We start from the raw sequence: 72,089 nt of genomic DNA on the forward strand, positions 1-72,089 counted from the left end.
AAGGTTATGGGAAAAGCTATAAACTTTCTGCTGAATATTTAACAAGCTGAAGTTCATTACAAACATGTCTTAATCAAGGGTGAGTGCAATGAGATTGTAATCAGGAAAATAGAAGACTCAATGATAAGCAAAGCTTTGTCTCCTAAATAAAATTTAACCAAAAATCAAAGGGACTCACATTTTCACCTTTTGTGTAGGATTTAATTTTTCTAGTCTGAGCCATAATTTTCAAAAATGGTAGATATGGCTGAGTAAATCATTTGATTTAAATCACCAACTAATCTTTAAGATGGTGATTGGAATTATTTCTGCACAATAGAGACAGCAGAATTTAAGAATGCTTCACTAAAGTTTCACTGTTTAATATTGAAAGCATAATTCCTTCTGATAAAAAATAAATTTACAAATGCCATGTAATATTTTTACATTTTCTAATTGACCTCACCTCCTTTTACTAACATTCAAGTAAGAAATCTAAGAAAACTATGTTTCTTTTTTTAAGTGTTTATTTATTTTTGAGAGAGAAAGTACACATGGGGGAGGGGCAGAGAGAAAGGGGCTCTGTAGTACAGCAGAGGGCTCAACCTCACAAAACCACAAGATCATGACCTGAGCCCAAGTCAGATGCTCAACCGACTGAGCGACCCAGGCACCCTGCAAAACTATATTTCTACCCTCACAGGAGTCAAAAGTTATGAAAGAAGACAAAAACAGATTTTAAAATACTTACATATTGTACCATCTTCTGAAACAAATTAATTAATGAATGAATGGCCTTTCAATCCACCCTGATTTATGTTCAAATTGCCTATATAGAGAAGTTGTTTTTAACTAGATCACATAGAAATATAGAATGAAATTTTCAATTGTAACTACTCAGTTTGCTAATTAAAAAACATCTATATAGGAAATTTATCCTTATTGTACATTCAGATTTTAATATATAGTAAAAATATACTACCATTTGCTATTTATCTTAATGTTGTAAGTATAGGGATAAGAACTTTATTCTTTTCTAAAGAGAAAGGTAAAATATAGCTGCAAATAGATTAAAATTTAACTTTCTGCTCACATAACTTTGGAACTCTTCTCTTACCAGAGATTAAGTAGTACTGTGAGTGACCAGGCAATAGGTTGGTCTTTGAAACTAGTCCCTAAATTCTACTACTCCATCCAGTGGGTGGGTGAGGTAGGTAAGTGATAGAGAATAGTCTTAACTACATATAATGCAGTCAGCTCTGGCATCTGCCATTTTGTCTAAGCAAACACTAAACTGAAGAATTTTAAGGGACACAAATGATTTGTTGCATCAGAGCAATTTTCAATGCATGTAAATAGTATCTTGTTATTGTCCCAACACTTCCTATGAAGAATAAAAATGTGCATTATAGGATGGTGTTTGGTTGTGACCTTGAAGAAGTTACATACTCATGCTCTATTAAGTTCTCCCGTTTGTATAAATGTGTATAATGATAGTAACAGACTTCTTGTATTGTTTTAAGGGTCAAATGACATAAACAATGCAAAACAATTGGCACCATATCTCACATACTCTAAACAATTCACTAAGTGTTAATATTAATAATACTTTTCTGATGAGATTCAAGCTATGAACCTCTTTCGCAGAATGATGCACATACATACAATGTTTTGCATATGATTTCAAAGTCTAAGAACCCTTTTGAGACTCTGTTGTCTTTGACTTGAACAGGAAACATCATAGGTTTTAGTCTATTAAGTTCGAAGAAGCTTTATTGACTATTTTGTATTGTTAGACCAGTCCATTACAGTAAAAAAGTGATCTCTCTTGTTCTTTTTAAAAAGATAATTGCTGCTTAACTAAATGAATAAGTTTACCAATTGGCTTATTTTCTTATGGACAGAACTTTAGTTGTATTTCTTTTTTTTATTTTTTTTTTTTTTTTTAGAGATACATTTAAAGAACATTGTTCTGGGGTTTAGAATAAAGAAGAAAATAAAGTTACTCATGATCTCAGTAGCAATAATGCCAGCAATTTTAAATATAAAATGATACATATACATGGTGAAACATTTAAGCATCACTGTAAGGCTCAAAATGGGAAGTCAGTGAGTCCTTCAGCACTTCTCTCTCTCTCTCTCTCTCTCTCTCTCTCTCTCTCTCTCGTAATATATAACATGTCCCAGGGAAGACAGGAAAGTAAAGAAGGGCTGCGAAACGTGTGTCTAGGAGTGGGAGGTGGTCAGGAGAGGCCTCACTAAGAAGGCGACACTAAAGCATGTGGTGACTAGTGTCCTACAGGATGTGGGGAAGGGAATGTACAGATGTTGCAAGCATCTAAGGGAGCAGTAAGGCAACAGACATCTTGCTGTAGCCACAGTGAAGGTGGGAGGAATGGATGGAGCAGGTCATGCGGCCAATGCAAGGACTAGGTCCTAGAAGATTTGAGACATGATCTGCCTTGTATTTCGTCCATATGGAGGAAGACACTGGGTGTGCAAGAGTGGAGGTTAGAAGGTTAGATCCTCTGGGATAGTACAGGGAGAGATGCTATTGGCCTGGACTAAGGTGGGCCAGGGTGGAAGTGGGGAAACAGTCGTGTGTGTGTGTGTGTGTGTGTGTGTGTGTGTGTGTTTAATTGAAATTCTTTATTGAGAAAGTTGTAGATTCACTCGAAGTTATAAGAAATAATACAGAGACTGGGGCGCCTGGGTGGCTCAGTTGGTTAAGTATCCGACTTCGGCTCAGGTCATGATCACATGGCTTATAAGTTGGAGCCCCAGGTCGGATTCTGTGCTTACCACGCAGAACCTGGAGCCTGCTTCAGATTCTGTGTGTGTCTCTCTCTGCCTCTACACCACCCATGCTCTGTCTCTCAGTCTCTCAAAAATAAATAAATGTTAAAAAATTTAAAAAAAGAAATAATACAGAGAGATCTCTTATATACTTTGCCCAGTTTCCTCAATGTTAATATTGTGAAAAACTAACACAATATCACCATGAGGATATTGACATTGATACAATCTGCAGATCATGTTCAGATATCCCCAGTTTCACTTGTGCTCATTTGTGTGGGTTTCAAGTTCTATACAATTGTATCAGTTCTATACAATTTTATTTTATTTATGTTGCTAAAGACATCACCACAGTCAGATACTGACCAGTTCCAACACCACAAGAATCTCTGGAGTTCTTTTAAGACCTCTCTCACCTTGAAAGCCAGAACATAAGAGACTCTTAAAAACTGAGAACAAACTGAGGGTTTATGGGGGGTGGGAGGGAGGGGAGGACGGGTGATGTGTATTGAGGAGAGCACCTGTTGGGATGAGCACTGGGTGTTGTACGGAAACCAATTTGACAATAAATTTCATATTAAAAAAAAACCTCTCTCACCTTTCCTCCCACCCTGCACCCAATCTTCATCAGCCACCATATCATTCTGTCTCTAAAATTTTCTACTTTAAAATGTCATATAGTTAGAATCATACAGTATACAACCATTTGAGATTGGATTTTCTCACTCAGCATAATTTCCTGGAGATTCATCCAAGTTGCTCTGTGAATCAAGAGTCCATCTGGATGTGTTTGCAGGTGGAGTCCCAGTTGTATATAGGAGTTGTGGTTGAGTACTGGAGGTGCCCAACACGGAACCAATGGCATTAGCCCTGAGGTTGAATAGGATCTCACAGGATGCAGAGAGGTTCTAGGTTGATGACCAAGTGTGTATTAAGCATCTACTGTGTACCCTTCCTGGCATGGGGGATATGGCCATGAATGAGACAGACAAGGGAACTGTGAGTGACATGATGCTAAGTCAGGGCTGGAAGTCAGGGGAAGGCATGGGAGAGGGAGCATGCTCAGGATCTGTCTCTTCCTCCATTTTTCTCTTTGCGGCCATAGAGGTCTGGGTCCCGTTTGAGGCTAATGTCTCAGCCCTGAGGTGGAGAGTTTAAACCAGAGGTTTCAAGTAGTTCCAAATAAAATGAGAAAAGAGTAAAATTCTGCACCTAAGAGAAGATGGAGTCCAGTAAACAAAGACTGATCTGTCTTCTGAAAGGACTTTGCCCTTTTAGGACATTACTTCATTGACAAAGGGATAGGGTTAATGGGTGGTGGGGAGGATGGATGCAAGTGTTGTGTTGTGTCCCTGACAGGCACAGTGATTTGGCTTGGGTTTGGAGAGGCTCTGAATCTACAGACCAGCTCCCTGAGTTCCCATCATATTCTCCTCACCTCCCATCCCCTTGTTCCCAACATGCCTCCCTCCCCCCATCCCTTGCCACCTCCTTTCTGGCCTACCTCACGTTTCTGACAGGGCTACTCAGAGCTTCCCTATCATTTTCTTTCATATTTCTCATTTTTTTTCCCTTTTCATCCCTCCATTTCCATTTTTCCATCTCTTTCCCCCATTCCCTCCATTTTCTTTCTTCTTTCCATCTATTTTCTCTCTTTCTGAAACCCTCCTTATCTTATTCCCACATTTTTATCTCTTTTTCATATTTTTCCTCCTTTATCTTGATTCCTTTCTGTCCCTACTTTCTTTCCTTTGTCTTCTCTTTGTCTTTAATTACCTTCATCAGTGTTCCTCACACCTTAGTACCTCTCTCTACCTCTCACAGTGATCTCTTACTACAGAGTACTTCTGTTAAAAGCTTTTTTTTTCTGTTTTCTTCCCCCCAAAATCCATGTACCAGAATTTATGTACATATGCATAAATGTTTTTTTAAATACTACATAAATATGGAAATTCTCTACATAGTTGTATGTGCCTTTTATTTTCACTTAAAATATGCCTTGCAAAATTGTCTACATTTAAAAGAACAGATATATATTATTACTTTCAATGGCTGCATAAACTTTTAAATTTAATTTATTTTTTTATTTTGTACTTATATTTATTTTTAAGTGATTATCACAAAAAGATACTTGGCTACTTATATTTACAGTGATACAATTTGAACTGGGAAATGTCAGCATTATATTAATATACAGTGTATTATATAGTTCCTGAAGACTAGGGGGAAAAGACATCATTTGCTAATTTAAAATAAGTTTAAAGTATTGCGGTAGAATTTGTTTTCCTAGCATGACTCTCTTTGATTGCTATACTTATTTTAATCTTGAAGGACCAATTTGAGAGATGCGGTTTACAATACCAAATAGTTTTTTAATTAATGCAAATTATATGTTACCCAATAATATGACTGATGACATCCATAGTGCAACAGAGGAAAATCTTAAGTAGTAGCTATCGCATATAGACATAACCGTACCACACAATATTTAAGCTAAAACTTCATTTGACATTCTGTTTAAAGACCACATCAAAACGGTCAACTTCCTTCACTCTTGACTGCTTAGAATTCAAGAAATAGAAGGATTATAAACACTGTTTTCCTTGTTGCCATAGCCATTTTAATCTATGAAGAAATTTTGTGTTGGTGAATTATGAATATTGATAGAAATATAACATGGATATGTCAAGTAGATGATAATGAGAGAGAATGTAATTTGGTTGAAATGATATAGCCTTGCAGTATTTTTCTCTATTGGCTCTGGAATACAAAAAAATTTTAAACTGTGTGGGCCATAAAATTGCAAGAGATACATTGTACTCAAATCATGCTTTGTTAATAACTGGGTTAAAAAGTAACAATGGTTAATCTCAAGTGAAGATTTGGTGCTTAAATCTATTTGATTCACATTACTCTTAGTAATTGCTTTATTCTACCTCATTTTGCTTGTGTTTATTCTATTTCAATTAGCGGACCCTTAACATTTGTATTTACTGAAAAATCAATGCCAAGCAATTGCTTATTCAAGACTTAAGCTTTAAAGTGTGAAATGCTTATCTTTCCCCAGCACTTTAAAAGTCTATCTTTTAATATTTTAAAACAAACATGTTTTAACAAACATAGGGATGATGATAGCAAAATTTAAAATAGAAGTATGACTGTAGTAATAGCTTTAATTAGTTTGTAAGAAGCTTAGAAGGATGAATCCATATGGGAATAAAGGCTTCCTTTCCTTCAGTGGCATCAGTATAATTTGTTTTGAAAGAAATCATTTTTTCTGCATTCCAGGGTCCCCCTTCCATCATTGTTACTGACAAATTGAGAAGAAGGAACATAATTAAGGGAGGATAATCACACTTAGAAATTCTAGCACGATTAATTCTCCCATTGCTTGAAGGTAGGAATTCCTGCAGGTGTATAGCTATAGAGTAAGTCACTTTCTTAGTGTATATAGAGTGGCTTCTTTGGCAACATACTGTGAATGTAGAGACTTAGTGGCACAGCAACAAAAGATCTATTCTTGTGGTATTTTCAAGGTGAAATTGGTACTTAAGTAGTACTTTTCATGCAGAATTGTCCTTGCAGTATCAAGTAAGAGTTTTTAATGCTACACCTGCATGAAAGAAAGAATAAAAAGGGAATGAAGAGAAGATAGCTTTAAAGAGAGATAGTAGATAACTTCCAGATACAAAGGATAAAATAAATTGTGATTATCATTAACTTTTGTCAAATTAGCTTAAAGGACTTAATAGCCTGTGTATTCACAAGCCCAAGCATAATATTTGCTATAAAATATAGCAGTAAATATTAGGATTGGAGAAGTTACATTTTGAATCAACAATGTTGCAAATTTATAAGGAACAAAAGGAAAATAAGAGAATGTGAATAAGTAGTAAGGATTGCTTTCTTAAGGGATTTTAGAAGGGTCATCTGGTGTTTGATGACTTCAAAGGATACTAGTCTTCAATAAAGGCAAAAAAAAATTTGCCTTTGAGATAAGAAGGGATTACTGGAAAACTCTAAAAACCAATGTAGGTATATGTGGTATTACTAAGAAAAAGATTTAATTCAAGAAAAGCCATTTACCTCTGTTATAAGATGTTGAAGTGGATAAAATTAGCAGATAACAGTTTAAATAACCTCAATGTTTTCTTTACTCCTGATTGTTTTGAATCAGAAAATTTAAAAAAATAATATATATTTATTATTTAGAGACAGAGTTTGAGCATTGGAGGGGCAGAGAGAGGGGAAGACACAGAATCCGAAGTAGGATCCAGGCTTTGAGACGTCAGCACAGAGCCTGATGCAGGGCTCAAATTCACAAATGCGAGATCATGACCTGAGCCAAAGTCGGACACTTAACTGACTGAGCCACCCAGGTGCCCCTGAATCAGAAAAAAATTTAAACTAATAAAAATGTGTGACAGAAAGATTTTAAAGTCCAAATATATTCCAAGAGATTTCAAAGGAAGTTTGAGTAAGACAATGCTGTGAAGACATATTAGATATGTATTTCACTTCAGTTTGAATAAATTGACAAGATTATGTAATTGCACTTTTTTTCAGGACAGTTAAAAGTTAAGAGGAAATCCAGATTAAATATGCTAGTTCACAGAGAGGCATAATTGGATAAACTGAGGATAAGCAAAAGATGCTATAACTGTTTCCTTTTTTCCCCCGTGTTTTTATTTAAATTCCAGATGGTGAACATACAGTGCCATATTAGTTTCAGATGTAGAATTTAGTGATTCATCACTTACATACAACACCCTGTGCTCATTAAAACAGTGCCCTCCTTAATACCCATCAAACATTTAACCCATTTCCCCTCCCACCTCCTCTCCAGTAACCATTAGTTTTTTCTTTGTAGTTAGGAGTCTGTTTCTTGGTTTGCCTCACTTTTTTTTTCAACTATGTTCATTTGTTTGTTTCTTAAATTCTGCATAGGAGTGAAATCATGTCATATCTTTCTCTGACTGACATATTTCACTTAGCATAATACACTCTAGTTCCATCCACATCATTACAAATGGCAAGTTTTCTTTTTTATGGCTGAATAATATTCCATTGTATATATGGAACCTTATTTATCCATTCATCAATCGATAGATATTTGGGCTGTTTCTGTAGTTTGGCTATTGTGGATAATACTGGTACAAACTGCAGGGTGCATATATCCCTTCAGATCAGGAGTTTTGTATCCTTTGGGTAAATACTTAGTAATGCAATTGATGGATCATAGGGTAGTAATATCTTTAGTTTTTTGAGGAACCTCCATAATGTATTCCAGAGTAGCTGCACCAGTTTGCATTCCCACCAACAGTATAAGAAGTTACCCTTATCTGCACATCCCACCAACACCTGCTGTTTTCTGTGTTGTTAATTGTAGCCATTCTGACAAGTGTGAGGTGATATTTCATTGCAGTTTTGATTTATATTTCCCTGATGATGAGTGATGTAGGGCATCTTTTTATGGGTATGTTAGCCATCTTATGACTTCTTTAGAAAAATGTTTATTCGTGTATTCTGCCCATTTTTTAAACTGGATTATTTGATTTTTGGATGTTGAGTTTTATAAGTTTATTATAGATTTTGAATACTAACCCATTAACAGATATGTCATTGGCATATATCTTCCCCCATTCCATTGTTTGCCTTTTAGTTTTGTTGACTGTTCCCTTCACTGTGCAGAACATTTTTATTTTGATGAAGTCCCAATGATTTATTTTTGCTTTTGTTTCCGTTGCCACAGGAGACATATATAGTAAATATTTGCTATGGCCTATGTCAAAGTTTCTACCTGTATTATCCTCTAGAAGTTCTATGGTATCATATCTCACATTTAGATATTTAATCCATTTGAATTTATTTTTGGGTAAAGTGTAGGAAGGAGGTCCACTTTCATTCCTTTTCATGTTGCTGCCCAGTTTTCCCACAACCATTTGTTGAAGAGATTGTCTTTCTCCCATTGGATTTTCTTTCCTGCTTTGTCAAAGATTAATTTAACATATAGTTGTGGGTTCCTTTCTGGGTTTTCTATTCTGTTCCATTGATCTGTGTGCCTGTTTTTGTGTCATTACCATACTGTCTTGATCACTACAGATTTGTAATATAAGTTGAAGTCCAGAATTGTGATGCCTCTAGCTTTGCTTTTATTCTTCAAGATTGCTTTGGGGAGTGCCTGAGTGGCTCAATTGGTTAAGTGTTCGACTCTTGATTCGACTCACAGTTTCGTGAGTTCAAGCCCCACATTGGGCTCTGTACTGACAGCACAGATTGCTTTGGCTGTACGGGGTGTTTTGTGGTTCCATATAAATTTCAGGATTGGTTGTTCTACCTCTGTGAAGAATAATGGTGGTATTTTGATAGGGATTACATAAATGCATAGATTGCATAGGGTAGTATAGACAAGTTAGCAATATTTGTTCTTTCAATCCATGAGAGTGTAATATTTCCCATTTCTTTGTGTCATTTAATTTCTTTCTTTGGTGTTTTATAGTTTTCAGAGTACAGATCTTTCATCTCTTTGGTTAGGTATATTCCTAAGTATTGTATTCTTTTTGGTGCAATTGTAAATGGGATTGATTTTTTTCATTTCTCTTTCTGCTCCTTCATTATTGGTGTATGGAAATGCAACAAATTAGTATATGTTGAATTTGTATCTTGCAACTTTACTGAATTCATATATCAGTTCTAAAATATTTGGTTAAGTGTTTTATGTTTCTATAAAGAGTATCATGTCATCTGCACATAGTGAAAGTTTCACTTCTTCTTTGCTGATTTGAATACAGCTTTTTTCTTCTTTTTTTTCTTTTTGTATTATTTTTGATTGCTGAAGCTACGGCTTCCACTCGTTAATTAACTGTGGTGAGAGTGGATATCTCTGTCTTGTGACCATAGAGGAAAAGCTCTCAGATTTTCCTGGGTTTTGGGTTACGGCCTTTATTATGTTGAGGTATATTTCCTCTAACCCTACTTTCTTAAGGATTTTTACAATGAACATATGCTATACTTTGTCAAATGCTTTTTCTGCATCGATTGACAGGATCATATGATTCTTATGCTTTCTTCTATTAATGTGATGTATCACATTGATTGATTTGTGAATATTGAACCACTCCAATAACCCAGGAAGAAATCCCACTTGATCGTGGTGAATGATTCTTTTATTTTATTATTATTATTATTATTATTATTTTAATCTTTATTTATTTTTGAGAGAGAGACAGAGTGTGAGCAGGGAGGAGCAGAGAGAGAGGGAGACACAGAATCCAAATCAGGCTCCACTTCCTGAGCTGCCATCACAGAGACCAACGCAGGGCTTGAACTCACCAACCATGAGATCATGACCTGAGCCAAAGTGGGACGTTCAACTGACTGAGCCACCCAGGCGCCCCTGAATGATTCTTTTAATATACTATTGGGTTTGATTTTCTAGTATTTTATGGAGAATATTCGCATCCATTTTTATCAGGGATATTGTCCTGTAGTTCTATTTTTTGGGGAGTTTTTGTCTGCCTCTGGTATTAAGGTAATGGCGGCCTCATGAAATAAATTTGGAAGTTTTATTGCCTTTTCTATTTTTTGAAATAGTTCATGAATAATAAGTATTAACTCTTCTTTAAATTTTGGTATAATTCTGTGAAGTCATCTGGCCCTGGACTTTTGTTTGTTGGGAGATTTTTTTATTACTGATTCAATTTCTTTGCTGGCTATGATCTGTTCAAGTTTCCTATTTCTTTCTGTTTCAGTTATGATAATTTATATGTTTCTAGGAATTTATCCATTTCTTCTAGGTTGTCTAATTTGTTGGCATATAGTTGTTTATAACATTCTCTTATAATTGTTTCTATTTCTGTGGTGTCAGTTGTTATTTCTCCTTTCTCCTTTGTGATTTTATTTATTCCTTTCTCCTTTTTTTTTTTTTTGATAAATCTGGTCCAGGATTTGTCCATTTTATTACTTTTTTTCAAAGAACCAGGTCATTTCATTTATCTCTTTATTGCCTTTTAAGTTTTAATAACATTTATTTTTGGTTCAAAATTTAATATTTCTCTTCTGCTGACTTTAGGTTTTGTTTATTGTTCTTTTTCTACCTCCTCTAGATATAAGGTTAGGTTGTTTATTGGAGATTTTACTTGCTTCTGGAGGTATGTTTTATTGTCATATACTTCCCTACTATGCCTGCTTTTGCTTCATTCCAAAGGTTTTGGACCATTGTTTTTTCATTTTCATTTTTTCAATGCGTCTTTTTATTTCTTCTTTGATTTCCTGTTTGACCCATCCATTCTTTAGTAGCATGTTGTATAACCCCCACGTATTTGTGGACTTTCTGATTTTTTTCTTGTGGTTGACTTCAAGTTTCAGAGCATTGTGATCAGAAAATAATGCATGGTGTGACCTCAATCTTTTGTTACTTGTTGAGGCCTGATTTGTGACCTAGTATGTGATCTATTCTGGAGATTGTCCCATGTGCACTTGAAAAGAACTGTGTATTCTGCTGCTTTAGAGTGGAATGTTCTGAATATATCTGTTAAGTCTATCTGGTCCACTGCGTATTCAATGCCATTGTTTGCTTGTTGATTTTATGTTTAAATGATCTGTCCTTTGATGTAAGTGGGTTGGTAAAGTACCCTACTATCATTGTATTATTTTCAATGATTTCTGTTATGTTTGTCATTAATTGTTGTATATACTTGGGTACACCCATGTTCAGAGCATAAATATTTATAATTTTTCAATCTTCTTGTTGGATAGTCCCCTTTATTATGATACAGGGCCTTTCTTTATTCTTGTTACAGTCTTTGGTTTAATATGTAGTTTGTCTGATAAAAGTGTTGTTGTTCAGGCTTTCTTTTGACATCTATTTGCATGATAAATATTTCCCTATACCCTCACTTTCACTCTGCAGGTGTCTTTAGGGTCTAAAATGAATCTCTTTTAGCCAGCATATAGATGGGCATTTTTTTTTGTCTACTCTGACATTCCATGTCCTTTGAGTGTTTAGTCCATTTACATTCAGAGTAATTATTGATAGATATGTATTCAGTGCCATTTTATTACTTGTTTTTTGTTGTTGTTGTTTTGGAAGATTTTCTCTGTTCTTTTCTAATCTTTGTCACTTTTAGTCTTTCCAACTCACAGTGTCTTCTTTAATATATTTTGTAGGGCTGGTTTAGTGGTAATTAACTCCAATAGTTTTTGTTTGTCTGGGAAACTCTTTATCTCTCCTATTCTGAATGGTACCCTTGCTGAATAGATTATTCTTGACTGCAGATTTTTTCCATTCAGCACTTTGAGTATATCATACTACTCCCTTCTGGCTTGCCAAGTTTCTCGTGAGAGATCTGCAGCTATTCTTACATGTCTTTCCTTGTAATTTAAGTCCTTGCCTGCAGTGGGCAGTATTTGTGTCTTGGCCAGAGTGTGATGAGTTTGAAGTAGGTGCATTCTAGTCTGCTTGTAAAATGAGATCTGATACTACTGCCACTAGAAATAAAGCCTTGCAGAACTCTCTGGTCAGTAGAAATGGTGTATGCGAGGGTTTGTGCTGGTCTTTTGGGGGAGGTGCCTGCTTGCTGGTCCTAAGGCACACTTGGCTGAGAAAAGCAGTACCAAAAGAGTGCTGGGGGACAGGAGTTTGTGTAAGCAGGCTAGGTACACAGAGTCAGCACTGTGCTGTTACTGAGGCTGGCTTATACTGGTAGGTAGTGGTGGGAAATGGCACCCCCAGCCCCTTTGTCCCCAGAAAGGGGTCTCTGTGGTTACTACTGCCAGTGAAGCACTCCCCCTTCAGGGGGAGTGAATAATCCCCCTTCAGGGAGAGCGTGAGTAATCTTCCCCTGTGCATCCCTGGTGTGTTTCAGATTACCATTTTCATGCTGTCTGTCTCAAAGCTGTTTGCCTGCCAGGAGCAGTGCAGTGCACCTTGGTCTCTATCTCACCCAAGCCTGGTGAAAAAGTCAATAATTTAAGGATGTGCTGTGGTGGAGGTTTGTGCTGTTTTTTTTTTTTTCTTTTTTTTTTCTGGAGGAGGGTCTTATTACCCTGGAACTGATGCAGACGCAATGAAGAGGGGAATTTGTGCCAGAGTGCAGGGCGTGGGACGTGCTCCAAGCAGTCAAGACAGTCAGTGTCTAGGTTAGTGGCCTTCAGCATGTGGTTCTGTCTATGCCAAGAGGTGAAGGAGGGAAATGGTGCCCACTGCCTCCTCTGTCCGCAGAGAGGTGTCTCTGGGAACCCCACCTCTCACAGAGATGTGCTCCAAAAAGAGTGAACAATGTATCCCCTGTGAGCCTTAGGCCCTCCTCAGATAGCGCTGTCTGTCCCCAGGCTGCTTGTCTGCCTTCTTTTCTGGAGTAGGGCAGCACTCCCAGGTCTCTATTCTAGCCAAGCCTGCTGACCTTTAAAACTCCAGTCTTTGAACCCTGCTGGTTGCAAAAACTTACAAAAGTCAGCCCCTCTAGTTTTCCCAGCCAATGGCTTGGAGAAGTGTTCTCCTTCTCCTTTCCCCTGTGCACTTCTCTCTTGCCTGTCTCAGTGGCCAGGGCTATCCCCACCCCCCCCCCCCCCCCCCCCCCCCCCCCCTCTCAGTACCCAGGGCTACTCCCTCCCAAGATCCATTTCTCAGCAGCACCTGTGATCTCTTTCTTCCCCAAACCATGTCTTGCACTTCCTACCTTCTTCTATATGGCCTCTTCTTTCCCTCTAGTTATGCAATTTGTTATTCAATGAGACAAACTTAAGGCCCTCTTACTATGCCACATCTTTAACCACTCCTGATTCCATTCGTTACTACTGTTTCTTTATAATTTCTATAAAGCACAGAGCCAAAATTGTGGCCCAAAGAACTCAAAGAGATAGCATTTAATTGTTGCTTTGCTATCATTCCTATGTTAATTTAAATGTGTGTCTCTCTCTTTTTTTTTACTTTCCTCCTTTTAATTTATTTAACTTAGTTATATATTAGGTTTCTTCACCTATTTCATTTTGGTTAATGATGGGGAGGAGAATTATAATGAGTGCTAGGTGAGAAATATAAAAAAAAAAATAGTAGGTATCTGATAATGTTGACACCCAGAAAATATGTCATTCAACTCATTAAATATTTGCATATTGTCTACTGTTTGCCATTATAATTCTTAATATATTAATCACACTTATTTTAATTTCCTGATTGTGTCATATCTGAGTCTGGTTTTGATAATTTCCTTGTCTCTGTAGATTGTTTTTACTTGTTTTTTGGCATGTTTTGTTACTTTTTGTTAAAGGTTGTACATGTTGCATTGGGTAATAGAAGCTGAGATAATTAGGCCTTTATTGTAAGGTTTTATAGTAAACTGGCTAAGATTTGGGCTGTGTTTAATATTTGCCAGAGGCTTCAAATTGCATTAATGTCCTTGTTTTTGTCTCCCCTATTGACACTGGACTTCTCTAAGTATTCCTCTTCAGAGACTGCCTTGAAACACTTTCCAGTGTAATCCAATATTATTTTACCAGAGTATTTCCAGTATATTGGTTGTGGTGGTAATTTCTGGGAGAGTGGGAACACCATACAACATTATGTTTAAGTTTTAGTCTTTTAGAGGGTCTGCATCTCATGGCTGTGTCCTTTACAAGTGTTTCTTAAGTGGTATAGTTCTTCCCACTAACCTCTGAGGTGAGACAGGTAGGTTAGAGGGGGCTAGAATGGAAGAAATGTTCTTCCTTCAGCAGAAATAAATCTTTGGTAAAGTCTTTTCCCATGGAGAGTAGGCCTTTTTTATTGGAAAGAATCCTAGTGTATTTCACAATGACAAATCTTCTCCTCCCCTGCCAGAGCCATGAGGGAATATTTCCATATCTTCACTATGAGAACCCAGTGGACTTCATAGAGGCAAACAACATAAAATTGTGAGATCATCCTGAGAAATATGAGTCCTCAAGAATTTTCACTCTTAGTATAGTCCACACTTAGCCTCCAGCAATTCATCAAAATTATCATTTAAGTGTTTTTACCAGTTTATGACTCTAGTGGCTTTTGCTCCATGTATGTAAATGTTACCTATGACTGGTTTTGCCTTTCCAGATTTCAGTCCGACAGTGTGCCCTGCAACCTTACTTTTCTGATAGGTCCAAGGTTGTCAGATTCTTTTAACAATGCTATGTCTTCATAGTTTTTTTCCTCCAAAATCTAGAAAGAAGTCCATTTTCTTATTTCAAATCAATGAAATACTCTAGATGAAACAGGTAATTCATTTGCCTATGAACTTTTAGAAAAGCTGTTTTGTTAAAAAAAAAACTGTACCTATTATTAATCTTGATTTGCATTGACTATGTTTTAGTGTATTTATAAATGGTGAATTCAGTTTCTGAAATTAAAATTTTAATTGCAATTTTCCTCAAAAAAGAAAAGTAATTCATTTTTAGCTTGTTCAGATTTTTCTGGTTGTAAAGTTGCAAGTGATGACTTTCAAGCTCTTTACATTTCAAAGTGGAAACAGAAAGTTGTCCTATAACTTTATAATTAAGTGGAAACAGTAAGTTTTCCTATAATTTTATAATTAACTCAAGATAATACATTTTTATCAAATTGTGCCTTCAATCACATTTGATATTGTCACTTTCACTGTCCTAGTTATTTCTATCTCCTTGGATAACTTTTTTGTATTCCTGAAGTAATTTAATACATGAAACTTTAAATAAAAAAACGTTAAAACCCACAAAATTTGGAACAATACTATGTCATCTACAAAAATTTCAAAGAGAAAATTTTTAAATGTTTTTTAATTAAAATCCATTATGTATTCAATATCGTTTTATTATTTAATGTATCCTTGACTTTTGTTTGGAACAGACACCATATAATAAAGCTTAAAACAGATTTAAGTATATTGATCAGAAAACTCTACCAACTATCAAAGTTTTAAAAATCAGTGTAGACACAAAATCTACAAAAGGTTTAACCTGCCAACATTTTCATTTTTTTTTCCTCTTATTTATAGATGACTTAGTTAAGGAGGGAGAAATTAAGAGAAGTAGGAGTACCCTGGGCTTTCCTTGTCCTTCAAACACAGCTGTATTGAAATCAGATTACTTGGAACACCCTGGAAATCAATCTGCAGAGTTGCAGAAGAATCTCCACAGTTGGAAGGAGACATCTTGGCAGGTGTGAGTGTGTGGATGTGAATCAGGGGAGAGAAAAACAGCGGTGACAAGGAGTGGAGGGGACACTTTCTATGGAGAGACAAAAGAGAGAGAAAGAGAAAGGGGTTGAGATAGTGTGGCATTGAGTTAGCACAAGAAGAAAACCTGTCTGGACCGCGGACTGGGGAGCAAGAAGTACTGAGTGTCCCAGTTCATTTTGCAAACAGATTATGGAGCTCAAAGTGTAAGAATTTGGAAGTGTGTGACTTTCTTCAGAGAAGAGCCACAGTACACACTCCTGGGGAGGAGAGAGCTGGCCCCAGAGTGCGTAGTGTGGTATAGCTATCTCCAGGACTCACTGAGAGAGAGCAGTCCCCTTCCTGAAGTACTTTTGGAAGAGGGTTTATTGCCTCCCCAAGGACAAAAGACCCTGCAGGTGCCAACCAAAGGCCTCTTTCATCAGCAGAGTGGAAAGTCTCAACTCCAGAGGAGAGCGGTGGATCCACATGGTGCTGGGTCCTTAAGACTTTGGGTTTTGATTCCTAGCCATGCACCAAAGAAAAAATGCAAGAGAGTTTTAGCAGAGGGCAAGCTTCTTCCCTGGCTATTCTGCAAGGGCTGTCTGAACAGCAGAACTTGACATCCCCAGTCCAGGGATGAGAGATTGGTGTGACACCATTTTCCTCCCAACACCAACACAGCACAACTTCAGAGAGCAACACAGCGCAACTTCAGAGAGCAACACAGCAGCCCCCTACTGGAAGTGGAATTCACTTACACCAAACACTGCCCCTCTGTGCCAGCCAAATGCTTATTTATTGGGGTAAGACTGACTCTGAGCCAATGCAGCTGACAGCTTCTCCTCCACACTGGGATAGCCAGCCAGCACTCCTCATGCACCAACAGACAGCTCTTTTTTTCTTTTCTTTTTTACTTTTCTTTCTTTTTTTTTTAAATCAGGCCCATAGTTTCTTGATTGTTAATTTTCTTTTCTTTTTTTGGGATCACATTTAGTTAGGAGGTGTTCCATACAAATGATCAATTATGGGGAATCATATTTGTTAAACTTTCTTTTACCCATGGCTTATTTTTTTGTTGTTGCAGAAACTTAGTTCTATTTTTCCTGATTCAGTCTCCTTGTCCAAATACTAATTTATTGTTTCACAGAGAAATTCACAAAAATATAATAAATAATCTTTGATTATTTCCTACAACATAAATAATCCAGAAATTTTTTTTCAAATATGAAATTTATTGTCAACTTGGTTTCCATACAACACCCAGTGCTCATACCAACAGGTGCCCTCAATACCCAACACCCACCCTCCCATCCCTCCCACCCCCTATCTACCCTCAGTTTGTTCTCAGTTTTGAAGAGTCTCTTATGTTTTAGCTCCCTTCCTCTCTAACCTTTTTTTTTCCTTCCCCTCCCCCCATGGTCTTCTGTTAAGTTTCTTAGGATCCACATAAGAGTGAAAACATATGGTATCTGTCTTTCTCTGTATGACTTATTTCACTTAGCATAACACTCTCCAGTTCCATCCATGTTGCTACAAAAGGCCAGATTTCATTCTTTCTCAATGCCACGTAGTATTCCATTGTGTATATAAACCACAACTTCTTTATCCATTCATCAGTTGATGGACATTTAGGCTCTTCCCTAATTTGGCTACTGTTGAAAGTGCTGCTATAAACATTGGAGTACAAGTGCTCGTATGCATCAGCACTCCTGTATCCCTTGGGTAAATTCCTAGCAGTGCTATTGCTGGGTCATAGGGTAGGTCTATTTTTAATTTTCTGAGGAACCTCCACACTGTTTTCCAGAGTGGCTGCACCAGTTTGCATTCCCACCAACAGTGCAAGAGGGTTCCCGTTTCTCCACATCCTCGCCAGCATCTATAGTCTCCTGATTTCTTCATTTTGGCCACTCTGACTGGCGTGAGGTGATATCTGAGTGTGGTTTTGATTTGTATTTCCCTGATGAGGAGCGACATGGAGCATCTTTTCATGTGCCTGTTGGCCATCTGGATGTCTTCTTTAGAGAAGTGTCTATTCATGTTTTCTGCCCATTTCTTCACTGGGTTATTTGTTTTTCAGGTGTGGAGTTTGACGAGCTCTTTATAGATTTTGGATACTAGCCCTTTTTCGAGTATGTCATTTGCAAATATCTTTTCCCATTCCTCTGGTTGCCTTTTAGTTTTGTTGATTGTTTCCTTTGCAGTGCGGAAACTTTTTATCTTCATGAGGTCTCAATACTTCATTTTTGTTTTTAATTCCCTTGCCTTTGGGGATGTGTCAAGTAAAAAATTTCTGCAGCTGAGATCAGAGAGGTTTTTTCCTGCATTCTCCTCTAGGGTTTTGATGGTTTCCTGTCTCACATTGAGGTCCTTTATCCATTTTGAGTTTATTTTTGTGAATGGTGTGAGAAAATGGTCTAGTTTCCTCCTTCTGCATGTTGCTGCCCACTTCTTCCAGCACCATTTGTTAAAGAGACTGTCTTTTTTCCCATTGGATATTCTTTCCTGCCTTGTCAAAGATGAGTTGGCCATACTTTTGTGGGTCTAGTTCTGGGGTTTCTATTCTATTCCATTGGTCTATGTGTCTGTTTTTGTGCCAATACCATGCTGTCTTCATGATTACAACTTTGTAGTAGACGCTAAAGTCTGGGATTGTAATGCCTCCCGCTTTGGTCTTCTTCTTCAAAATTACTTTGGCTATCCAGGGTCTTTTGTGGTTCCATACAAATTTTAGGATTGCTTGTTCTAGCTTTGAGAAGGATGCTGGTGCAATTTTCATTGGGATTGCACTGAATGTGTAGATAGCTTTGGGTAGTATTGACATTACAATAGTTATTCTTCCAATCCATGAGCACGGAATGTTTCTCACTTCTTTTGTCTTCTTCAATATCCTTCATAAGCTTTCTACAGTTTTCAACATGCAGATCTTTTACATCTTTGGTTAGGTTTATTCCTAGTATTTTATGGTTCTTTATTTATCAGTTTCTTTATTTGTCTTTCTGTTGTTTCATTGTTAGTGTATAAGAATGCAACTGATTTCTGTACATTGATTTTGTATCCTGCGACTTTGCTAAACTCATGTATTGGTTCTAGCAGACTTTTGGTGGAGTCTATCGGGTTTTCCGTGTATAATATGCCTCTGCAAAAAGTGAAAGCTTGACTTCATCTTTGCCAATTTGGATGCCTTTGATTTCCTTTTGTGTCTGATTGCTGATGCTAGCACTTCCAACACTATGTTAAACAACAGCGGTGAGAGTGGACATCCCTGTCATGTTCCTGATCTCAGGGGGAAAGCTCTCAGTTTTTCCCCATTGAGGATATTAGCTGTGGGCTTTACATAAATGGCTTTTATGATGTTTAAGTATGTTCCTTCTATCCCAACTTTCTCGAATGTTTTTATTAAGAAAGGATGCTGAATTTTGTCAAATGCTTTTTCTGCATTGATTGACAGGATCATATGGTTTTTATCTTTTCTTTTATTAATGTGATGTATCACATTGATTGATTTACAGATGTTGAACCAGCCCTGCATCCCAGGAATGAATCCCACTTGATCATTCTGAATAATTCTTTTTATATGGTGTTGAATTTGATTTGCTAGTATCTGTGCGTAGACCAGCCAGCTTCTGGGTTGTGTCTGGAGCAGGGCTGAAGATTGGACTTGGGTCAGTCTTCCAAGTCTGGGACTCCTCAGGATTGGCCCTCTTGACTCTGGAGTGGTGGACCCATGGAGTGATACCTGTATGAGGCCCAGTCCATTGTGGTTTGACAGGGTCTTTTTTTCCAGTCTTTGACCTCGACTAAGTCCCCTGGTGAGAGGGGGTGTCATGCGCTGGTAGACGTGCAGGCAGCCCCACAGCACAAAGTGTAAACTTACATCCTGGTCCCCCTGGTGGGTGATGATGGTGCCAGCTTTGGCATGATGGAGCAAGACCTGGCTGTTCAGGAGGGAGGGGTCACCGGACCTCTTGAAGGTCCAGGTAGTGGGGCCCAAGTGGGGTCAGGTGGCTTGCCAGGAGTCTCCCTTGGCTCCTTGGTAGCTGAGGCACTGACCACCCTCTTAGAGCCATGCACAGGGCTGGTGCGGGCTGGGAGGCTGGGGCTGGGGAAAAGGTGCAGGGGCTGGATCTCATGGCTGAAGAGCTCATTGGTCAGACCCAGGTAGTTGTGAAGTGCCAGAAAGGTGTCCCTCTACAGCCTCACCATGATGGTCTGCACCACCTGTACCAAGCTCTCGGGGTACTTGGTGAACACGGCAGAGAAGGCATCTACTGGCGGTTGCAGCACATTGGAGTCTCGGGCCACCTGGGCAGACACAATGCCCTGGGGGTGCTGGTGGCTGATGATGACGTCCAAGATGCTCAGGAGGCTGTTGACACAGTCCCCAGGGACCACTTTCTTCACCACATATTCCTTCCCATCAGGCCCTGGCAGACAGAGCTCCAGGAAGAGCAGCGTCTTGAAGTGACCCAGCACCTGGACATTCTTGAGCATATAGAGCACCTCAGAGGGCAGGTGGGAGTTAGCCAGGTCACCCTCCATCAAGTTGGCTTCAAGCACTGTGGGCAGGGGCTCCTTCTGTTGCAGTGTTGGTGCCTCTTTCTGGATGCACAGGATCTTCTTGGCAATGTTGAACAACTCCATGTGTGGCCAGGAAGTGGTGGAGACCAACGCATCCACCAGGGAGGAAGTAGATTATGATACTTTCCACATAATCTTCCAACCATAAAGCACTTTGTCCCTCTTCCAGAATTGATACCTGGAAGATTTGCTAGTATCTAGCGTAGATACCTAGATTTCTGGGGGCTGAAGATTTCTGCACTTGCAGTCTGTGCACCAGCAGGAGGATGAATATGACAGTGACCAGCACTGCAACTCCAACCCCAATCATCATGCCCAGCACCTTCTTATTAGCTGCTATCTTGGCTGCTTTGTCTGCTAGATGATTTCCTCATACTGTAGGGTTGTCTACATTCTGGTGTCCTTTGCAGTGTAGAATTGTAACTTCTTTTGGAAGCCAGATGGCCTCGAGGAGCTTTCTTCCCTGCCACAGTGAGGAGGTCCCTCTCTTTGCAGATTGCTCCATGTATGTGTACAGTAGCAAAGGTGTGCTGGGAGTTGGTTGACCCACTTGTCCTTGCTAATGGTGAGGGCTCGGATTAAGGCATGTCATTGCATATCCTGGCTTTTGAACACCCTCTGTGATGAAACTGCTATCATCACCGAACAAAGTGAGGTATGTGTTCTGTCGGGCCTGGTCACACAGATCTGGGAGGCTTGCAAATACTTCATCAGTCAACTCAGAACAGTCATGAACCGGTTTCCCTTCCTCAGAAGGTAGGGAAGTTTCAGGATTTAGCATCCACACTGTTTCAGGAGCGATGCGTGGATTTTCACAGAGGAGCCCCTAGCATTGTGCTAGCTGGGAGTTGGAGAGGAAGCGGTGTCCTTGAGTGTTCATGAGAGACACGACGGCATGAGGGAACTTGACATTTAGTTCTTGTCCCAGGGTGAGTTTATTTGCTTCCTTAATGAGAACTGTGGCCACTAGTGCCCTAAGGCATGGTGGCCATCCTGCCACCACTGGGTCCAGCTTCTTTGACAGGTATGCTACCGGCTGTGGCCAAAGGCAAAGGTCTGTGTGAGAATACCGAGGCAACATTTTTTTGTCATGAACAAAGAAATTAAAAGGCGTTTCTATATTCTGCAGACCAAGGGCTGGTGCCTGCCCTAAGGCGGCCTTTATTTCTAGGAATGCGGCTTTGGCCTCTTCTGTCCAGACAGGGTGTTCTCAATCCGACCCTACCAGGAGATTATACAGGGGTCTTGCTATTGCCGAGAATCTGGGAATCCAGATTCAGCAGAATCCTGCAGCCCCCAGGAACTCTCATAGCCCCCTCTTAGTTTGAGGCTGGGGTAGGGAGGTGATATACTTTCTTTCTCTTTGGCCCTAGTGCTCCTTTTCCTTGGGTGAGGAGGAAGCCTAAGTATTGGACTTGCTGTTGGCAGATCTGTGTCTTTTACCATGAAACTCGATATCCTGAGTCTGACAGGAGTTGTGCCCTTCTGTACAATTCTCTGGGGTATTGCTGTTAAGGAGGAGGTCATCCACATACTGGAGAAGGGTGCAGCATGTGCAGCATGTGGCCTCCCTTGGAAAGCAGGTGAGGTCTCTGGCCAGTGCCTCCCCAAAGAGGGCAGGCAAGTTTTTAAACCGCTGTGGGAGGTGCGTCCAAGTCAGTTGCATTTTACACCTTGTGTTTGGTTTGATCCATTCAAAGGCAAACAAGGGTTGGCTTGGGGGGCCAAGCAAAGGTAGAAGAAGGCATCCTTCAAGTATAGGCTGGTAAACCAGCTGGCAGAGCCTGGGATCTGGCTGAGGAGGGTGTATGGGTTCTGGACCACACAGTGCAAGGCTTGAACTGGTCGGTACCCTCCTCCTGGCTTCTTAACTGGCAAGAGTGGGGTCTTCCAGGGTTATTGGCACTCAACCAGAATGCCTGATTTCTTGGATGCCTGCCCTTCCCTCTTGTGGGAGGAGGTATTGCCACTGTCTCTGCGGTTGAGCCCTTGGGATTAACTCTACAATGATGGGGGCCCTGTGGTGGGTAAATCTGGGGTGGGTTGTCCTCAGGCCTTACAGTAGGGAAAGCAGTCCTGAATTCGGGTGGGCCACTTGGTTGGGCATGGATGCAGAATAGTCTCCATTTGGATCCAATCAGAGGCTGGTGAATCCCATTGGATCAAAGGTTATTTGGGCCCCCATCTTTGAGAGTATATCCCAGCTAAGGAGAGGGATAGGGCACTCAGGTAGGTAGAGGAATTCATGCTGTACCATGTGGCCCCCGAATTCACATAAAAGTCATAGTTTGGTCCCCAACTTTTATTTTGACCATGGGCTCATGGGGGCCAAGAAGAAGTGAGCCTAGTCCCCCTTAATCTCAATCTATTCCTGTTTTAATCTCCTTTCTCCTTGTAGCAGGACCGTTGACCCCCTGCTAAGGAGGTTTTGGGCCTCTCCCCTTTTGGTGGCTGGACCTTCCCTGTCCTTTTGTCGTGCCTTGTGGTCAAACAGGGTGTAAGCCTTGAATAGCTTCTCATAATAATCCTTGGAGGATTCCCCTTGGGCTGGGCATATTTCTGGGCTTCTTAGCCCCTGTTCAGATCCCCTGGAGGCTAGACTCTTGGTACCGGTGGCTGTGGACCAGCATCCAGAGATTGCCTGTGCCTGGCCGAGGGTGCAATCTAGCCACTGGTCTGGGGGACAGGGGATCTGCTGAGTCCAGAGATGGTGGGGAGACCAAAGGTGGCAGAGTATCAAGAACCAGGAGGTTCATATGGTAGGGGCAAGATTGGTTCTTCCTCCGGTTCACCCGTGAGAATTTGTGAAGGTCAAGACTTATACAGGAACTGATCAGGGTAACCTGGGTCGCTGGCAACAGCATGCCAGATGTGGTGGACCATTGGGACATCTAAAGTTCCCTCTGAGGGCCATCTTACACGAAAAGTGGGCCATTCATTAACTTGCCAGGGGTTATCTTAATTCCATAGTCTCCTGGAAACCCCTTCTTTGCTCTGTCCCGACCCCATAATGTTCCCATGAGAAGGAGTTGCAAAGACAGAGGGGTAGGGGTGCCCCCTGTAATTAGGAGACCAGTCAGATGCCCGTCTGGCCATGTCCCAAAGGAACTTAGGTGATGCTTAGCCATAGCGGTCTCAGCTTTGTGACTTACGATCAGAAACTATTCTGATGCTGCCATAGACTGTATGCCATTCAACACGGAATTGCAGATGGGCCCACTCAGACTCCATGGGCTTTTGGGGACCTTAAGGGTACCTGCCCGTGGAGCCACAGTATTGAACTCAGCAGGCAAGCCAGACCGAGTCGCACATTCACACTCACATACACACCAGAAGTTATTACATTACCTCCCACAGAATTTCTACAGGTGAGACCATTGAGGTCTCTGGGGAGTGATCAGGTTCCCCTTCCACCACTATGGGTCAGCCCGACAGGATAGAAGTGGGTCCTAGGCCTTACCGGTATCCAATGTTGGGTCCAGGTCTCCACCTGTCAAGACTCCTCAAATTTGACAGGAACAGCAGAGCACGGCCAGCCTGAGGCAACCAAGCTGGAGACCATTGAAATTCAGGCAGGGAGCACCTTCTTCATTGTGATTCATCATTCCATCACTGCCTCGCCATCCTCCGAAACTGGTGACAGCAATGGGCCAGCGTGGTTGGGTTTCCCAGTCAGGGAACCAAATGTTACAGAAACTGGTCTGGATCACCCGGCAGAAGAACCAACATCACTCAGAGATCTTGGAAGGCATGAGGTTTATTTTACACCAGTGGGCTCAGAGGATATCATTCTCCAGAGGTCTGCATAAGCAGAGGGAGCAATTTATAGTCTGTTACTTCCGCATTCCTCATTAATAGTAATTTGGTGCCAGAGGCAAGCAGGGTGGGAAGAAGAGCCAGGAAGGAGGGTCTTCAGGCAGGGACTGAAATTCCCCTATCAGTCCTTTTGGCCATCTTATAACAGATTTTTCCCTCTCAAAAGGAAGAGGTCATCAACATATTGAACCTATTGAGGATACTTGGATAAAGGCCATTGAACCTACATTAACTTTAAAGATTTGGGGAAAATATTGAGGAAGATTGACAATAACCCATAGGTATGCAAGTCAATGCTGTTTTACTCTAAAATTAAATTCAAAGAAAAATTCAGAGTCAGGGTGCAATGGAATCTTTAAGAAAGCTAAACAATGGCCATTTATTGTAAATCAAGCTGCATTTGCAGAAATTGAGGTAAGAATTATAGCCAGGTTAGGGACTATGAAATGCAGAGGAATTACAAAATAGATTATGACCCCTCCATCTTGTACAAATTGATGAATTTAATTCTCTCCTAAATGAAATTTTCTTTTTATATTTTACTGGCAAGATTTGGGTATTGCAACGTGAGGGAGTAAAGATGAGAACACTCTCATGTAAAAGGGAGTCTAAAACTTACCGTTTAATTCTTTGTTCTGCATCTTAGGAGAGAGAGTATTGGGCCACTAATGGGAAAGATATATATTTTGTAGACAATGTGCACAGGTTTTGCCCTTAGTAGTAGTAGTGTATGTGAGATCCAAAGACTAATTGGGACATCTGTTAAGGTTGGTTCCTTTTCAGAAGATTTTGAATTGAGATGTGTCTACATTAGGGGAAGTAGGAAGTTTGAGGTTTAGTCTGAGGAAAAGGAAATAAAAATTTCCTCCTTAAAGTGTATAATGACAAAAATGTATATAACTTATCTCTACCAAAATGATTAGAGTGATGTGTCAGAAACTAGAAGGTCATGGTGGCTGTTAAGGGAACTTAAGCATATTAAGATGGCCTGAAATGAGGGCAGGAAAATATGTTACCCAGAGACTCCAATGGAACTAGGAATGATAAGTAGAGATAAATCTATGCAGATAGTAGATAAATTTGCACCATTATCAGTTAAGAAATCCATTTCCTGATCTTCTATTTTAATTTAATTTTATTTTTTTTTAATTTTTTTTTTTCAACGTTTTTAATTTATTTTTGGGACAGAGAGAGACAGAGCATGAACGGGGGAGGGGCAGAGAGAGAGGGAAACACAGAATCGGAAACAGGCTCCAGGCTCCGAGCCATCAGCCCAGAGCCTGAAGCGGGGCTCGAACTCACGGACCGCGAGATCGTGACCTGGCTGAAGTCGGATGCTTAACCGACTGCGCCACCCAGGCGCCCCACTCTATTTTAATTTTAATTATGGGTTTTGTTATGCAACTGCAGATCAGCTGACTCCATCAATCAGTTTAGTTTATGAGTTGTTTTACAGAATGGGAAAAATGGGTATTATAAACATGCTAGGGTCTAAGGAATTTGCTATTTGGGCTTTCCTTTCTTTTAAGTGCAGAATATTTCCACTTTCAATGTCCTGGCTTTTTATAGAATCTGCAAGTATCTTGAGATGAATAGGGGGAGCTCTGTGGCTGGTTGGGCTTTGAGTTATTCTCAGAGTGCCTCTTTGTTTTTGTAAAATCAAGTTTCCAAGGCAGACTGTTTTAATTATTTCTTTTCTTGCTTTCCTGCAAGCTATTTTCAAATCATTAGGTAGTAGCCTCAATAATAATGCTGAGAGGATGTCCAATCAACCCAGCAAAACTATTTTAGATTTTTTTTTATCTGGAAGGCAATTTCTGACTAAAGCAGAAGTTAAAATATTTCTATGCTTTTGGGCCTCTAGATTTAATGTAGTGTGCTTTGGGAAAATCTGTATGATGTATTCCACAAATGTCCTGGTTCTTTCACTTCCTTTCTGAGAGTACAATTTAAACTTAAATCAACTTATCTTAGGGGAAAAGGCCTCTGTGATTATTCTTATCAGGCCTTATATACTTACTTCTAGCTGAGCTATCCCTAGTCATTTATAGGAGAACCTGGGAGAAGATCTGGGGCCACTGTTTTCCCCTATGGTGATGGTAGTGGTGGGGGGATTCCTTAGGGGGATATCTGGCTTGCTATATAACTGCAGTATAATCATGAGGGTGAATGGCATCTCTTAGTAGCCAGTTGAGGTGCTTATTAATAAGATTAATAAGATTTTGAATGAACACTAATCTTGTTAGTTTATGTGTAAATTTAGTAGGAACTTATTTATTTATTTATTTATTTATGAAATTTATTGTCAAATTGGTTTCCATACAACACCCAGTGCTCATCCCAAAAGGTGCCCTCCTCAATACCCATCACCCATCCTCCCCTCCCTCCCACCCCCCATCAACCCTCAGTTTGTTCTCAGTTAGTAGGAACTTTTAAAAGTGTTTGTAAAGGGGCTTTGTAATGTAAAAGATCTGTTTCTGTCCAGGGAACATTAATTCTTTGAGGTGGGGATTAAGGATACATTCACAAACGGTGTTGCTTGAAAAGGCATGGAGTATATGGGATTGATAACAGGGCTGTGGAAAGTAGGTGGAACAATAAAGGACAGCAAAATAAGCTTTGCTGTAGGTTCCTGGAGCCTCTGCCAGTTATTGCCTGGCTATCAGCACTTACATAAATAACTTTATGTCTATGCCTGGAGGTCAGGCCAGAATATGTTTTGCAATCCTTGTAAATAAAGTTAAAATGGTAGCTGAATGTTTAAGAGATTTTGGGGAGAAGTTGTGGGAATTTTGAGGATTAAAGGAATTTATTGAGGAGATAGGGCCAGATTTTGGGGAAGAGATTTGTAGCAGGGATCCATTGATCCCAGAGATCTGGATAGTCAGGGATAGGGAGTTGAGGTTAAAGGAGAGTATAAGAAGGAAGGAAAGGAGGAAAATTTATGGGGGTATGGATTTTAACTTTTAAGTCTGATTTTTGTTTTTTTTTTTAATTTTGTTATGGGAGTCCCTCAGGCCAGTTGTAATATTTTTGTGTCCTTCTTTCAATCTGATCTTTCCATAGGTACCAATAAGGAATTTATTTAGGATGAAAGCTCTCTAAAAATCCTTTTCAATATTAAAGGTTTTCCAAACAAAAGATCCATTATCTAGCTATTGACAAGTAGTATCTCCAGAGGTGTACCCATCACAAATGCACCTTGAAAACAGGAAGTCTTTCTATGGAAAGATCCAGGGGAAATTTTTCAGTCTTAGAGTAAGTTCTTATGATGGACACAAGAGACATCCCGGGAACCAATGCAGAAGACACAGCCCCTATGGAAAAGACTCTTGTTGCCAGGTGGTAAGAATGGTGTTTATGAAAACTCCTGTCATCAGTCTCCTACAAAAGTGAGATGCCTCTAATCACAGACTCACCATCTGTGATGCTGGGCAGGCAATACTTGACTGGGAATTTTCTCAGTACTCATAAGTCCATGGAGAGAGATCACAAGGACACCTTATGGACAGAGATAATTTATTTAGACAGATTTCCCTGAGAGCTGGCACAGTTGGACTTACAATGCTGCTTATGAACCTCATGTCTCAGGTTTCTAGCCTTACAATTAGCTACCAAATGCAGATCTGATAATCTGCACCTCCCAGTAGGCAGAAAAAAAACAGAACATTTTCACTAGATCCAAGCCAAGGTCTCAGAATATAAAAGGAGGTGGAAGGAGAATCTCGATAAAGTTTTACTGTTGTCCCATAGCAAAGTTTGCCCAAATGGACACTAGTCTAACTAAGAACCATAAACTAACTAGTCTGTGAGGCTGGCTCAAACAATAAGCTTATAGGACCTATGCCTATGTTCTGCCCTATGATTATTCTCCTATGAGAAATGACACAAAAGACAATGATAAAGCAAAATTATGGCTACTCTTGAGAGGGAATAGATCAACAGCAAAGGCCAAAACAAAAGTTACAATACGCAATGAATTAGTTCGCCCAATGTTTTCTCTTGCTAATCTAATTTGAAAAGAAAAAGACAATTGTTATTGCCCTCTCTCAACTGTACCCTACAGACAGAAATCCAGTAAGCTGACTCATTGATTTTAACTTTTTTCCATCTTTATCAGGCATTCTGAGAACTTAGATGCACTCTTCAGAGTGAGCAGGTTGTCCCAGCTAATGCTGTCCCTTCATGGTCTCTAGAACTGTAGAGGAGAAAAAAAAAAATCTTTCCTCTATCTTTTTTGTACTGTGACTGAACCTGTGAAATAGACTGACAAAAAAAAACATATCAAGAGAAGAAAAGGCATACAAATTTTATTTGATGTTAATATTTTAATTTATTTTATAAAGGGCCTTCATAGAAAGAAATAAAGACTCAAAGAAGTGGTTAATTTTTTTTAATGTTAATTTATTTTTGAGAGAGAGTGAGAGAGACAGAGCATGAGCAGGGGAGGAGCAGAGAGAGAGGGAGACACAGAATCTGAAGCAGGCTCCAGGCTCTGTCAGCACAGAGCCCGACGCGGGGCTCGAACTCACAAACTGTGAGATCATGACCTGAGCCAAAGTTGGACGCTCTACTGACTAAGCCACCCAGACGCCCCAAAGAAGTGGTTAAATTTGGGGAACATATACTATCTTTAAAAAGGACAATAAAATTTTGGAGAAGTGACATCACAAAATAAAAAGGAGTTGGGTTTCTAGGAGCAGTAATGTGTGGGAAGGTAAATATATGGGGGAAACTAATAGAAGATAAGGGTCATATAGGTCATGAATAAGGTTTCATTAATTCAGTGGCATCTCAGCACCATCTCCATCTCTGATGATAAAAGCTATTCTTTCCCTCCTGGTGAGAGAGGTGGAGATGTCTTCACAAGGAAAACTTATGCTCTGCTTTTAGGCAGATAGGGGGAGTGTAGAAAGCTTTTCTCATATCTTGTTTTTCTCAGATGTCTTCAGCTCAAAATAATTTTTATACCATTGTGACATATCTTGGTGTAGAATGTTCTGATCCTTTTACTAATATGGTGTTAAATTTAATCATCACTCCCCAATAGTTATCCTACTTCAACAAATGTTATCACTTCTTACATATCCTTCCAGAGATAGGCTGATTAATTTTAAGCATATATTTTCTTCCATAAATGATCTCATACAAGATTTTCAATACCTTACTTTTCTACTTAGTAATTTACCTTGGCTGTTTTTCTATCTCAATAAATAACTTTCTCATTCTTTATTTATTTTTTAATTTTTTGCTATTGCTGTCAGAAGTGAATATCTTTCCACTGACAAGATATATCATAATTCATTTAAACAAAACTCTGTTAGTGTAACTTTTCTAATACTATGATATTTTGGTTCTGTCAGTGCATTATTTTTATGTTTTTCTTTGCATATATGTCGGGGTATATTTATAGAATAAATTATTAGAAGAATTACTGAGTCCAAAAATGTAGATATTTTGCTTAGGAATTGTAAAAACTTACACTTCCACCAAAGACTATTACAGTCCAATTATTTATTTATACTACTGTGAAAATCAATAAAGGGAAATTTTATTTAGAATTGAATTGGGAGGCTGAGAGGGGGAGATCCCATGCCCTATGACTCATTGTCAATCACAGACAGGAAGAGATGGATCTTACACATGGATACTACTTTACTATCCAAGCAAGTGGAAGAAAAGCTTTCCTCTTAGCCAATGAAAGACTGTTACAACTCAACCAATGAAAAGCCACTATATTTCAAATTCCCAATTTATTACAATAGACTTTTTTTGGTTATAGTAGTCTTCCCACCTTTTGCTCTTACTCTATAAAAGAACATTCCTCTCCTTTGTTCTGTGGTCTTGCTTGTGGTTTTTCCACAGTTTGCTTGTCCCAGATTACAATTCTCTGTCATTGGCAAATGAACTCTTTTTATGCTGGTAAAATAAATGGCAGTTTTATTTTTAAAGTTAACACTACCCAACAGAGTGGGTTATTAAAAGTTCTGAAAACATCTCATTGTAAATTATTTCTCATTTCTCTTATTATGAGAGAATTTTTATCATAATTTTATATGTTTAAAAAGCATATGTTTATATATTAAATTCTGTAGGTCACCTTAAGTTCTGCACCAGCAGAATAAGATACTCTGTAGTTGGGGAGATAGTTAAATTAATTAAAGCCTAGTAGTTATAGTAGAGCATTGCAGTGAATACTATGGTGTTGTGCCCAGATCCCCTTTCCAGAGCTGTTGCATCCATTCTCCAGATTCTGGCTAGGAATTAGCTACTGACAGGTCACAGCTATATTCTTCTTCATGGGCAATTAAAATTGTCTGTAGGGAATTGTCCTAGCTTAGATTGTGCTCCCAAAAAGGAAGAAGCCTGCAGCCAATGACTGGTTAATGCAGGGATACAAAAGACCAGACCCTTGATTCAGTTGGAGCAACCCTGAAGGGCCATCCCAGCCCCAGAGCTACTATAGTAACAGTTGAAGAATCAGTTATAAGGGCATTGTGCTTGATTTCTCCCTCTACCAAATTCTGATTTCTTACTTCACTACAGGTAAGGTATTTTTAAATAAATTTTGTACATGCTAACTCCCATCTTAGAGTATATCTAGGGAACTCAATCAACATGGTTGGTGGTGGCAGGTGTGAGCCTAGGGAGCAGCTCACTTATTATAGGCCTGTAACATAAGCAAGAAGAAACTTCATTGCTTTAAGTCAGTGGGATTAGGGGATTGCTTTGATACAACACAAGCTAGTATTTCATCACTACATAACATAAGAGACCCTTCTAACTGTTGCATAATGGCTCCTTTTTTTAAAAAATGTTTTACTGGAGATATGTTCTTACATAGTTCACAGTTTTTTCAAGTAAGTGACCTACTGGTAGATATTTCTACACTTTTATTTTCTGCTATACTGTTTATCGTCTACATTATTTAATAGCATTCTCTTTAAAATTGGAACAAAAAAAAGTATTTGAATCAGTTAATTTCCTATATGTTGGCAGTTTCTCTATAATGTTTTGAGAAAACTATTTGAATACTTGGCTGTAATAAAAATATAAAAGGTCTAGTGGGGGAGTGTTAAGATGGTGGAGGAGTAGGGAAACCATAAGGTTTTTTCCTCCCTTGAACACAGATAGATAGTTATCAAATCATTCTGAACATCAAAGAAATTAACAACAGGTCTGAATGAACAAAAATTCCAAGACTACATGTAGAAAAGGGACAAGCATTTGGAAGGCAGGAGGTGCAGAGAGTTTACTGGGAGAGATATTGCTCTGTCAGGCCCCAAGAAAGGATCAACTTAAGGAGGCTACTGCAAAGTAGTAAAAGCAGCTAAGCACAAAATCTGAAGTTTAGCAGTCCACTACTATGGGGGGAGTATCTGGCCTAGAGGTACTCAAGTGGTAAAGCAGGGTAGAATCCCAGATGTGGTCTGAGGATCCATTAGGTCATAAGAAAGAGGGGTTACCCCAACACACTGTGCTGTTTCCAAGCATAAGAGAGGGGACTAGCTTGGGCTGAAGGCTGCAACAAGAGGTGCCTGCTTTCTGCTCTGTTTTGACATAAATTCTGAACAGAAGTACAGTCAGCCACTGCTTTTTTTGCATCAGCTGGCAAAAGCATGGCGAGACCCTACCCCAGAGGAGCAGCTCAGGTCCAAGCCACAGGGATTCCTAAAATTTGGAGTTTTGAAACAGTCATGTGCCTAAAATAAAAAAGCCTGGACAGAGGCTGGGTGAACACGGGATTCTGACAGAAACTGGGGACAGAAGAGGGGTGATTAACAGTTTTTCTGTGAAGTTTCTCTGAAGAGTGGGGTGTGTGAACATTCAGCTCAGGGACTATAGCATGGGGCCCAGCCATATTTATTCCATCCTGCAGAGCTAAAGCCATCAGGGAGCAAAACAGCGCCACCAACTAGAGGCCTGAGCCAGTTACATCAAGCCCCACCCACCTGCACACCAGAGGTGCATTTTCACTAAAATAAGTCAGCCTGAGAGTCAGTGCAGCAGCCCCTCCTTACAGGACACCAGCACAAACAACCCCTTTGCACTGAGTTTATGATCATAGCGCTGCAAACCTTCAGCTCTAGGCAAATAGGATCTAACTTCCATTTAATTTTTTTTTATTTTTTTAAATATTATTTTTTCACTTATTTTCTTAGTTTTTAATTCTTTTTTTTTTACTTTTTACTATTATTTTTTTAAATTTTTAATTCCTTTTTTTACTCTTTACTATTATTATTTTTATATAGACATATTTTACATACACATATTCCTTTATTTTTTTTTATTTTATTTTTGGATCCAGATTCTTTTGTTTAATTTTTTAAAATGTTTATTTATTTTTGAGAGAGACAGACAGACAGAGAATCAGTGGGGGTGGAATAGACAGAAAGGGAGAATCCCTTTGTCACAGAATCCAAAGCAGGCTCCAGACTCTGAGTTGTCAGCACAGAACCCAATGTGGGGTTCAAACTCATGAGCTGTGAGATCATGACCCAAGCCAAGGTCAAATACTTAACCGACTGAGCCCCCCAGGTGACCTTGGATCTAGATTCTTTTAACAAGCACACCAAACAAGCACACCAAAACACACCCAGGATCTAGTTTTTTGTTTTGTTTTGTTACTTTGTTTTTTTGTTTGTTTCTTACTTGTGTGTTTTCTTTCTTTGCTCTTTTCTGAACAAAATGATGAGACAGAGAAACTAACCTGAAAAGACGGAAAAGACAACAGAGCTCAGGACTAGAGATTTATTCAACACAGGCATAACTAAGATGTCTAACTAGAATTTAAGACCATGATTATAAGAATCCCAGTTGGGATTAAAAAAGTACTGTAGACACCAGAGAATTCTTTTCTGCTGAAATAAAATAACTAAAATCTAATCAGGCAAAATTAAAAATGCTATAACTGAGATGCAGTCTCAACTGTATGGCATGGTGGTGAGGATGGACAAAGTAGAATAGTACATCACTGATATAAAAGATAATTATGGAAAATAAGCTGAATAGAAGAAAGATACAAATGCCAAAGATCATGATACAAGACTTAGAGAACTCAGTGACTTATTAAAAGGAGTTATTAAAACTAACTTATTAAAAAGTAATTACATTTGTGTCATAGGAGACCAGAAGATGAAGAGAGACAAAAAAAGGGCAGAAGGCTTATGTCAACAATTATAGCTAAAAATTTCCCAAATCTGGGGAAAGACACAGATATAAAAATCCAAGAAAAACAGAGACCTCCCATTAAATTCAACAAAAGCTGACCATCACCAAGACATATCATAGTCAAATCTACAAAATACACAGACAAGGAAAGAATTATAAAATAAACAAGGGAAAAAAGTCCATAACATACAAGAAAAGACAGATCAGGTTTTCAGAAGATCTCTCCAGAAAACTTGGCAGGCCAGAAAAGAGTGGCAGGATATTTTCAATGTGCTGAATGGGAAAATATGCAGCCAAGAATTCCTTATACAGCAAGACTGTCATTCAAAATAGGAGAGGTAAGAAGTTTCCCAGACAAAAATTAAAGGAGTTTGTGACCACTAAACCAGCCCTGCAAGAAATGTTAAGGGAGACTCTCTGAGTAGAGACAAAACAAAATAAAACAAAACACCAAGAGCAACAAAGACAAGGAAAAAAAAAACCATAGAACAATACCAGGAACATCAACTCTAACAAGTAACACGATGGCACAGAATTCATATCTTTAAATAATTACTCTGAATGTAAATGGACTAAATTCTCCAATAAAAATACATAGGTTATCAGAATGGATAAAAAAAGAAAAACAAGATTCATCAATACACTGCCCATAAGAGACTCATTTTAGATCTAAAGACACCTGCAGATTGAAAGTGAGAGGATGGAGAACAATCTATCATGCTAATGGACATCAAAAGAAAGCTGGAGCAGCCATACTTATATCACACAAACAAGACTTTAAAATAAAGACTGTAACGAGATGAAGAAGAACATTACACCATAACTAAGGGGTCTATGCATCAAGAAGATCTAACAATTGTAAATATTTATGGCCCCAACTTGGAAAACCCAAGTATATAAATTGATGTTGAACAAACAAAATCATTGATAATAATACAATAATAGTAGGGGACTTGACTACTCCACATACAACAATAGATGGACTAGACCAGATGGACTTAACAGATATATTTAGAACATTTCTTCCTAAAACAGCACAATACACATTCTTCTTGAGTACAAATGGAACATTGTCCAGAATACATCACATAACTGGGTCACAAATCAAGCTTCAAAAAGTACAAAAAAATTGAGATCATACCATGCACATTTTTAGGTCACAACGATATGAAACTTGAAGTCAATCACAACAAAAAAATTGGAAAAGCCTTAAATACATAGAGGTTAAAGAGCATCCTACTAAAGAATGAATGGGTTAACCAGGAAAATAAATAAGAAATTTAAAAATACATGGAAGTCAATGAAAATGAAAACATGAGAATTCTTTGGGATGAAGCAAATGCACTCCTAAGGGGAAATTATATTGCAGTTCAGGCCTATCTCAAGAAGCAATAAAAATCCCCAATACAAAACCTATGTTATTCCTAAAGGAGCTAGAAAAGTAACAGCAAATAAAGCTTAAAGCCAGGAGAAAAGGGGAAATAATAAAGATTGGAGCAGAAATAAATAATATAGAAATAAACAAACCAAAATAACCCATAGTAGAACATACAATGAAACTAAGAACTGATTCTTTGAAAGAATTAACAAAATTGATAAAACACTAACCATATTTATCAAAAAGAAAAGAGAAAGGATTCCAGTATATAAAATCAAGAATGAAAGAGGAGAGATCACAATCAACACCAGAGAAATACCATCAATTATAATACTATAAAAATTTATATGCCAGCAAACTTGGCAGTCTGGAAGAAATGGAAAAATTCCTAGAAACTCACAAACTACCAAAACTGAAACAGAAAAAATAAGAAAATTTGAATAGACCCGTAACTAGCAAAGAAATTGAATCAGGAATCAAAAACCTCCCAATAAACAAGAGTCTTTGACCAAAGGCTTCCCAAGGAAATTGTATCAGACATTTAAAGAAGAATTAATAACTATTCTCAAACTGTTCCAAAAACCAGAAATGGGAGAAATATTTCCAAAGTCATTCTATGAAGCCCATATTATATTGCTTCCCAAACCAAACAAGGATCCCACTAAAAAGGAAAATTATAAGCCAATATCACTGATGAATCTGGATGCAAAAATTCTCAACAAGATATGAGGAAATCAAATTCAATAGTATGTTAAAAGAATTATTCTCCATGATCAAGTGGGATTTATTCCTGGGCTGCAGGGCTGGTTCAGTATTTGCAAAGCACTCTTTGTGATATAGCCCATTAATAAAAGAAAGGTTAAGAACAATATGATCCTTTCAATAGATGCAGAAAAAGTATTTGACAAAATTCTTGATAAAAACCCTCAACAAAGTAGGGATAGATGGAAAATACCTCAACATGATAAAGGCCATATATGGAAGACACACGCTAAAATCATCATCAATGGGGAAAATTGAGAGACTTTCCCCTAGGGTCAAAACAAGACAAGGGTACCCACTCTCATCATTAGTATTTAACATAGTACTAGAAGCATTAGCCTCAGTAATCAGACAACAAAAAGAAATAAAGGACATGCAAATCATCAAGGATGAAGTGAAACTTTCATTATTTGCAGATGACATGATTCTCTATGTAGAAAACCCAGAAGACTCCACCCAAAAATTGATAGAAGTAATGCATGAATTCAGTAAAGTCACAGGATATAAAATCAACATGCAGAAACCTGTTGCACTTCTATACACCAATAACAAAGCAGTAGAAAAAGAAATCAAGGAATTGATCTCATTGACAGTTGCACCAAAAACCATAAGAAACTAAAGAATAGGCCTAACTAAAGAGTTCAAAGTTCTACACTCTGAAAACTATAGAAGGCTTATGAAAGATATTAAAGAGGACATAAAGAAATGGGAAAGCATTCCATACTCATGGATTGGAAGAACAAGCATTGTTAGACTACCCAAAGCAATCTACATATTTAATGCAATCTTATCAAGGTACCAATAGCATTCTTCACAGACTAGAAAAGATAATATAACATTTGTATGGAATCACAAAAATCCCCGAATAACCAAAGCATTTCTCAAAAAGAAAATCAAAGCTGGAGTCATCACAATTCCAGACCTCAAACTGTATTACAAAGTTGTAGTCATTAAAACAGTATGGTATAGGCACAAAAACAGGTGCATAGATCAATGGAATAGAATAGAAAACCCAGAAATGCATGCAAAACTGTAAGGCCAACTAATCTTTTACAAAGCAGGAAAAAATATCCAAAGGGGGGAAAAAGCAGTCTCTTCAACAAATGGTGTTGGGAAACTGAATGGCGACATACAGAAGAATGAAACTCTACACTTTCTTACACCATCCACAAAAATAAATTCAAAATAGATGGAAGACCTAAATGTGAGACAGGAAATCATTAAAATCCAAGAGGAGAGCACAGGAAGTAACCTCTTTGACATTGGCTGTTATAGCTTCTTACTATATATTAAGGGCATATAGTATAGTAATGTCTCCTGAGGCAAGGGAACAAAAACAAACATGAACTATTGGGACTTCAAGATAAAAAAGCTTTTGCACGGCAAAGGAAACAATCAACAAATCTAAACGGCAACTGATGGGATGGGAGAAGATAATTGCAAATGACATATCCCATAAAGGGTTAATATCCAAAATCTATAAAGAACTTATCAAACTCAACACCCAAAAATCAGACAACCCAGTTAATAAATTGGCAGAAGACATGAATAGACAGTTTTCCCAAGAAGACATCCAGGTGGCTAACAGACACATGTAAAGATGCTCAACATCACTCATCACCAGGGAAATACAAATCAAAATCAGAATGAGATACCACCTCACACCTGTCAGAACGTCCAAAATTAACAACACATGAAACTACATGTGTTGGCAAGGATACAGAGAAAGGGGGACCCTCTTGCACTGTGGTTGGGAATGCAAACTGGTGTAGTCACTCTGGAAAACATATGGAGGTTCTTCAAAAAAACGAAAATTAGAACTACTGTATGATCCAGCACTTGCATTATTAGCTATTTACCCAAAGATAAAAAAAACACAAAGATTTGAAGGGGTACATGTAACCCAATGTTTATCGTGGCATTACTAACAATAGCAAAATTATGGAAAGCCCAAATGTCTATCAACTGATGAATAAAGAAGTGATACAAATATACGATAGAATATTACTCAGCCATCAAAAAATGAAATCTTCTCATTTGCAATTACATGGATGAAGCTAGAATATATTATGCTAAGTGAAATAAATCAGTCTGAGAAAGGCAAATATGTTATTTCACTCATGTGTGGAATTTAAGAAACAAAACAGATGAACCCATGGGAAGCAGGAAAGAGAAGAGAGGGAAACAAATCACAAGAGACTCTAATGATAGCAAACTGAGAGCTGATGGAGGGATGTCGATGGGAGATGGTCTAGATAGGTGATGGGTATTAATGAGGGCACTTGTTGATGAGCCCTGGGTGTTGTATATAAGTGATGAATCACTGAATTCTATTCCTGAAACCAATATCACACCACTGCATGTTAGCTAACCTGAATTTAAATTAAAAAAATAATAAAAATCCTAGAAATTTCCATTACCCATGCCAGTCCATAGAAAAACTGAAGTTGAAATTTAGGCTTTTGTGTCCTGATGAAGGACATGTTGCTAGCCCTGGGACACTAGTTATATTTTCAATTTATTTCTGATTATAATTGAAAGAGATGCTGGCATACTTATTAATAATCATTTATAGTTAATTTTATAATCTTATATTAATCCCTATCAATTGATATTCCAAAACAGAGGTTCTTCTGCAAGGGGTAGTGAAAGTTACCTTAAAAAGGGGTAAAAATCTATAGCTTATAAACTAAATCTTGCCTCCACCTGTTTGTATATAGCCCTTGACCTAAGAACCTTTGGCATTTTTTTTTTTACATTTTTAAGTCATTGAAAAATTTTTTTTAAAGAATATTGTGTGAAAATTATATGAAATTCAAATTTTGGCATATATAAAGTTTTATTAGAATATATACATGTTCATCTTTTTATTTTTTTAATGTTCTTATTTATTTTTGAGACAGGTAGAGACAAAGCATGAGCAGGGGAGGCGCAGAGAGAGGGGGAGACACAGAATCTGAAGCGGGCTCCAGGCTCTGAGCTGTCAGCACAGAGCCCAATATGGGACTCGAACTCACGGAGTGTGAGATCATGACCTGAGCTGAAAGTTGGACCCTCAACTGACTGAGCCATCCAGGAGCCCCCATCTTTTTATATATTGTGTCTGGTTACTTTCACATTAAAATGACAGAGGTGAGTGGTAGCTTGCCAAAGAGACCATGAAGTACAGAAGTCCTAGAATAGTTACTGTGAGGCTCTTCATAGAAAATGTTTCCAAACTTATGACCTAAATTATTAATGTTTTATTGTTTATAATTAAATAACCTCTAAATATTTTGTGATGACGTCATTTTTGTGAAGAAAGTTGATTTCTGATAACTTTTTTTGCAATCATTGTAATTTAATTTTAAAATTAATCTTATGTAACTAATTTAGATTCCTTAACTATTACAACCAATCAGCAACAATGAATTTATAAAGAACCACAATAAAATTAGAAAATTTTTGACAATAATTTATTTCAAGTAGAGAGTGTTTTAGTGATAAGAGATCAAACCTCAGAAAGCCTGGAAGTTCTTTGATTTTGCTTGTGTAAATTTTTGACATTTAGATTTTCATCTGTAAATCATAATTAAAATTATCTTACACCAGCCAATATGAATATCTTGCAATAATAACATTTTGTATTAAAAAAATAAATGCTGTATAAGTCTTTGATTTGCCTACATGCAAAAAGTAACCGTTAGTAGCAGGATATTTGAGGGCAAGAATTTCATAAAGGGATAATTCATTCTAAAATGTTAACTAATATCTGTTTTGTTTAGAAATTACTTTCAATTTCTTATTTGAAACATATATAGAAAAGCAAATGAACAAATAAACAATATAATATTGCCTAAACACAATGAGAATGTTGGATATGATAATATTTTCCAGCTACCTTTTCTCTGAATCATCCATTTGAATGACAAATTCAAGAAAAAGTGGGTAGAAATTTTCAACCACCAACAATTAACCCAATTTTTATGCTCCTAAAATGGCAAGTAAATTTTAAATTGGAATCTTTTTTTTTTTTTTTTTTTTGGCTTAAAACAATAAAAATTTATTCTCTCACAGTTCTGGAGGCTGGAGGTCTGAAATCAAGGTGTTGGCAAAGCCATGCTCCCTCTGAAGCCTCCAAAATAGGATCCTTCCTTACTTCCAGCTTCTGGTAGCCCCAGGCATTCCTTGGCTAGTGGATGCATCACTCCAATTTCTGCCTCCACTGTCACATGACCATCTTTTCTCCATGTGTCTTTTCTTCTTCTTCTTCTTCTTCTTCTTCTTCTTCTTCTTCTATATAATTTGTTGTCAAGTTAGCTAACATACAGTGTATACAGTGTGTTCTTGGTTTTGGGTGTAGATTCCCATGATTCATTGCTTACATACAACACTCAGTGCTCATCCCAACAAGTGCCCTCCTCAATGCCCGTAAACCATTTTCCCTTCTCCCACACAACCCCAACCAACCCTCAGTTAGTTCTCTGTATTTAAGAGTCTCTTATGGGTTTGCCTCCCTCTCTGTTTGAAACTATTTTTTCCCCTTCCCTTTCCCCTTTCCCCATGGTCTTCTGTTAAGTTTCTCAAGTTCCACATAGAGTGAAAACATATGATATCTGTCTTTTTATGACTGACTTATTTTATTTAGCGTAATACCCTCCAATTCCATCCACGTTGTTGCAAATGACAATATTTTATTCTTTCTCATTGCCAAGTAGTATTCCATTGTATATATAAACCACATCTTTATTCATTCATCAGTTGATGGACATTTGGGCTCTTTCCATGATTTTGATGAAAGACCTAAATGTGAGACAGGAAACCATCAAAACCCTAGAGAAAAAAAAACAAGCAACAACCTCTTTGTCCTCAGCCATACAACTTCTTACTTGACATGTCTACAAAGGCAAGGGAAATAAAAGCAAAAATGAGCTATTGGGACCTCATCAAGATAAAACCTTCTGCACTGCAAAGGAAACAATCAACAAAACTAAAAGGCAATGAACAGAATGGGAGAAAATATTTGCAAATGACATATCAGATAAAGGGTTAATATACAAAATCTATAAAGAACGCACCAAACTCAACACCCGAGAAACAAATAATCCAATGAATAAATGGACAGAAGACATGAATGGACATTTTTACAAAGAAGACATCCAGATGGCCAACAGGCACATAATAAGATGCACAACATCACTCATTGTCAGGGAAATAAAAATGAAAACCACATTAAGATACAACTACACACCTGTCAGAGTGGCTAAAATTAACAACTCAGGAAACAGATGTTGGCAAGGATGTGGAGAAATGGGAACCCTCTTGCACTGTTGGTGGGAATGCAAACTGGTACAGCCACTCTGGAAAATACTGTGAAGGTTCCTCAAAAAATTAAAAATAGAACTACTCTACAACCCAGCAATAGCACTACTAGGAATTTATCCAAAGGGTACAGGAGTGCTGATTCATAGGGGCACTTGTACCCCAATGCTTATAGAAGTGCTTTCAGCAATGGTCAAATCATTTAATCTGTGTCTTTAGTTAAAAGACTACAAATTGTATTAATCAAAAGCAGCATGTTTCCTTAGAAGAAATATTAGGCTCAGCTTGAGCAAACTAATGTTTCACTCAGTGCTTTAGCAAACTAGCCTATGTTACTTTAGGGAGACATGTTCATCTTTCTGTTAACTCAACCATAAAAAGGAAATATTAATATTTATATTATAAATATTGAATCAATATATCATTGATATATCAATGATACAAGAAGTATATTATTTAACATATTTAAATATGTTTAATATATCAACATCAATATTATTTTAATATAAAAGTATTACATTGTATTATAGTTATACTACATAATATAATGTATACGTTAATATTATGTATTATAATTATATAATGATATTAATCTAATATATGTTAATAATATATTAATATGATAAATATATTCATTTTGGTATTGGAATTTTGTGAAACATATCCAAATAATGAAAGTATGTGCTAGACTAGACCCTCAAATACATGAACTATCTTCTTTGGTCATTATCAGTATTCGAAAGTGATATAACATGTATCACATAGAAAATATTCAATAAATAATAACTGTTATTATTGCTAACTTATTATTACTACTCAAAGCCCCCCCTTATATAGTTGTCTTTTATTGAAAGCCTGTCATGTACCAAGTGCATTTTTCACAGTCTTATTTAATTCAGCACTTACCACACTGCCTGGAAGAATAAGGATTTAATAAATATTTGCAAGGTGAAAGAACAAGTCCTCAAAACAAATATTTAAATGAAAATTTTATTAACCCAATTTACAACAGAGAATACTAGGGCTCATAATCATATCACTAATAATTGGCAAAGCACAGTCTGGCTCTGTTATATCCCACTGTGAGTAAGAAACCTATGTTTTACTTTATAATCTTAACATTGTACATGAGATGAGTGCTATGAATCTTACTATTCCACACCTATTCTTATGATTCATGTCAAACTGCTTTATGACATTTGTCACAATTTCTATAATAAGTTATTTGTGTACACATAACTTTTTATTATTATCAGCTATTTACATCTCTGCCTCTTCTTCCAGACTTGTGCAAACAGACTTGAAAACAGAAGCAATATCTTATGCAAATTTATAGTAGTAACAAATAATAGAGTCATGGTAAATAATAGATGTTAGACAAATATTTATTTATTAAGTGATCAATGAAACAAAACTGAACCAAGAAGTTTAGCATATGATTTACACAAACATTGGCAGAGTTCTGACACAGAAAGTTCATTGAAAAATTCAAACATGTAAAACCAAGGGAATTTAGCTTTAAGTTCTGTGTTGTAGTCTGTTGCAGTCATTACCTAAATTCTTCATTTTATAATGTATAAATACTTTTAAAATATAATTTTAGCTGTGGAAAGTAAAGGTTAATTGACTAATGATACAATCTACTTATTAATGAGGCTATGAAATCCAGCTGCACTCTAAAGTTTTTTTGGGGGTATATTGGTTTTATCTTTGTTAACACTTACTGAGTCCTTACTATTTGTGCAGGACTTTCTATACATTCTTTATTTAACCCGCTTATGAAAATAAAAGGCTTAAAATGATTTGTTCAATATTACCTCCAATGGGGGCCAATAATCTAGTTTTGATCTTGATGTGTCTGATTTCAATACCCAAGCCTGTAACCACTATATTATACTGCATATAACATCTTCAGTTTCTTCAGAAACTTTTTCTGCATTTTTCATGAGCAGTGATAATATAGGTTCATCAATAGCAAATAGGTATAATATATATTTGTCCACTAACTCTGAAGCAAACTTGTTCAGTTCCATAAAAAATAATGTATACTGAACTGTTAATGGGAAGAAACTAAATTAATCCGTGGTGATCAAATATGAAACAACCATAAGCAGGGTACAGAATGAAAAAAAAAATTAAGGGCAGCTAATATGTCTTTTTTTGAAGGGTTGGTCTTATCAGTAAACTTTTTAAGTGACACACTTGAAAGATATGATTCAGGGATTGGGATAAGATCAATGCTTACAGGAAGGAGCCTAATGCTTGAAACTCAATAATTTTGCTTCTAAACATTGGGCTTTGATTTACTAGAATAAAATATTCTTGGATTGGTAACACTTCAAGTAGTTATGGATACATTTATCTTAATGTGATATAAGGAAATGAGAACTTATTTGTCATAGATCAAAAGGGCAGTTAAGTAAAAGTGACACTGATGGGTAAAATATATACAATGTTAGGGGTAAATAGATTTTTAAACTCAAGAAAGCACATAGAAATCAAATTCAGTGTGAAAATTTTTCATGTGAAACCTGTTATCCAGAAATCCTGAGGTTGGATTTTTTTTACTCCTTTGTTTGAAGAATGCTGATTTGAGGTTGGAGTCATCCAACCTGTTATAGTTAGGGTCTTGTTTTTTGCCTAGATTGTGGAGGAATTGTGTTTCTACCCTAAGGGGAAAAACGGTTTCTTATTTGGGATTGTTTGTAGAAATGTGGAGGAACAATATTAAAACAAATTACTTGTTTGGAATTGTTTAAAAGAATAATAGGATTTTATTTTAATTTAAATATAATATCTTTTATAGATTAGAATTTTATTTTCTTCAAAAAATTCCATGGGAAACAGCCAAGTACTTGGTTACATGACACTAACATTTCTAATGAATCCGAATTCTGAGATTTCAAAGGTATTTACAAACATAAAAAACCTTTGAAGAAATCATTTCTGTGGCCTTTTTGTATTGAAAAGTATGTTTCAACTTCATTCACTTAGTTATTTTAGCTTTTTACATTTAAGAATGTTGAGTTCTTGGGGAGCCTGGGTGGCTCAGTCAGTTTAGCGTAGGATTTCAGGGTTCATGGCTTCAAGCCCCACATCAGGCTCTGTGCTGACAGCTCAGAGCCTGGAGCTTTCTTCAGATTCTGTGTCTCCCTCTCTCTCTGACCCTCCTCAGCTTGTGCTCTCTCTGTCTCTCTCTAAAAAATAAATAAACTTTTTTTTTTTAAATATTGAGCTCTTTATTGTTAGGAGCTTACCCACCATGGCATTCAGTATTCCTCATACTCTATAGAGCATCTTATGTCTTAATTATGTGAAAAAATATTTTCATAGTAATTCTATTCCTTTTTTTAGATTCCAAATATACATGAAATAATGTGGTATTTTTCTTTCACTGTCTCGCTTATTTCATTTAGCATAATACCCTCAAGTTTTATCCATGTTGTCACAGATAGCAAGATTTTGTTCTTATTCGTGGCTGAGTAGTATTCACTATATATATATATATATATATATATATATATATATAACCAAGATATATAGTGCCAAGATACAAAAACAATGTAAGTATCCATCCATAGATAAATGGGTAAGTGTATGTATACATATACTTACATACATTTATCTCATATCTCCTGTACTCATTCATCTAAGGATGAACACTTATATTGTTTCCACATCTTGGCTATTATAAATAATGCTGCAATGAACATAGGGGTGAATATATATTTTTGAATTAGTGTTTTCATATTTTTTTACAAATAACCAGAAGTGGGAAAGCTGAATCATATGGTAGATCAATTCTTATTTTTTTGAGGAATCTCCAGTATTGTTTTTCATAGTGGCTGCATCAATGTACAACCCTACCAACAGTGCACAAGGGTTTCCTTTTCTCCACATCCTCACCAAAACTTGTTTTTGTGTCCTTTTGATAATAGTCATTCTGGTTAATGTAAGGTGATATATCACTGTGGTTTAGATTTACATTTTCTTGACGATTAGTGGTATTGAGCATCTTTTATGTATCTATTGGTCATCTGTATGTCTTCTTTTTAAAAGTTTTATTTTGATTTCAGTTAGTTAAAATACAATGTTATATTGGTTTCAGGTGTATAATATAGTGATTCAAAAATTCCATACATCACCCAGTGCTCATCATCTGTATGTCTTCTTTAGAAAAATATTCATTGAGATTATCTGCCCATTTTTAAATCAGGTTATTTGATTTTCATTGTTCAGTTGTATGATATTTATATATTTTGGATATCAAGCCATTTTCAGATATATAGTTTGAAAATATATTCTCCCATTCAGAGGGTTGCCTTTTCATTTTGATGATGGCTCACTTCATTGTGTATTATGAAGTAGTTTGAAATAATCCCATTTGTTTATTTTTGCTTTTGTGTCCCTTGCCTTTGGCATCAGATACACAAATATATTGCTAAGACCAATGTCAAGGTGCTTGCCACCTATGATTTTTTTTTTCTAGGAATTTTATGGTTTCAAGGGTTCATATTCAAGTCTTTAATCCATTTGAGTTAATTTTTTGTATAGGGTAAGAGAGTGGTCTGGTTTCATTTGCATGTGACTGTTTAGCTTTTCCAGCACCAATTTATGCATAGATTATTCTTTCTCCATCATACATTCCTGGCTTTTTTGTCATAAATTAATTGTCCATATATATGTAGGTTTATTTCTGGGCTCTCTATTTTGTTCCATTGATGCATGTGTCTATTTTTATGCCAATACTATACTGTTTTGATTACGATAGCTTTGTAGTGTAGTTTGAAATGATTAAATGGGATACCTCCAGCTTTGTTCTTTCCCAAGATTATATTGAATATTTGGTTTTGTTGTTGTTTCATACAAATTTTAGGATTATTTGTTCTAGTTCTTTGAAAAAATGCTGTTGGTATTTTGACAGGGATTGCATTGAATCTGTAGATTGCTTTGGGTAGTATGGACATGTTAACAATATTAATTCTTCCAATTTATGAACACAGAATGTCTTTTCATTATTTATGTCTTCTTCAGTTTCTTTTTTCAGTGTCTTATGGTTTTCAACGTACAGGAATTTCACCTCTTTGGATAAAGTTATTCCTAGGTATTTTATTCTTTTTGGTTCCATTGCAAATGTGGTTGCTTTCTTAATTCTCCTTTCACATAGTTCATTATTAGTGCATAGAAATAGCACAGATTTCTGTATATTGATCTTGTACCCAGCAACTTTACTGAATTTATTGATTAGTTCTAAAATTTCTTTTGGTGTAGATGTTAGAATTTTGTATATATAATATTGGGGCGCCTGGGTGACTCAGTCAGGTTAAGCACCAGATTCAGCTCAGGTCATGATCTCATGGTTCATGAGTTTGAGCCCTGCATTGGGCTCTGTGCTGACAGCTTAGAGCCTAGAGCCTTCTTTGGATCCTGTGTCTCCCTCTCTCTCTACCCCTCCCCTGCTCATGCTCTGTCTCTCTCTCTCTCAAAAATAAAAAAAAAAATAAAAAAATAATTTTCTATATATAATATCATGCCATCTACAAATTGTGAGTTTTACTTCTTTCCCAATTTGGATGGCTTTTATTTCTTTTTCTTATTATATTGCTGTCTTTAGGGCTTCCAGTATTATATTGAATAGAAGTGGTAAGTGTAGGCATCCTTGTGTAGTTCCTGATGTTAGATGAAAATCCTTCAGTTTTTTACCATTGAGTATGAGATTAGCTGTGGGCTTGTCATATATGATTTTTATTATGTTGAGGTACATTCTTTCTATAACCACTTTGTTGGGCGTTTTTATCACGATGTTGAATTTTGTCAAATGCTTTACCTGCATTGGTTGAGATGATCATATGATTATCTTTCATTTTGTTAAGGTGATATATCACAGTGATTGCAAATGGGTATTAAACCATTCATGCATTCCTGGAATAAATCCCAACTGATCGTGGTTTATGATTCCCTTAAAATATTTTTAAATTTAGTTTGCTAATATTTTGTTGAGGATTTTTACATCTATATTTATCAGGGATATTGACTCCTAATCTTTTTGTGGCCTCCTGTCTGGTTTTTGTATTAGGGTAATGGTGACTTTATGAAAGTAATTTGGAAGCATTTCCTCTACTTTGATACATTGGAACAGTTTTAGAATAGGTATTAAATCTTTGAATGTTTTTTAGAACTTACCAGTAAAGCCATCTGGTTCTGGGCTTCAATTTTGGAAGAAGACTTTGGTTACATATTCAATCTCCTTAATAGAAATCAATCTATTCACATTTTCTATTTCTTCATGATTCAGTTTTGGAAGATTGTATGTTTCTAGGAATGTATCAATTCTTTTACTAGGTTGTCCAATTTCTTGGCACAGAGTTGTTTACAGTTTTTAATGATCCTTTGTAGTTCTGTGTTATCAATTTTAACTTTCCTTCTTTTCATTTCTGATTTTATATATTTGAGACTTCTCTATTTTTTTCATAGTGAGTCTAACTAATTGTCAGTTTGGTTTATATTTTCAATGAACCAGCTCTTTGTTTTATAGACATTTTCTATTGATTTTTCAGTCTCTCTATATTTCCATCGATCTTTATTATTTTCTTCCTTCTAATTTGGGGCTTTGTTATTCATTTTTTTTAGTTCCTTTAAGTGTAAAATTAAACTGTTTATCTGATTTTTTTCTTTATTTTTTCTTTTTTTAAAAAATTTAATGTTTATTTATGAGAGAGAGAGAGAGAGAGAGAGAGAGAGAGAGAGAGAGATTACATGTAAGGGAGGGGCAAGAGAGAGAGGGAGACACAGAATCCAAAGCAGGCTCCAGGCTCAAGCAAAGAGCTTGAGGCAGGTCTCAAACTCACAAACTGTGAGATCATGATTTTAGTGGAAGTCAGATGCTCAATCAACAGAGCCACCCAGGTGTCCCTTCATTGTTTCTTTATTGTTATGAAATTCCCTTTCAGAACCACTTTTTCTGCATCTCATAGATTTTTATATGCTGTGTTTTTTTTTTCATATGTCCATAGGTATTTTTTATTTCTCCTTTGATTTCTTTGATGACTGGTCAGTAGTATGTTGCTTAATCTCCACATTTTTGTGTTTTTTAGCTTTCTTCTTGTAATTGATTAATTAAATGCCATTGTGGTCAAAAACGATGCTGGATATCATTTCAATATTTTGAATTTATTGAGACTTGTGTGTGTGTGTCACCTAACATTTGATCTCTCCTTGAATATGTCCTATATGCACCTGAGGAGAATGTGTGCTCTGTTGATTTTGGATAAAGTGTTCTGCATAGGTCTATTAAGTCCATCTAGTTTAATATGTTTTTTTTAATGTTTTTTTAATTTATTTTTGAGACAGAGAGAGACAGAGCGTGAGTGGGGGAGGGGCAGAGAGAGGGGGAGACACAGAATCTGAAACAGGCTACAGGCTCTGAGCTGTCAGCACAGAGCCTGACGCAGGGCTCGAACTCACAGACCGTGAGATCATGACCTGAGCTGAAGTCAGATGCTCAACCGACTGAGCCACTCAGGCGCCCCTTAATATGTTTTTTAAGGTTGAATTATCTTTACAGATTTTCTGTCTAGATGATTTATCCAATGATGTAAGTGAGGTTCTAAAATCCTCCACTGTTAATGTATTGCTGTCAATTTCCACCTTATCTCCATTAATATTTGCTTTATATATTTGGTACTCCTATGTTAGGTGCATATAAATTTATGTGGTATATCTTCTTATTGGATTGATTGCTTTATAATTATGTAATGGTCTTCTTTGTCTTTTACTATAGTCTTTGCTTTAAACTCTATTTTGTATGATAGGACTATTATACTAACTATCTTTTTGTTTCTATATGTATGGAGTATCTTTTTTCATTCTTTCACTTTCAGTCTCTGTGTGTCCTCATTTCTAAAGTAAGTCTCTTGTAGGTAATATATAGACGTGTCTTTTTTGGCTCATTCAAACATTCTATGGTATTTGATTGAAGAATTTAGTCCATTTACATATAACATAATTATTGATTAGGATGTACTTATTGCAATTTTGTTAATTGTTTTATGGATTTTTTTTCAACATATGAAATTTATTGTCAAATTGGTTTCCATACAACACCCATTGCTCATCCCAAAAGGTGCCCTCCTCAATACACATCACCCAACCTTCGCTCCCTCCCACCCCCCATCAACCCTCATTTGTTCTCAGTTTTTAAGAGTCTCATGCTTTGGCTCTCTCCCACTCTAACCTCTTTTTCTTTTCCTTCCCCTCCCCCATGGGTTTCTGTTAAGTTTCTCAGGATCCACATAAGAGTGAAAGCATACGGTATCTGTCTTTCTCTGTATGGCTTATTTCACTTAGCATCACACACTCCAGTTCCATCCACGTTGCTACAAAGGGCCATATTTCATTCTTTCTCATTGCCCTGTAGTACTCCATTGTGTATATAAACCATAATTTCTTTATCCATTCAACAGTTGATGGACATTTAGGCTCTTTCCATAATTTGGCTATTGTTGAGAGTGCTGCTATAAACATTAGGGTACAAGTGCCCCTATGCATCAGTACTCCTGTATCCCTTGGGTAAATTCCTAGCAATGCTATTGCTGGGTCATAGGGTAGGTCTATTTTTAATTTTCTGAGGAACCTCCACACTGTTTTCCAGAGTGGCTGCACCAATTTGCAATCCAACCAACAGGGCAAGAGGGTTCCCGTTTCTCCACATCCTCGCCAGCATCTATAGACTCCTGATTTGTTCATTTTGGCCACTCTGACTGGCGTGAGGTGATATCTGAGTGTGGTTTTGATTTGTATTTCCCTGATGAGGAGTGACGTTGAGCATCTTTTCATGTGCCTGTTGGCCATCCGGATGTCTTCTTTAGAGAAGTGTCTATTCATGTTTTCTGCCCATTTCTTCACTGGGTTACTAGTTTTTCAGGTGTGGAGTTTGGTGAGCTCTTTATAGATTTTGGACACTAGCCCTTTGTCCGATATGTCATTTGCAAATATTTTTTCCCATTCCACTGGTTGCCTTTTAGTTTTGTTGGTTGTTTCCTTTGCTGTGCAGAAGCTTTTTATCTTCATAAAGTCACAGTAATTCATTCTTGCTTTTAATTCCCTTGCCTTTGGGGATGTGTCGAGTAAGAGATTGCTACGGCTGAGATCAGAGAGGTCTTTTCCTGCTTTCTCCTCTAGGGTTTTGATGGTTTCCTGTCTCACATTCAGGTCCTTTATCCTTTGTGAGTTTATTTTTGTGAATGGTGTGAGAAAGTGGTCTAGTTTCAACCTTCTCCATGTTGCTATTCAGTTCTCCCAGCAACATTTGTTAAAGAGACTGTCTTTTTTCCATTGGATGTTCTTTCCTGCTTTGTCAAAGATGAGTTGGCCATACGTTTGTGAGTCTAGTTCTGGGGTTTCTATTCTATTCCATTGATCTATGTGTCTGTTTTTGTGCCAATACCATGCTGTCTTGATGATGACAGCTTTGGAGTAGAGGCTAAAGTCTGGGATTGTGATGCCTCCTGCTTTGGTCTTCTTCTTCAAAATTGCTTTGGCTATTTGGGGCCTTTTGTGGTTCCATATGAATTTTAGGATTGCTTGTTCTAGTTTCTAGAAGAATGTTGGTGCAATTTTGATTGGGATTGCATTGAATGTGTAGATAGCTTTGGGTAGTATTGACATTTTGACAATATTTATTCTTCCAATCCATAAGCAGGGAATGTCTTTCCATTTCTTTATATCTTCTTCAATTACCTTCATAAGCTTTCTATAGTTTTCAGCATACAGATCTTTTACATCTTTGGTTAGATTTATTCCTAGGTATTTTATCTTTCTTGGTGCAATTGTGAATGGGATCAGTTTCTTTATTTGTCTTTCTGTTGTTCCATTGTTAGTGTATAAGAATGCAACTGATTTCTGTACATTGATTTTGTATCCTGCAACTTTGCTGAATTCATGTATCAGTTCTAGCAGACTCTTGGTGGAGTCTATCGGATTTTCCATGTATAATATCATGTCATCTGCAAAAAGCGAAAGCTTGACTTCATCTTTGCCAATTTGGATGCCTTTGATTTCCTTTTGTTTGATTGCTGATGCTAGAACTTCCGACACTATGTTAAACAACAGCGGTCAGAGTGGGCATCCCTGTCGTGTTCCTGATCTCAGGGAAAAACCTCTCAGTTTTTCCCCATTGAGGATGATGTTAGCTGTGGGCTTTTCATAAATGGCTTTTATGATGTTTAAGTTTGTTCTTTGTATCCTGACTTTCTCAAGGTTTTTTATTAAGAAAGGGTGCTGAATTTTGTCAAATGCTTTTTCTGCATCGATTGACAGGATCCTATGGTTCTTATATTTTCTTTTATTAATGTGATGTATCACATTGATTGATTTGTGAATGAGGAACCAGCCCTGCATCCCAGGAATGAATCCCACTTGATCATGGTGAACCACTCTTTTTATATGCTGTTGAATTCAATTTGCTAGTATCTTATTGAGAATTTTTGCATCCATATTCATCAGGGATATTGGCCTGTAGTTCTCTTTTTTTACTGGGTCTCTGTCTGGTTTAGGAATCAAAGGAATGCTGGCTTCATAGAATGAGTCTGGAAGTTTGCCTTCCCTTTCTACTTTTTGGAATAGCTTGAGAAGGATAGGTAATATCTCTGCTTTAATCGTCTGGTAGAACTCCCCTGGGAAGCCATCTGGTCCTGGACTCTTATTTGTTGGGAGATTTTTGATAACCGATTCAATTTTTTCGCTGGTTATGGGTCTGTTCAAGCTTTCTATTTCCTCCTGATTGAGTTTTGGAAGAGTGTGGGTGTTTAGGAATTTGTCCATTTCTTCCAGGTTGTCCAGTTTGTTGGCATATAATTTTTCATAGTATTCCTTGATAATTGTTTGTATCTCTGAGGGATTGGTTGTAATCATTCCATTTTCATTCATGATTTTATCTATTTGGGTCATCTCCCTTTTCTTTTTGAGAAGCCTGGCTAGAGGTTTGTCAATTTTGTTTATTTTTTCAAAAAACCAACTCTTGGTTTCGTTGATCAGCTCTACAGATTTTTTAGATTCTATATTGTTTATTTCTGCTCTGATCTTTATTATTTCTCTTCTTCTGCTGGGTTTAGGCTGCCTTTGCTGTTCTGCTTCTCTTTCCTTTAGGTGTGTTGTTAGATTTTGTATTTGGGATTTTTCTTGTTTCTTGAGATAGGCCTGGATTGCAATGCATTTTCCTCTCAGGACTGTTTTCACTGCATCCCAAAGCGTTTGGGTTGTTGTATTTTCATTTTAGTTTGTTTCCTTGTATTTTTTAATTTCTTCTCTAATTGCCTGGTTGACCCACGCACTCTTTAGTAGGGTGTTCTTTAACCTCCAAGCTTTTGGATGTTTTCCAGACTTTTTCCTGTGGTTGATTTCAAGCTTCATAGCATTGTGGTCTGAAAGTATGCATGGTATAATTTCAATTCTTGTATACTTATGAAGGGCTGTTTTGTGACCAAGTATATGATTTATCTTGGAGAATGTACCATGTACACTCGAGAAGAAAGTATATTCTGTTGCTTTGGGATGCAGAGTTCTAAATATATCTGTCAAGTCCATCTGATCCAATGTATCATTCAGGGCCCTTGTTTCTTTATTGACCGTGTGTCTAGATGATCTATCCATTTCTGTAAGTGGAGTGTTAAAGTCCCCTGCAATTACCACATTCTTATCAATAAGGTTGCTTATGTTTATGAGTAATTGTTTTATATATTTGGGGGCTCCTGTATTTGGCGCATAGACATTTATAATTGTTAGCTCTTCCTGATGGATAGACCCTGCAATTATTATATAATGCCCTTCTTCATCTCTTGTTACAGCCTTTAATTTAAAGTCTAGTTTGTCTGATATAAGTATGGCTACTCCAGCTTTCTTTTGGCTTCCAGTAGCATGATAAATAGTTCTCCATCCCCTCACTCTCAATCTGAAGGTGTCCTCAGGTCTAAAATGAGTCTCTTGTAGACAGCAAATAGATGGGTCTTGTTTTTTTTACCCATTCTGATACCCTATGTCTTTTGGTTGGCGCATTTAATCCGTTTACATTCAGTGTTATTATAGAAAGATACAGGTTTAGTGTCATTGTGATGTCTCTATGTTTTATACTTGTAGCATTGACTCTGGTACTTTGTCTCACAGGATCCCCCTTAGGATCTCTTGTAGGGCTGGTTTAGTGGTGACAAATTCCTTCAGTTTTTGTTTGTTTGGGAAGATCTTTATCTCTCCTTCTGTTCTAAATGACAGACTTGCTGGATAAAGGATTCTTGGCTGCATATTTTTTTTTCTGTTCAACACATTGAAGATCTTGTGCCAATCCTTTCTGGCCTGCCGAGTTTCAAAGAGAGATCAGTCACGAGTCTTATAGATCTCCCTTTATAAGTTAGGGCACGTTTATCCCTTGCCGCTTTCAGAATTTTCTCTTTATCCTTGTATTTTGCCAGTTTCACTATGATATGTCGTGCAGAAGATCGATTCAAGTTACGTCTGAAGGGAGTTCTCTGTGCCTCTTGGATTTCAATGCCTTTTTCCTTCCCCAGTTCAGGGAAGATCTCAGGTATTATTTCTTCAAGTACACCTTCAGCACCTTTCTCTCTCTCTTCCTCCTCTGGGATACCAATTATGCATATATTATTTCTTTTTAGTGTATCACTTAGTTCTCTAATTTTCCCCTCATACTCCTGGATTTTTTTATCTCTCTTTTTCTCAGCTCCCTCTTTTTCCATAATTTTATCTTCTAGTTCACCTATTCTGTCCTCTGCTTCTTCAGTCTGAGCTGTGGTTGTTTCCTTTTTATTTTGCATCTCGTTTAAAGCGTTTTTCAGCTCCTCCTGACTATTCCTTAGTCCCTTGATCTCTGCTGTCCTCTATACTGTTTTCAAGCCCAGCGATTAATTTTATGACTATTATTCTAAATTCACTTTTTGTTATATTATTTAAATCCTTTTTGATCAGTTCATTAGCTGTTGTTATTTCCTGGAGATTCTTTTGAGGGGAATTCTTCTGTTTGGTCATTTTGGATAGTCCTTGGAGTGGTGGGGACCTGCAGGGCGCTTCCCCTGTGCTGTGGTGTATAACTGGAGTTGGTGGGAGGGGCCACAGTCCGACCTGATGTCTGCCCCCAGCCCACTGCTGGGGCCACAGTCAGACTGATGTGTGCCTTCTCTTCCCCTCTCCTAGGGGCGGGATTCACTGTGGGGTGGCGTGGCCCATCTAGGCTACTTGCACACTGCCAGGCTTGTGGTGCTGGGGATCTGGTGTATTAGCTGGGGTGGGTAGGCAAGTTGCACAGGGGCAGGAGGGGCAGGCTTAGCTCACTTCTCCTTCGGTGATCCACTTCAGGAGGGGCCCTGTGGCAGCGGGAGGGAGTCAGACCTGCTGCCGGAGGGGTGGCTCCGCAGAAGCACAGCGTTGGGTGTTTTCGCGGAGCAAGCAAGTTCCCTGGCAGGAACTGGTTCCCTTTGGGATTTTGGCTGGGGGATGGGCGAGGGAGATGGTACTGGTGAGGGCCTTTGTTCCCTGCCAAACTGAGGTCTGTCGTCCCGGGGCTCAGCAACTCTCCCTCCCTTTGTCCTCCAGCCTTCCCGCTTTCCGAGCAGAGCTGTTAACTTATGACCTCTCAGATGCTAAGTCGCGCTTGCTGTCGGAACACACTCCATCCGGCCCCTCCGCTTTTGCAAGCCAGACTCGGGGGCTCTGCTTGGCTGGCGGGCCACCCTTCTGCCCCGGCTCCCTCCCACCAGTCCGTGCAGCGCGCACCGCCTCTCTGCCCTTCTTACCCTCTTCCGTGGGCCTCTTGTCTGTGCTTGGCTCTGGAGTCTCCATTCTGCTAGTCTTCTGGTGGTTTTCTGGGTTATTTAGGCAGGTGTAGGTGGAATCTAAGTGATCAGCAGGACGCGCAGTGAGCCCAGTGTCCTCCTATGCCGCCATCCCTTTATGAATGTTTTTGTACTTTCCTTCTGTTCCTTTCTTCTTCTCCTTCTCTCCTCCGTTGTGGTTTGATGGCTTTCTCATTATTGTAAAGTTTTGCTTGGTGGTTACTCTGAGGTTCCCATGTAGCATCCCATACATACGTCAGTTGTATTTGACTGATCTTTTTTTCTTTCTTGAAAGAGAGAACACATTTTAGAGAGAGCAGGGGAGGGGCAGAAAAGGAGACGGAGAGAGTGAATCCTGAACAGGTTCCACATCCAGCACAGATCCTAATGTGGGGCTCAATCTCATGACCATGAGATCATGACCTGAGCAGAAATCAAGAGTCAGGTGCTTAACTAACTGAACCACCCAGGCAACCCCTAACAGTATATTTTAAGTTGAAAGGAAGTTAAATATGAACACATTCCAAAACTTTACATTTTTACTCCCATTGCTACATTTTGTATTTTTAATCACATTTCCAAATATTTATTTCATGGATCCCTTATATAATTATTATAGTTTTAGTTAATTTTACTACTTTTGTCCTTTAAATTTCATACTTGCTATATAAGTGATTGATAAACTATATTTACTATGTATGTATCATTTCCAGTGATATTTTTACTTTCATATGTTTTCTTGTTATTAATTAGTGCTATTTCTTTTCAGCTTAAAGATATCCCTTTAACATTTCTTGTAAGACTGGTTTAGTGGTGATGACTTCCTTTTTTTAAAGTTTATTTATATATTTTGAGAGAGAGAGAAAGAGAGAGAGAGTATGAGCAGGGGATGAGCAGAGGGAGAGAGAATCCCAAGCAGGCTCTCTGTTCTCAGCAGGGAGCCCAATGCAGGGCTTGCTGTCACTAATTGTTAGATTACAACCAGAGCCAAAATCAAGAATAAGATGCTTAACTGACTGAGCCACACAGTTGCCCTGGAGATGAGTTCCTTTTGTTTTTGTTTGTCTTTAAAACTTTAATCTCCCCTTCAATTCTAAATGATAGCCTTGCCAAGTAGAAAATTCTTGGCTAGAAGAATTTTGTTTTGTTTTTGTTTCCAGCCCTTTGAATATGTCACACCACTTCTTTATGACCTGCAAAGTTTCTACTGAAAAATCTGCTGATAATCTTATAGGGTATCCCTTATGCATAACAAGTTGTTTTCCTCTTGATGCTTTTAAAATTCTGTCTTTAACTTTTACCATTTTAAGCATGATGTGTCTTGATGTGGATCTCTGTGGATTTATCTTATTTGGAACTCTCTGGGCTTCCTGGACTTAGACATCTGTTTTCTTTCCCAGATTAGGGAAGTTTTCAGGCATCATTTCTTCAAATAAATTTTTTTGGCTCTCCCTCTCTTCTCCTTCCAGCACCCCTATAATGTGAATGTTATTCTGCTTGATGTTGTCCTGAAAATCCCTTAAGTATCTTCACTTTTAGAATTCCTCTTCATTTTATGCTGTTTTGTCTAAGTGAGTTCCATTGTTTTGTCTTCCAACTTGCAGATCTCTTCTTCATCTTCATCCAGTGTACTGGTTCTCGGTTCAGTTATTGTATTCTTCAGCTCTGTAACTTGTCTGGTACTTTCTTATTATATCTGATTTTTGAACAATATGGATTTGAACTGTGAATGAACTATATGATATTATAAATGTATTTTCTTCTTTTTTATCATTTTCTTAATAAAATTTTCTTTTTTCCAGCTTTATTGTACTAATATAGTATATAATGCATATAACATACAAAATATGTGTTAATCAATTGTTCCTGTTACTGGTAAGTCTTATGGTCAGTAGTGCTATCACTAGTTACATTTTTGGAGAGTCAAAAGATATACATAGATTGTCAATTCTGTGTCAGCACCCTGACCTCTGAGTCATTGAAGGGTGAACTGTATTTCTATCTCTTTGTCAAAGTTCTCAGTGTGGTCACTCATTATGCTTCCAAGTGCACTGAAAATCTTCATGACCATCACTTTAAATTCTTTTTCATGTAGATTGCTTATCTCTATTTCATAAAGATCTTTTTCATAGGTTTTGTCTTATCTATTCATTTGAAGCATATTATTCTGCCTCTTTATTTTGCTTTTTTCTTTGTGTTTGTTCCTATGTATTAGGCAAATCAGCTATCTCTTTGTGTCTTAAAGGATTTGCCTTGTATATGAGAAGGCTCATGGGCCTAGGAATCATGTTTCCCCACTAGCCACCAAGCATTTAAGGGACATCCCCTATGTGAACTGCTTGTGTATTCTTGCTGTGTTTGGGCTATGGCACAGGGGTGTGTAGAGCTCTCATCTGGGTAGCTGTAACGTGCAGTTGCAGTGCAAGGGTGGAAGAGGCTCTTATCTATTACAGCTGTGACCTACAGCTGCACTTTGCAGGGCAGTAGGTCTTTTATCCAGGTGGATCTGACATATGGCTCTGAAACTTCTTTGTTTACTCCTCACGTTGTCACTTCAGGTCACCATCCTTAACTTGATTTGGCTCAATTTGGGGTGGTTATACCCTGAAGGAAATTTATAGGTAGACAATGATAAGGATCCTGCAAAAACTACATTTTTTTGAAATTTTATCCCCATGTCCATACACATGAGGAAAGCACAGCTTGAACAGACCAGCCTGGTTGTGTGAACCAGATTCAGATATCAGGATCAAAGAAAGAAAAGGTTCCTATGCATAGAAAAGATGCACACACACACACACACACACACACACACACATCACTATAGTTATAAAGGAAGAATGATCTTTGTGAGAAAATGTGTGAAAAAGGAAGTTGGTCATACATTGAATTATCTCATCCTTACAACATCCCTATGAAGTAGGCATTTTTTTTTTTTTACTCTACAAGATGAGGATCCAGACAGGTAGGATTACTTGCCTAGAGTCATACAGTCAGCAATTGGTTGAAGTGAGGATTTGAACTTAGATCTTACCTGATTCAAGGGCCTAAACACCTGACTGCTACATTGCACTGAACAAATGAGATTCCTGGGTTCTTCTGAAGTATGGCCATATATATACAAACCAGAGAAAGTAGGAAAAAAAAACTTCTAATGTCTGGAGGAGGAGAGAGAAAGATTCTTGAGGTTCCCTGAGTTCTATTTCTTATCAGCACTGTACAAGAGGTAAAAATTCCTGAAGAGGAATTGCTGGTGTGTGTATGTGTGTATGTGCATGTGTGCATGTGACCCCTGACATGGGAGTTCAAGCCTCTGCAAAGTTTGTGTCCAGATTTGGCACAAAATCAGGTGTTTTTCCCAATACTTGACAGTCACTTAGGCTGGGATAATGGGCATCTCTGTGGTATCGGAATAGTCAGATATCTGAAAAACAGACTCTTACCTAAAATATTGTTATGGCATAAGACTCTAAATGTATGACATAATCTCCATAGGGTAGGGAACCCTAAACATGAAAATTTAAATTTCCACTAACTTGTGGAATGGGAGGCTAAGAGGCAGAGATTATGTTATTATAGAAAGTGAAGCAATACTTCTGGCACATTGATTTCATCCATGCCTCCTATACTTCTTTCTACCTATAGAATCACAATATATTCCATTTAACTAACACAGCATGCAAAGTGCTAAGTGCTAAAGTCTTAGGAACTTAGCACAGAGCTTTTGGCACATCTTAATAAATTTTAGATAAACACATATTAGATAATAATAAATTCTACTTTTGCGTAGAATTAAACACTTCCTACCAGCTGTTATATATCTGTCATATAATTCAGCTTGTTAGGTTATTTCAGTATAATATTAAAAATCTTACATACATTTTTAAGACAAAACTTTAAAGCAACAAACATTTAAATCTGGTTTCAAAATAGGTTTTACTTTCCTAATTCACAAGTTTGATGTCACACCTAGTCTGAATATATAACTTCCTATTATAAAGATTTTTTTAATACCTTACACTTTTAGCAATGGAATATATGTATATTTATATATGTAAATAATTTAAACATGCTATCTTCTACTTAGGCAACCTAAATGCACATATGCCTCAGGAAAATATAAAGAAATATAACAGTTCAATGTCATACAGTATTCAGCAGACATGTGGTCTAGCAATATAAAAATTATGGACAACAATTTATGTGTGTGCTTTTAGGCTGAGACCAAATTATTTCAGATACTGTGGTATGGAATATAGAGGTATTCAGCTCTTAAAAACCAAAATGATGGATGCTACTGTGTTCATATTCTTCTTGTTTAGATATCTGTATTTCAGTAAAATTAAACAGTTGGATTACTGAATTTTGTATTTCTTGCCACAGAGATTCCTAAACATTCTGGTCCATTATTATAAGATCCATTTTAAGTCAGAAAGAGGCCTGGTTGAAGGTGGTCAAAAGGTAAAAACTTCCAGTTATAACTAAGTGCTAGGTATGTATGTATGTATGTATGTATGTAATGTACTGCATAGTGACTACAGTTAACAATACTGTATTATAAATTTGAAAGTTGCTAAGAAAGCAGATCTTAAGAGTTTTCACCACAAGAAGAAAATGTAACTATGTGAGGTGATGGATGCCCATTAAATTTACTGTAGTAATCATTCCACAATACATATGTGTATCAAATCATTATGTTGTACACCTAAAATTAATATGTCAATTATATTTCAACAAAGTAGGAAAAAAAAGAAGCTTGAGTTCTAAAACAATTAAGATTAACATATGAAACAACAGGAAAAATGCCTGATATGTTATGATACCTACAAGAGAACACATATATTTTTAAGATTAAAAATAATGATAGCATTAACCTGATTAATGAAAAGGTACTATAATGGACTTGGAGTAAAACTTGCTTTTCTCTACTCTTTTAAAATGTTTTATATTATGGTAAAAACACTTAAAATGAGATCTACCTTCTTAACAGACCTTTAAGTGTATAATACAGTATTGTTAAATATATGCACAGTGTTGTACAGCAGATCTCTAGAAACTATTCATTTTGCATAACTTAAACTTTACACCTGTTGATAAGCAACTCCCCATTTTCTACATTTCCCTGCCCCTGGCAACCAGCATTCTATTCTCTAGCTTCTAGAAGTTTGACTATTTTAGATACTTCATGTAAGTGTAATCATGCAGTATTTGTCCTCTATGACTAACTTATTTTACTTAACATTTTATTTCAAGCTTTATCCATGTTGTTGCATTAAGCAGAGCTTCCTTCCTTTTTAAGGCTGAATAATATTCCATTGTATGTATATACCACATCTTCTTTTTTTTTTTTTATTTTTTAATATATGAAATTTATTGTCAAATTGGTTTCCATACAACACCCAGTGCTCATCCCAAAAGGTGCCCTCCTCAATACCCATCACCCACCCTGCCCTCCCTCCCACCCCCCATCAACCCTCAATTTGTTCTCAGTTTTTAACAGTCTCTTATGCTTTGGCTCTCTCCCACTCTAACCTCTTTTTTTTTTTTTTTTTTTCCTTCCCCTCCCCCATGGGTTTCTGTTATATACCACATCTTCTTTACCCATTCATTTGTTGATGTACATTTAGGTTGTTTCTACATCTTAGCTGCTGTGAATAATGTTGCAATAAACCTGGAAGTACAAAGATATCTTTCAGATCCTGATTTCAATTTTTTGAAAGTGAAAGAGATGTGGGGTTGGTAGATCTTATGGTAGTTCTATTTTTAATTTTTTGAGGATCCTTCATACCGTTTTCTATAGCAACTGCGCAATTTTGCATTCCCACCAACAGTGCACAAGGGTTCCAAATTCTCCACATCCTTGCCAAGACTTGTGACATTTTCCATCTCTAAGAGCGGGCACCATGGATCAATTATAATAAAGTTTCTGTTTTCAAGGTTGGGATTTATCTCTAGAACTTCTTGTTTACCTATTTTGTAGGTAACAGCACTGATGAAGGTTTAATAAACTTTGAATACCATGTATGAAATATACAGAATCACAAATCTTGTTCCTGTAATTTATGTAAACAGAGTATATTGCCAGACTTTTGTCTATCTGCAATTCATTGTGTACTTACTAAAACTGGTTTGGATAAATTCTCATCTATTTTATTCATGAAACTAAAGCTTTGCATGCTGGTTTTATTCTAGGAGAAAAGAGTGCAGAAGATTACTACCAACAATAACAACAAACTTACTATAGCTGAGTATTGAACTGAGTTAACTGATTTCAAGTTTTAACTTTCATCCTCTGTGACAGTTTCTCACTGAATAATGACTAGAACCTTCATTTTCAACATTGAACCACTATACAATTGAAGTACCTTGTATATCTTCTTCTGCCTCTAAAAATATTCTGGCGGGGCGCCTGGGTGGCGCAGTCGGTTAAGCGTCCGACTTCAGCCAGGTCACGATCTCGCGGTCCGTGAGTTCGAGCCCCGCGTCAGGCTCTGGGCTGATGGCTCGGAGCCTGGAGCCTGTTTCCGATTCTGTGTCTCCCTCTCTCTCTGCCCCTCCCCCGTTCATGCTCTGTCTCTCTCTGTCCCAAAAATAAATAAAAAACGTTGAAAAAAAATTAAAAAAAAAATATTCTGGCAAGTATGTGCAATGTATACTTTCAGTGGGGAACTGCGATTAGGCTATGAAAATCTCAGAAATCATTTCCTCAAAGGAAAAAATTCATAATTGTTCTTTATTTTCAGCATATATAGGTCAAACCAAATTAGTTGTATAAAGACTAACATAAAACAAACTTTTAAAAATATATGTATCTAGATTTTCAGAGAAAACACATTAGAAATTATTGCAATTCATCTAGCTTAAATCTTTGTGGCACACTGGAACAGACATTTTCGGACTGGATATTGACTAAAATAAATAAGTTCTTAGCTAGGACTTAATTTTTTTATTATACCAACATTTATGTTGCAACAGCTGTCAATGTAATTATCCAGTACATGAGATAAACCCAATTTCTCTCCCTGGAATTTGTAATATCTATGTATTTCATCTTCCTCAGAGGCTAATCAGCCAATAGCAGGGACTTTCAGAAGAGTAAGCTGTGGGATTTAGATGAAACTGCTGTGGTTATCAGGTGACCTGGTCAAAATATTCTTGGCATACTAGAACTGGGGTATTATTTTTTTTTTAAGACGAATAATGATATGGGCTAGGTAAGGCAGGGTGAAATATGTCTTGTTTGTTTATGCTGGCTTTCCAAGCTACATCAAAGATTTTGCACTGCTCCTTTATAATGTACTTCTAGAGGAGAGTCTCTCTATTCAGTATAGATCCCAGCACAAAATTTTAAGTGATTTAATGAATAAGACTCTCAGATGTGTTCCCATGTATTCCATGTGCATGTGGAAAATCAATCAGCCGTATTCTCCCTTGGGAGATTATAGGGAACCCATTGCAAAGCGGAACACTGCTTTCTGGTCTTGCTGAAAACAGCAGGCTGCACTTTGCCTATCTAGTTCATGTATATCTAGAGAAAGTATCTTATCTAGTTAATGTATTTCTAGGGGTTAGGTCCTGTCTGTGCTCATAAATTCCTTAGATCATGTTATCACATGGAATATTTTATCTTGTTTCCTACCCTGTTTTCTACATCTGCTCTTTTGAAGTCTTGGGAACGCCTTAACTTGGTTTTGTGCATATTTTCAATATGTTCTTACTGGCACGTAGCCCACTGATGTATTATATATTGTCTCCCAAAATGTATGCTTAATAAATATGGGAGCTTGAGAGCAGCTTGGGGAGACTTCCCTTAGTCTTCCTCTCATCTCTTTTGACTTGTGTAGGGTCCTGAGTAATTCTTTCTGCTGCCATTGACTTTGCAGGACAAAGTGGAAAGCTGAACCCACATGTGCATACCCTAATTATAGTCCCTATTCAATTTTACTGTATTTGTTGGCTATCTTCCTGCCCCAGTACAGGGCTTTCTTACAGAATACGCAGGACATTTTTCACCTTTTCATCCCCACAGTCTAGCCCCATTAATGGTATTGGTGAAATGCTCCACAAATTTTTTTAAATATTTTTTTAGTTATATTTATTTTTGAGAAAGAGAGCAAGTGCACAGGTGGGGGAGTGGCAGAGAGAGAGAGAGAGAGAGAGAGAGAGAGAGAGAGGAAGAGACTCAAAAGTAGGCTTCAGGCTTTGAGCTGTCAGTACAGAGCCCGATACAGGGCTCAAACTCACTGCGAGATCATGACTGAAGTCAGATGCTTAACTGACTGAGCCACCCAGGCACCCCCAAATTTTTCCATATAAATAATGAGGGAAGGTGTTCACTTCCTCCTTGGAAATGCATTTATATTCTGTGCTAAAAAAATTGAGTTTAGCTATAAACTATATTTATATATCACATTTTAATGAATTCGATGTAAAAACATCATGTAAAAATTATGTAATAACAGTACAGAAACATGAACAATAACAATGTATGACTTAGTGTATACACAAACAGTATATCCCCCTTCCTCATTCAAGTAATTACTGTTAACAGTTTCTTGTGTATCCTTCCTACAATTTTGCATTGCTATTAAAATTTTCATGCATAAATTATTTGTTTCCTACCTCCATAATTAGATTCTGAGTTCATTAAATACAGGAAAAGCAGCATACACTTCCATATTCTACAAAACTTCTAACTCTGCTGGATACCTAGTAAGTATGCAATAAAAATAATTGCAGCTGTGATGGTTGTTGACTCTTTAAAAAAAAAAAAGAAAGGATAAACTGAAAGCCATGCAAAATGTTATAGCAAGCAGGGCAACATTTAAGGCCAAGTAGTAAAAGTCTATAATGACATTGGTTAATAATCCTAGGGCCACAGTACCAAATTAAGATGAGTCATTTTTTTTTTTAATTTGGGTAGAAAGACACTCATTAATTTAACAAATTTGCGCAGAATAAAAGCCTGGCTACATTTTGTGGGATATACAGAAGCACAACCATCTTATTATCTACATTTTACAAAGAAATTGAGATTTAGAAAGATTAAGTATTTTCCCAAGGTTATTCAATTAGTAGATGGCCAAATTGGAATTTAAAATGAGACAAAGTCTAGGATCCCTCAAAGGAAAGAAATGGGCTTGAGAATATAAAGAAAATATAAGAAGAGGTTTAGCAATTGATTCAGTTGGGGTGTGTGTGAAAGTGAAGTAGGCAAAATTATTGTGAGGTTTCAAGCCTAGATTTGTCAGGAAATAATTTGACACAATTTCCAGATCTATGTTCAAAACACACATCAATATTGTATGTCCTCATTCCCTGCCCTGAATGACATGGCTAAGGAGTCCCTGCAATTTTGGAGTCTCTATGACACTTTGAGTTCCTGTGAGATCTGATCTCAGGGGAGTTAGGTACTCTGTTTTAGAGATGGATAGACACCAGCTACTCCTTGTTTCCCTCACACGTCCCTCTCTGTGCCCCAAGTTGTGCTAAGAAGTCAAATCCTGGGACCATTTCAAGGGAATCTGCCTGCCAGTTCAGAAAGACCAATTAATTCACTCATTGCTTCTCACCAACTTCCTGCCCACGGGATTCTGACACCTCTATGTTTGTGTGAATACAGACTTCCCCAGCCCATCCATCCCTCTTTCTGTAGTTTGGAGTTACTGGCATGCACATATGATGCCAAGAAGGACAGGAAGTTTGAGTGAAACCCCTTGTGGCCCTGTACCTGAAGAAGTAATGACACCTGGGGGTGTCCACAAGTTAACTTGTCTGCTGTACCTGGGATGGCAAGGCTAAAATAATAAAATATACATAGTATGTTCTCCCCATGCAAATATGAAAACAAGTGTTATTAGTGAAGACTTAAATTTTAAGTTACAAAACATAATCACTCACTAAATAATATTACTTTATTCTCCCTGTATGATTCTACTACTCATACAAATAATACTGGGATTTTGTTATATCAATAATAATAGATGTAAGATGTTTTTGGCTAAAGTTCATCTTCTTAACAGACTCACACCAAGCAGATTAATAAGCTATTCCTGGCACTCAGAGGTTAAAACTTGCCAAGTTCACACAATCAGAGCAGGATCAAGTGTCTGCCAAACAATGATTCTTTTCTACAGATTCCAGGCATGCAAGTTTATGTTAACTGCTGGAGTAGGTAAAAACTACAGCAGGAGTATGGAGGATTTTCTTGTACCAAAATATTTTCTAGATTCAAAATGATGCTATTTCCTCATGATATTGAGGAAGCCTTATGACTTTTTATTAAAGCTTATGCAGTAGTTCTAACAAAAATTGCATATGCAGATCCGAGGGCCAACAAGGTTGAAAGAAATGTTACTACAGAGAAATTACAAGAATATTGTGACTTCTAGAGAGACTGACAAATATGAAACAGCATGTCAGAATGCCTGTGTACATTCTCATAAATGCAGTCATATAAAATAAGCCAGAACTATCTCACTAAATTAGATAATAATTACTGCCTGAAACACTCTTCCTCTCCACACTAGGCATCACCATGAATGTTTCTCTCTAAATGTCAAAATTTCCCTTTACTGAAAGCTTATCACTTGCAGAGAGCTGGTTAAAGGGGGAAAAGGCCAAAGTGATATTTGATGGGACTTTCTTCTCTGACATACTTCTAATCTGGAAATCTTCAATTTGCACGCAAATGTCTACATAGATTTATATTCTAGAAACTTTGGAAAATATCCTAAGTCCCAGCTTCTAGGAAAAGATTCATTTCCTCCCAGTATATTCAATAAAATAGAATACTTCTGTGAAATAGAATATACTCATCATGTAAGTATTAGAGGATATAGAGAAAATATATTGCTGTTACTATTATTAAGCTATATCTGCACAGTGACACACACTGGATATTAGAATAGGAATAATGTATTCAGCTGTCGTGATTTGCCATGGTCCAGCACAACCCTGAGAATGGCAAGAATCTACAGATAAAAACCACAATGCCACTTACCCTACCCAGTCATCTTAGTGGGTCACAGTTAATAAGACCTACTAGTTACATTCTTTAGTCAGAATTGATAATTGATAGTAGAAAATATATTTTGAGAGACAACGTATCTCTTGTGAAATATTCATGAAAATGTTTTGTTCAACAGGTATGTTACTTGCCTGAGGATGATCTATCACAACATTTCTGTATTTTCATGTAAGCAGACAAAATAATGGTTTGGGGCTGTTACAGTCAAACTGATTTTTTTTTAATAACAATTGGAAACATATTTGAACCCAGAAGTCTAGAAATATGTGAGCTACTAATTTCTAATTGTCTTGTCTTTTTGCTAAAGACCTGCCCTCTAACAAGTGTCCCACAATATACTCAGTTTAAAAATATGACTTCTTTTACTATATGTATATGTGCACAATTTAACTGCAAAAGTAAATAAATAGTATAAAGAATATGGACATGCAGACATGATCCATAACTATACCCTTGTTTTAAAAGTGATTCCCTTGCCTAAGATGATGTAACTGATAACTAGAGACACAGTATTTGAATCCCAGGTCTGGGTCATTTTAGAGTGAAGAAAGTAAAAAAAAAAAAAAAAAAGTATGAATGATGATCAGCATCAAAATTTGTTCCATTTTGATTTGTATTCAATACTGTGGACACATGTGTGTGTATATAGAAAAAACTTTTGGGGCCCCTGGTTGGCTCAGTTGGTTGAGCGTCCAACTTTGGCGCAGGTCATGATCTTACGGTCTGTGAGTTGGAGCCCCGCGTTGGGCTCTGTGCTGACAGCTCAGAGCCTGGAGCCTGCTTCGGATTCTGTGTCTCCTTCTCTCTCTGCCCCTCCCCCACTCATGCTCTCTCTCTCTCTCTCTCTCTCTCTCTGTCAAAAATAAACATTAAAAAAAAGAAAAAAAACTTTTAAAGCTTATCCATGCATAAGTGTTGACTTTTGTCAAAATGCAAGCAAAGATCTACTTGAACAACTAGAATATAACATCATTAATAACTCTTTTTTTGCTTAGAAACTCAAGGACAGGGGTTGTTTTATGATACTTAACAATACAGTTGTCAATTTTGGAAAATTAAATTTGCAATTTCCTCATATTTTATCAGAATTTTCATGTAGAAAATCTTAGGCATGTACTTTAAAAGAAATATTACTTCTCCTAGCACCATAAATAACTCTTGCTGTTTTTTAATGCGATTCATCAGAGGTTCTAAAAGATTAGCTTTGTTTACTAAAAACCTATTCCAAATCGTGTCAATAAATATATGTATTCTCTGTAGATAGATGTAAAAAATGAGCTAGATTTCCCAGAGAATCATTTCATATATAGGACTAATAAATATATCTTAGAGATAAAGAAACAATCTAGTAAAAGGGACAGAATTTCATTGATAGCCTTAGTCTACTGAATAATAATACTATTAGTACTAATTATAGTTAAAATTTATTGATTATTTACTATGTGGCAAAGACTTTGTGCTAAGCATTATATATATTGTCTTGTTTATTCAGTACAAATTTATGAGCCAGGTGCTATTATTATCCCCATTTATTAATGAACCACTGACTTTGAAAGAAAATAAGGTACCTCACATATCTTGGCCTTGAATTTAGTTCTGTTGAACTCCAAAACCAGTTTTATCACTTGTATGTGTAGCAGAGGCACTGCCAGAGAAGAAAGCAAGGCAATGATGAAACATGTGAAAATAAAAACATGTGAAAATAAAAAAATGTGAAAAATAAACATTTATTCTTTTTCAGTGAAAAAACATGCCAGCTAAATCAGAGTTGGCTTCCAATTATGATGCCAGAAGACATAAGGGAGGACCAAATATTGCTTTCACAACTGGAATTGCCTAGAAAATGCAAAATAAATAGTGAGTGGAGGGCTACTCCTTGTGTAGTGGTAGAGAGACTAGAGCCTTAACATATATACAAAGTAAAACATTCCTTAGAAGGGTGGGGGATAGTGTACCTCCAAGACTCACTGAAATTAGCGTCTATCAGAAGGGTGGTTATAGGTTGCATAAGAGTTATGAGAGAAAAAAAAAAAAGTTTTCCCAAGGTGGGGTGGGGAGAGGAGTTACCATAAAGAGAAATGAGTATACTGGCTATAGTAGTCAGGGTTCTGCAGAGAAATAGAACCAATAGGAGATTTTATATTTGTGTATGTATGTACGTGTATGTAATATATGTATATATGTATATACAAATAAATAAAAATAAAAATATATATGTATATTACACACACAAAGAGATTTATTATAAGGAATTGTCTTAAAAATTTAGAGGCTGACAACTCCCAAGGCCTTCAGTCAGCAAGCTGGAGACCAAGAAGAGCCATTGGCATAGTGTCAGTCCAAGTGCAAAGGCTTGAGAACTAGGAGAGATGATGGTGCAATTCCAGTCCAAAGGCCAGCAGGCTTGAGATCCAGATAAGAGTTGATATTCCAGTTTCAATCCAAAGGCAGGAGAAAAATGATGTTCTAGCTCCAAGGCAGTGAGGCAGAAGGAACTCCCTCTTACTTCTGGGACAGTCAGTCTTTTTGTTCTAATCTCATCCTTTAACTGATTGGGTAAGGCCCAATCACATTAGAGAGAGAAATCTGCTTTGCTCAGTCTACCAATTCAAATGTGAATCTCATCCCAAAATGCTCTCACTGGCACACCAAGAATAATGTTGGATCAAATATCAGGGCACCTCATGACCCAGTAAAGTTGACACATAAAATTAACCATCACACTGGTTATGTCATCAAAGTGGTAGATGCTACAACTTGTCCTCCTAACACAACACTACTAGGGCAGGCAGGAAAAGGTTGTGTGGAAAAATTGCAAAAGCTAACTGACAGAACAGTAACATAATGGACTCATGACTACAAGGCCATTAAAGCTCTGACATTAAATATTCCCCCAGCAAAGAATTGCTGAAGCAGATTTCCTTATAATAACCAGCTGAGCAGTAGACCCAGTAGAGTTGTGTGGGTAATTACTCCTTAAATATTGCTTCTCAGAATGAGTTTTTCACTGACACGGTATATTGGAAAGATACTAACCAACAAAATGGTAAATCTCTGACCTCCCTCTCCTTTAGCCCAGAGCTACTTAAGCAACTAATGGGAGTATGGTGGGGGTGGGAAATCACCTAAAATACCAGAGAAGTCAGAAATTGCTGTGATGGACCCAAATAAACAACCTATATTGAAATGGGAACTCTCATTGAAAGAATTATCACCAACCACAGTGCAAACCTCTCTCCTCTCTACCATTCTCCAGGATAAAGTAAGCATGCAATTAATAACTTTTTAAGGGAGAAATACAGATCCTTACACAAGACATAAAACAAACAAAGCCTACAGAATACTATAACGTAGGTAGAGAAACAAAAGATAGGTTAAAATAGGGGACCTATACAAAAAGAGAAAAAAACAATTTCATGAAAAAAAAAGTGTTGATAACACTGTATTGTAGAATTGAAGTTTGCTAAGAGGGTATAACCTAAATGTTTTTAGCAAACAATAAGTAAATAAATAACTACATGAGGTAATGGATATATTAATTATCTAGAAAATGGGAATCCTTTCACAATATATACATATATCAAATCACCATGAGGTAAACTTTAAAAATTGTACAATTTTTTGTCAATTATACTTCAATAAAGCTAAAAAACTAAAAAATAAAAGTGGAAAAGGAAGGCAGAGGAGTTGTCGGCTCTGAATAAGAAGGAAAGGGTTTGTGAACCAAGACACATGAGTGGCTTCTAGAAGCTGGGAACAGCCCTGAGCTGACAGCCAGCCAAGGAAATGGAGATATCATCCTATGACCATGAGTAACTGCATTCTGTCAACAACCTAAATGGGCAAAGAAACAGTGTTCTCCTGGAGCCTCCAGAAGGGAACCCAGCTTTGCTGACACCTTGATTTTAGCTTAAGGAGACCCATACTGTACTTTTGACCTACAGAAATGTAAGATAATAAATTTGTGTTATTTTAAGCTGCTAAACGTGTAGTAATTTGTTACAGCAGCAAGAAAAAACTAATGTACACCAGTGGTGCACAGAAAGTAGAGGGAGAAAGAAGAGGGGTATGTTACTCAGCTCTCTTCTGTCTAAGGAGATTTCCAAGCAATAGATCCTTCAACTTAAGGAAAAAATGAAAATGGTATGGAGGAAAAGAAAATAAAGATTTGTCCTGAGTGCAGACTTTCAGTTATTCCCAACTTTTAATTAGCCATGTAAACAGTACTGACACAGTATTTTTTAAGAGGGGGGGTATTCAAACCATTTTTGGCTTTGTAATTGATGTTTATTATTATTAAAAGGGAGCATATTTTCTAATCTTTCTGCTTCACCTTGAAAAGTCAATCAATAATCAATAATTCTATATCTTCTTTTAGATCTGGTTCAGTACCATTGAAATTCAAATCAAATAAAAATCAAGGAAATTCAAATCAAAACCATTTTGAGATATCATTTCACACCCTCTAGAATGGCTAGAGTCATGAAGAGAGATAATAAGTATTGGAAAATATATAGAGAAATGGATCGCTCATATAGTGCTGGTGGGAATATAAAATGGGAGAGAGAGTAGACAGGAGAAATGCTGGGTTCCTTTCACTTCAGTATTGTTTAAAATAGAAAGTTATAGACTTGTCTCAAGGGTTTAGCAACTACAGAAAACATCCTGTCAATTACTAACAAGATAACTTGAAATCTTAAAGTGAAGAATGTAAAAAAGGTATAAACTATGTTCAACATCAAAATTTATTCTGATGTGTATACTGGGGATGTTTGAAGTTTTCAGGCATTGTCTGCCACTGAGGGTGATGCTGTTAATGTATTTTGTATCTTTATGAAAACAGTAATCTATGCTGGATAGTCATTTTCTCAGCTAGGATTTTTATAACTAGATTAATTGGTAAATTTATCTTACCCAAATTAAAATTAAAAACAATCCTCCTGAGACTTCCAATTCATCTTTACAGATTGCAGTAGACTTAACTTTGCAAAAAAAAAAAAAAAAAGATATAGAAAAGGAGTAGGTAAGTCTAACTGACTTAATCATCTGTCCAGGGAATTAAAAGTAAGAGAACATGTGAAAAGAGAAGGGGGAGTGAAGCCAGACAAAACTAGAGATAAAGTAGAACACTAGAAAACAGTGAAAGACAAGCTGAAGCAAAGAGAGAGAAAGGCAGTTGAAAGGATGGTTTAGGTCCTGCAATCAAAAATTATTTGGGGGCACCTGAGTGGCTCAGTTGGTTATGATCAGGTCATGATGTCAGAGTTCGTGAAATTGAGCCCCACATTGGGCTTTTTGCTGACAGTGCAAGAAGCCTGTCTCTGATTCTCTCTCTCTGCCCCTCCCCTGCTCACACTTGCTCTCTCTCAAAATAAATAAACTTAAAAAAACTTTTTTGTCCATTTGCAGAGGGAAATTCACATACTTCACATATAAATGAATAATCCAAACTGAGAAATACGCTATTATAATGGTTTTATCTGGAACATGGTGACTAGACCAGTTGTGGCAATGATGGACTATATCTTGGAGGAATTGAGTTTTTCAACTTTCTCACTGGGAAAACAATAGGCCTTTGACAGGAAGAGAGAAAGATATTCATTTTTTCTCTAATCCCCAAGAAAAATGGGAACTCTAGCGTCATCTTTAAAGGAGGGGGTCAAGGGGACTCTCCCAAAGGGAAATAAGTTGGCATTTGCAACGTGTATGGCATAAGGAAGGACTACCATTTAAGGAATCTTTGTGCAGAGGCATAGACAATGAATCTCTGATAGCTAGTTTTAAAATTTCCTTTTTTTGTCTGAATATTTCCTTCTATTCCCAAATCATCACTAAAATTTTGTTAAGCATAAGAGTCAGATATTAGCTGTTTTAGGGGTTTACTTTTTGGTGTTATGTGTTAATTTTTAATGTAATGTGGATTGGGATAAGTGGCAGCAACATGGAGAAGTGGTTGTAAGACAGCACAGTATGACCAGTGGAAAAGTCTAAAGCACTTGCTCTAAGAAAGTGACAAGCAGACACACTTTTGGAACATATAACCAAGTATTTTCTAGGTTTCTCAGAAATACTTGGAAAAGGAAACTAGGCAGAGACTAGTAAAGTTACTTGAGGGAATGAAGGCTGAAGTTACGTTATTTGAGTATTAAAGGGAAATGTAACCATTGAAAGTCAGAAGTGTTAGAGAAACTTGGTTTTATAGTAACTGTTAATTGCACAAAAAAATGAAAGGGAAAGCATATGGTTTTCTGAACTTCCCACTACTTACATATTGTATGACCTTGGGTAATAAGTAGATA

This window comes from Panthera uncia, chromosome X (assembly GCF_023721935.1).
Source record: "Panthera uncia isolate 11264 chromosome X, Puncia_PCG_1.0, whole genome shotgun sequence".
NCBI lineage: Eukaryota > Metazoa > Chordata > Mammalia > Carnivora > Felidae > Panthera > Panthera uncia.